This window comes from Micropterus salmoides, unplaced genomic scaffold, assembly GCF_014851395.1.
Source record: "Micropterus salmoides isolate LMB-PRFRI ecotype aquatic unplaced genomic scaffold, ASM1485139v1 Ms_hic_scaffold_3, whole genome shotgun sequence".
Lineage (NCBI taxonomy): Eukaryota > Metazoa > Chordata > Actinopteri > Centrarchiformes > Centrarchidae > Micropterus > Micropterus salmoides.
Window position 1 is genome coordinate 24541566 of NW_024042261.1, and position 72089 is coordinate 24613654.

At 41.5% G+C, this 72089-nt stretch overlaps 2 protein-coding genes across 3 annotated transcripts; both read right to left on the bottom strand.

Moving 5' to 3' along the window:
* Positions 1 to 12035: 12035 nt before the first annotated feature.
* LOC119883387 (galaxin-like) lies at positions 12036 to 30035 on the bottom strand. 2 transcript variants are annotated; one of them, XM_038694010.1, is made up of 13 exons: positions 29872 to 30035; positions 28922 to 29095; positions 27973 to 28146; positions 25840 to 26013; positions 25445 to 25458; positions 25301 to 25326; positions 24628 to 24707; positions 19974 to 20065; positions 19056 to 19282; positions 15596 to 15752; positions 14418 to 14580; positions 14283 to 14336; positions 12036 to 14197 (listed from the first exon to the last, which is right to left on the bottom strand). In XM_038694010.1, exons 1-13 carry the CDS (start codon positions 30002 to 30004, stop codon positions 13926 to 13928), a joined length of 1740 nt encoding a protein of 579 aa, XP_038549938.1. In that variant the 5' UTR covers positions 30005 to 30035; the 3' UTR covers positions 12036 to 13925. The 2 variants fall into 2 exon arrangements, with proteins under 2 accessions (XP_038549938.1, XP_038549939.1); XM_038694011.1 differs by lacking the exon at positions 28922 to 29095.
* Positions 30036 to 30894: 859 nt separating this feature from the next.
* Positions 30895 to 40546, bottom strand: LOC119883273 (galaxin-like). The gene is made up of 10 exons (XM_038693840.1): positions 40472 to 40546; positions 40356 to 40388; positions 39177 to 39222; positions 36144 to 36298; positions 35169 to 35303; positions 34618 to 34791; positions 33643 to 33841; positions 32719 to 32891; positions 31769 to 31942; positions 30895 to 30992 (listed from the first exon to the last, which is right to left on the bottom strand). The coding sequence occupies exons 1-10, from the start codon at positions 40497 to 40499 to the stop codon at positions 30895 to 30897; spliced, it is 1215 nt and encodes a 404-aa protein (XP_038549768.1). The 5' UTR covers positions 40500 to 40546.
* Between the last annotated feature and the right edge of the window lie 31543 nt (positions 40547 to 72089).

The following is a 72089-nucleotide window of genomic DNA, read 5'->3' on the forward strand; positions in this document are numbered from 1 at the left end:
TCCACAGAGACAGAGAGCGCCTGAAGATAGTGGATATAATTGGAAGGCTGTAAATGGAGTCTCAGATATAAGGCTGGTTTATTTTTTTCCTTAGAGACATCTTTGTCATCTACAGGTTTGTATGAAATATTGATTTTGATGGATTGTAGTAGAGTTTGAAAGACCTCTCCCCTGTGTGCCTCCTCAAATCAATTAATATGTTATAGGTTCATATCCATATATCCATCCATCCATCCATCATCAAATGCTTATCCTGTGTACAGGGTCGCGGGGGGCTGGAGCCAATCCCAGTTGACATCGGGCGAAAGGCGGGGTACCCCCTGGACAAGTTGCCAGCCCATCGCAGGGCCACACAGACAAACAACCACTCACGCTCACACTCACACCTAAGGTCAATTTAGGGTCACCAATCAACCTAGGCTGCATGTCTTTGGAAGGTGGGAGGAAGCCGGAGCACCCGTAGAGAAAATTAGGTTCATATGATTAGTTAAATTGTGTGTAATTGTTAGAGATTTGTGACATACAGCTGTATGTAACAAAGACAAAAGAACTGTTAATTAACACCAATACAACCCCAACTGCATCAATAAGGAAAGAGATGCGATGGTGGAGTGCTTCAAGTATACCAGACTCACCCTGGACATTAAATTGAGCTTTAAACAAAACAACGATGACATACACAAATGCTGCCAACAAAGACTCTCCATCCATTCACCTCAATTGTTCCCCTGATTCTTTACCATGTCAACCACCTCACCACATCACACATGCCTCCAAAATGTTCAGTCTTCCCGCCAGCAACGTCTCAAACATGACACAGCAAACACATTACATGCACACCAAAGCACATGACCTCAGGCGTGGTTTGACTGGTCATCAGGCAATCCTGCCTGCATCTGGACCACTGTCAGAGGGTAATACTGTATCTATTTTAGGTTTTACAGATGTTGGTATTTGTGGTTTGTACTTTTGTGAGCAGATACCACAATTTCTACAGAAGTTCCAGTACACCATTCTTCCTGACTTACCAATGGTGGAGACCACAGTTCCCACAAAGTTCTGTCCGGATGCCTGTAGTCATAGCCTTCTCATAGTGGCGCAAAACAGATTTCAAGTCTTTATAACTAATGTTATGCTCATAATTGAAGTCCCTTAGTCTTCTTTCCCAGAGCTGGTGGGCCTGTAGCTCCGCTGGCCTCTCCAGGGAAGAAAATATTGCAGCGCCAGCCAACATGTAAAGAGCAATGAGCACACAGAGCAGGTAGAAACAAACATTTTCCCTGCTAGGTTTTGGGGATGGGCAGCAGCAGGAGAAATCTTTCTTCATTGTCACATGCAAAGGGCGCAGATGGGGTTTCTCTTCTTTGTGTGCTGTAAAACAATCAAATGTGCTAAGCAACACCAACAACAAGATAAATGATATGTGCTCCGTTGTTTAATACCAGTTAGAATACACTGTGTGCAAAATTATTAGGCAAGTTGTATTTTTGAGGATTAATTTTATTATTGAACAAATACCGTGCTCTCAGTCAATCCAAAATGTTAATAAACCCTCAATCCTGAATATTTAAGAAAGCAAAAGTTAGGTTTTGGCTTTCTTAGGAGAATATATGTGTGCATAATTATTAGGCAACTCTTAGTGTGCAGAAGTATTACGCAGCAAAATGAAAATTTTCCCATCTCACTTTTTTTTTTTTAATAAACAACAGTTTATTTTAATCTGTTAAAGTGAGAATTACAGAAACAACTCAGTTTACAAATAAACATTTCTGACATTTAAAAAAAAAGATCAGTGACCAATATAGCCACCCTTCTTTTCAATAACAGTTATAAGCCTTCCATTCATGGAGTCTGTCAGTTTCTTGATCTGTTGATGATCAACTTTTTGTGCAGCAGCCACCACAGCCTCCCATACACTGTTCAGAGAGGTGTACTGTTTTCCTTCACCGTAAATCTCCCGTTTACGAAGGGCCCACAAGTTCTCAATAGGGTTTAAATCAGGTGACGAAGGGGGCCATGTCATAATTCTTTCATCTTTAAGGCCTTTACTGGCTAGCCACGCAGTGGAGTACATGCGATGGAGCATTGTCCTGCATAAAAATCATGGACTTCTTGAAAGATGTAGACTTTTTCCTGTACCACTGCTTGAAGAAAGTATCTTCTAAAAACTGGCAGTGGGTTTGGGAGTTCATTTTGAGTCCATCTTCAACCGGAAAAGGTCCAACTAGCTCATCTTTAATAATACCAGCCCATACCATTACCCCCACCTCCACCTTGCTGTCGTCTGAGTCGAAGTGGAGCTCTGTGCCCATTACTGATCCAGCCACGGGCCCATCCATTTGGTCCGTCTAGAGTCACTCTCATCTCATCAGTCCATAAAACCTTTGAAAAATCTGTCTTCAGATATTTCCTGGCCCAGTCTTGACGTTTCAACTTATGTTTCTTGTTCAGTGGTGGTCGGATTTCAGCCTTCCTTACCTTGGCCATGTCTCTGAGCACTGAACACCTTGTACTTCTGGGCACTCCAGGTAGGTTGCAGTTCTGGAATATGACAGCACTGGTGGATAATGGGTTCCTGGTCGCTTCACATTTGATTCTTCTCAAATCTTCGGAAGTTAATTTGCGTTTTTTTTTCTAAACACGTTTCTTGCGACTCTGTTGAGGTTTTGCTACAAAACGTTTGATGGTTCTGTGATCACGCCCCAATATCTTAGCAATTTCTAGAGTACTGCATCCCTCTGAAAGACTTTTTACAATTTTTGACTTTTCTGAGTCAGTTAAATCTCTTTTTTTGCCCAATTTGCCTGAGGAAAAGAAGCTGCCTAATAATTATGCACACCTGATATATCTTGTTTTTTCTCCTTAGGCCACACCCTCCCTCATTACATGAAAAACACATCACCTGAAATGCTTAAATCCAATAAGCATTCAAGTTTATACATCTTGGAGTTGGAAAAAATGCATAAAAATGATGATATGGTCAAAATACTCACTTGCCTAATAATTCTGCACACAGTGTACAGGTGCTAAAGGGAAAAGCTTTGTTAGTCCAGTCTAATCTAGTTTATCTATGCAATTCTATCTTATTTAATGCAACTCTTGAATTAACACTACTTACAAAACAACAGTTTTCCCATCCCAGTGTGTTGGTAACCTTCTAGGTCTGCACGTGACTTAATGATCTGTGTATGGTTACTGCTTATCACCAGCTCAATAACCCATCTTTACTCTCCTTTTATGAGTCAGAAACATACACAAACATAATTAATTATATCAAGAAGTCTTCCCCTCACCCCCACAACCCCCACCCCACCAACATCCCACGTAACCCCATCCCCATCCACATACAGACAGGAATTACCTGTTGTCTCCAGGCCCACAGTTTGCTATAATGACACACACACACACACACACACACACCAAGTACAAGAGTTTGTTATGGCTACTTTTAAATTGAGTATTCCATAATGGCATGTGAAATATTTTGGTGTGTCCCTAAGAGTTGCCAGTATGTCTGGAATCTCCGTTTTTATAAGCACACCCTATTACTAAGACATTCCAATCAGCAACATGTAAGTGTTTCTCACTATGTGTGGTTCAGTAGATTGGATAGAAATATAAGAATACATGCCAATTTAGAAGAAAAGGTCAGCTAAAGAATTTAAAGATGTTAGTTTGATGTTTGTCTCATTTCCTTCCCTCTACATTCAGAATTGCTGTAAGTCAGGGCTGGACTGGGACAAAAAAAACAATTCATCCCTCCTACACAGTTCCACAATTCCTCTTTTGCTGACCGTCAAGAAAAAAAACTGAGGAAAAACCTATATAAGAGGAAGGTACAAAGAATACCATAAATCATCACCCACACATTTTAAAGCATACAAGCTTTCACCATTGCAGCCCCCTCCCTCGGGAATTCCCAACCCACACACATCCGAGAATGTAGAGACACTTCAAATCACTTCAAAATCTGCCCATTTAGATTAGCTTTCAACCTTAAATAATACTACATTTCCCATGCTGCTATTTGTTAGTTCTATGGTCTCCCCCATACTATTGTGTATTTTGTATTTGTGCTTTTTCTATCGTTTGTGTTTTATATGTATCTTACACTATGTTGCCAAAAGTTTTAGGACACCCCTCTGAATCATGGTCCAAACATGGTCACTTCCATGACCACATGCGTATAAAACCAAGCACCTAGGCGTGCAGACAGCTTCTACAAACAATTGTGAAAAAATGGGTCGCTCTCAGGAGCTCAGTAAATACAATAGGTCAAAGTCCTTTTAAACATATATAATATAAACACAAAATATCATCAGTTTAAAATAAAATAAGCACATACCGTGTGCGCCTTCTGCACAGAAATTTAGGAGCCCTTACAATCTTCCAATGTCGAAACACAGTCTTCTGGAACTCTCTGATCGAAGCTTAACGATCAATTATACTGAATTGATCATGTGAGCCCAGCATGTACTTCACTATTACTCAAGGGAAACCAAATTGCACTCGAAAAAACATAATTCTAAACATAATGACACAGTAAACAAGTACCTTTTACAGCGACAGCTACACTGCCACCAAAATTACAAAGATTTTGTCAACCATAATTAAATACACCGCAATAAATCTTGTAATTTTTCATAAATTTGCAAACAGCATTTAAAGCCACATATTATTCACATTTTAGATGTATTTAACTTAATAACAACACTAATAATTTATTAGTTTATTTATTTAAGACCTCAGACTTGGTACTCTTTCAATAGTAGTTTAGGAACCGTTCTCAACTAGTACTACAAATTTTTTAACTGGACGCTCTAGAAAGGATGGTTGCGTCAAGCGTCAAACATTTCTTCTGGGTGCATGCCACTGTTGTCTGAGGCTGATGTTGGCAAAGTATTCCTTGCGCCATCTGCTCCAGAATTGTTCTGTCAGGTATTGCACTCTTCACCACCTTTTTCTGGCGTACAAATTTTCTCTGACAAATTTCCCAGGAGGCGGAAGCGGCACAGAGGACTTCATAGTGAATAAGTGGTTAGGTGTTAAAGGTTTGTAGTGTGCAGGGCTTGTGCATTTGACTCATAACAGTTAGCACTGTAGCAGCAGGGCAGAGGGTCAGTGACCTCCTAAGGGGAGAGCAGTGATTGGTGGTTATGTAGGGACTGAACCCTTCTATAGAATTTGACCTCTAACCCCTGTTTTGTTACCTCAGAATAGTACTGTACCCTTCTATGGGTTGGAGCTTTATTTTGCAGACTCAAACCCTTCTATGGTTCCTAACAGATACCTACACATATCCTATATTAGCTATGTTTGATGTACAGAAAGACAGAGTGGTCATCTGGCTGGGTCACTCTCCAAACTACTGCAGAGCTTGTAATTGATGCTGAACTCCTTGATGTGATAAACTTTTATGATCAAGAACAGTGTCAAGCGGATTTCTTCTCAACACATCATCGCAGCATTATTGTTCGGACACCACAGGTTCAACACTCTTGGGGTCAGTGAGGTTATCTGTAGTGAGTGGACGATTAGACAAATTGCCTCAAACTTGAGCTAGAACAGAGCTCATGACACTCCTGACTGTCCTTATTTGGCGCTCCCAAACGCTTCCCATGCGGCTTACCTCGGGAACATTCATGAGGAAGTGGCACTGTTTCCTTGCCAAATAGGTAGAGATCTTCTCTTGGTCTAGTTTCATCAGACATTTCTCCAGCTCATTTTTAGCACCGACAAAATTTGTACCCTGGTCACATCGGATCTGTCTTACTGCTCCTCTAATTACTATGAAACATCTCAAAGCATTTAGAAAGGCATCAGTAGTAAGGTCTTCCATAATTTCTATGTGGATGGCTCTGGAGCTTAAGCATGATGTCTATGAAGATTCTCAGTCATCCAGGTCATAGTTATCCAACGAGGGTTAAAATGAAGGGCAACTGGACTTGGTTGAAGATACTGGAAACCAGTATCTTCAACCAAGTCCAGTTGCCCTTCATTTTAACCCTCGTTGGAGAGCTTAAGCATGTGAACAACAGACCATATCTCTTGAATTCCTTTCAACCTTGTTTTGTGTTGAAGGGGCCAAAACAGTCAACTCCAGTGTAAGAGAATGGGAGTGAAGGATCTACTCGGTCAACAGGCAGATCCGCCTCGCACCTTCCTGCAAGTGACACAACATTTGATATGTTTGGCCACTACCTTGCTGACACCTATTATCCAATATCCACTTGCCCTCAGTTCATTGAGTGTCTGTCCTCGTCCTTGGTGCTGAGTTTTCTTGTGACAGTAGTCAAGTATTAGTTGTGTAACAACGCCTTCCTTAGGAAGAATTACTGGATGTCTCAACTCAAATGATGTGCAAGACCTTCTCAACCGCCCTCCAACCCTGAGCAGTCCATCTACAAGGATGGGATCAAGTTGGAACATCCTGTGAGTCTTTGGTCTTTGACTGAACAATCTCAGCTCTTCTTCAAAGGCTCCTCCTTGCGCTGCCTTGATGAGTGTGTTGTGTACCAACAGTGTGGATTGGTGCATTTTATATTAAATAATTTGGAGACTCAAATTCCTCCTTTTCTCTCCCAGAGAGAAGTGTTTTGGAATTTTCCTTATTTCCGTCTGTTCCTTGTTGAGTGTTGTCCTGTTTCCTGGTTAGTACTGTCTCTGTTACCTACCCCGGTCTGTGTAACAGTTGGTCCATGTTTTCTGTTGGAGTTTTGTTCCTTGTCTTGTGTTCTCTGTTTAGCCTTGTTTATTTCATTGTACATTCGCAGGTTCTGTTTAGCTCACATTGTACCTGTCTGTCATGTATCTTAGGTTTATTTCTGCATTTTGGTTCTGTGTCTTAGTTTATGTCTGTGTTTAATGTCCAGTAACCTAGGTTATGTCTGTTCCCCTAGTTATGACTCTGCCTGCCTGTCTGTTCCCCCCTGCTGTCTCTGCCTGCCTCTCTGTTCCCCCCAGCTGTCTCTGCCTGCCTGCCTGCCTCTCTGTTCCCCACTGCTATCTCTGCCTGCCTGCCTGCCTGCCTCTCTGTTTCTCCCTGCTGTCTCTGCCTGCCTGCCTGCCTCTCTGTTCCCCACTGCTATCTCTGCCTGCCTGCCTGCCTGCCTCTCTGTTTCTCCCTGCTGTCTCTGCCTGCCTGCCTCTCTGTTCCCCACTGCTGTCTCTGCCTGCCTGCTTGCCTGCCAGCCTCTCTGTTCCCCCCTGCTGTCTCTGCCTGCCTGCCTACTTGCCTCTCTGTTTCCCCCTGCTGTCTCTGCCTGCCTGCCTGTCTCTCTGTTCCCCCCTGCTGTCTCTGGCTGCCTGCCTGCCTGCCTGTCTCTCTGTTCCCCCCTGCTGTCTCTGCCTGCCTGCCTCTCTGTTCCCCACTGCTGTCTCTGCCTGCCTGCCTACTTGCCTCTCTGTTTCCCCCTGCTGTCTCTGCCTGCCTGCCTACTTGCCTCTCTGTTTCCCCCTGCTGTCTCTGCCTGCCTGCCTCTCTGTTCCCCCTGCTGTCTCTGCCTGCCTGCCTACTTGCCTCTCTGTTCCCCACTGCTGTCTCTGCCTGCCTGCCTGTCTCTCTGTTCCCCCCTGCTGTCTCTGCCTGCCTGCCTCTCTGTTCCCCCCTGCTGTCTCTGCCTGCCTGCCTGTCTCTCTGTTCCCCCCTGCTGTCTCTGCCTGCCTGCCTCTCTGTTCCCCCCTGCTGTCTCTGCCTGCCTGCCTGCCTCTCTGTTCCCCACTGCTGTCTCTGCCTACTTGCCTCTCTGTTTCCCCCTGCTGTCTCTCTGCCTGCCTGCCTCGTTAGCCTTGATCCCTGTCACCTGTGTTGCTCCCACCCTGCTCGTTAGTCCCTGTGTATATGTTTGGTTTTTCTGTTCATTCGCTGTCCAATCATTGTTGTGTGTTTACACTCAGTTGTGTTGTTTGGAAGAGTGTTCTGTCTGTCTGCCTGTTGCTCTACAACCCTCCTGTCATTTTGGATGTTCAAGTCAACTGCCTGTAAGCCTGAGAACCTGTTTTTGTTTGGATTAAAAACCCCTGAATGGAATCTCTGCTCTGGGGTCTTGCATTTGGGCTCACACTCCTGCTTGCACTCATTCTGAAAACCCTGACAGAATGACCGGACCAGTAAAGAGCCCAGTGGCTGCAGGCTGGGAAGCATCCTCCTGTCCTGCCCGGCTAGTGAAACTAGCTCTCTCTGCCTGTATCCTGTTCGACTAGTGAAGATAGTCCTGGTGACCTCTGACTACTAAAGTTGTCGTGTGGTATGGGGCACCCATGAACTGGTGTAATGAATTTGATTTATCATCATCTACAGACTGATGACATAAATAAGCATGGATATTGTCAGCATTGTAAGATTTTAGTTCACTGAAGCCTTGCGCCTGTGCTGTACTGGGTTTTCTTTTGGATCTGGAAAAAAAGTTGACCCACCCCGTTGTCACTGTACAATTCGCACCCTGTTCCTCTTTGATAAAGCTTATAGTTCGGGCTTGCTCAGGTGAGCCCTGAATCATCCCTTAGTTATGCTGCTGTAGGCCTAGACTGCCGGGGATGTCTTCCCATGATGCACTAAGGGAGGGAACAAGAAGCTTTAACTAATGTGAAGGACTAAAATATACTCTTATAGCTATATGTAGTTTTCAGCGACCACTAGGGTTGCCACCTTCAATACAGACTTTTTCAAAGGATTTTACATGAACATGAAGATCAGAAGTGGCAGACATTGTGTGCAGTATTAGAGCATGTTAGGCCTACTTCCTTATGTAAGTGTTTTCTTGTCAGAAGTACAGTACTCGTGCAGTATTGAGTAGCTGTTTGCCTCCGTGCACCACACAGAACACTGGCCGACAAATTGTGCAGTTTGGCTTGATACTCATCACCAAGTAGATTTGGTTATTTGATTTCTCCCACTCTCATCGTTGTCTGTATTTTTTGCATCCGCTTAAACATTTAAGATGGGACGGAGGTTTCTGGAGCTGCCGTCATTGTTATTTCAACTCAACTCCCTGCCAAGAGACCCGCCCTTACCTGACTCCTATTGGCCCTGAACCTGACAGCATTAATGAAACCAACAATGGCAGCGAGTCTTACCCAATCAGGGGTAGAAAAGGAGAAGTATTCTCAGAATGCGGGTGGGATGATTTGCGACCACTGAGCTCGTACGCATGCTGAAAACTCATGAGCGAGCAGACACACAGAGACCAAAACACCGGGAGACAGCTTCACACAACATGCTAGAAACTAGTGTAAACTCCCACTGTAATGTTACAGCAACATATTTTTATCAGCTAGAGGTTGAACTAATCCATGCTCGTTGCGTGATAATGCTACACTGACTGCATTTAGCCGATGTGATACATTGGCGTTAGCTCGCCTGTCACTTTTCATTAACTATTTGTGTATCTTTCACCAGAGGCTTGGCAATGTGAGCAGAGCTGAGTGTGTTCAATGATAACAAAAGCGGTTAGTGGGCTGAACTGAATATTACAAATGAGATTGTTGCCACACTTTATACCAGTTACAGTAACGGCCACTGGATTTCCCGGAAAATCCGACCTGGATTCTTCACATAGGATTAGGCATTCTGGCCGCCAGAGGTAACAGAAAAATCAAGTGGATTTTTTTATATGGGAAGGGACAACCCCTTCACACACAGGCACTAAAAAGTGATTCACTTCATTAAAAAAAACTTCATATAGCACCTTTAAATATCAGAGCACAATGAAGGTTGTAAACAATGTGTGTGCCTGATGGCCTGGGAAATGAAAAGGTATAACTGTAAAAGAGTCACAGCATGCACAGAGCCGGACGGTCCTATACGCTCACAATGCACGTTGGGTAGGGCCCCGCAAATGAAGCAGGGGCACGCCTCACTCTCATATCAAAGGGAGTTACAATGTTTACAATTTTGATGAGAGGATTAACAGGCACGAGAAGAGAAAAAACTCTATCAGAGTGACTTGTGGAACAGCGATCAGGTAAACTCTGTCCTCCTCCTCTCCTCTCCTCTCCTCTCAAAGTCTGACGGCACAGCCAGAGATGTACAGCCAGCATCAGATACAAGCAGCTCAGACCCTAAGTGAACAATTCCTACTCCACCACATGACCCAGCAGACTGGCCCCCACTCTCAACCGACTTCATGATTTTTCCTACCCTGAAGTCTACAAGAGGTTTGCATTCATTCTTATTACAGAGACAGACTGTTTTATAAGTGGGAGGATTGAAGTGAGAGCACTGCGGTGTCAAGTGCGACTGTACAGCAATAGTAAATTGTTTACATGGCTCACGAGACAGGTAGGAGGGCTCATACCAGAATTTTGCTCAGGGTCCCAGACAGAATTTATAAAAACAGACATAGTTTAAGTCAAGCAGCAGCAGCAAAACAAGACAGACACTCCCTTTGGCTCAGTAGCTGGGTGCATTTTTTAAGGTTGCCAAGGAAAAAAGGAGACACATTGTCAGTGTGGCTGCTGGAATGACAATTGAACTGTGTTTACTAGGAAGGAAACATTGCTGTGTGACAGCAATATAAAATAAGGTCAGACATAAGATCTTCATGTCTCACTGAATTTCATCAGTATTTTCATGGATAAGCTTAAACACACATGCACACATAAACATCTGTGTGCAGAGTACGGTCTAAACCTGCCGAAAAGTGCCCTGAGATAACTGTTATGATTTGGTGCTATATAAATAAAATTGAATTGAAGAAGAAGCAAAAGAACCGTAAGCCAACCAAACACACAACAGCCTGGAAATCTTGTCAAGTTATCAGGCTGATATTGATGTTTGCAAACACTTGCAGACTTACATATCTAGCAGACACAGCAGGCATCTGCATGTGTCTCTTGCCACCTCACGAATGTGAATCCAATGTTCAATTTAGCTCTGGTGTGGTCTCCACCAAATCCTCCGAAAACTCTCTAGGTCTTCAGCTTGATAGATGTTTCATTTGCTTCACCAGCTAATTGCTAACTTTGCCTTTCTGCTGTTTGGTGTTCGGGCCAAGTAGCATACAGTGTGTATGTTGAAACAGACTGGCCACTGCAGCTGGAAATGGGGTTGATGAGAGTAGCTGACATTCAACCCTTTCAACCAATACAGGGCATAAAACCACATATTTTACTTAAATTTTAAAAATTGAAGAGCTGCTGAGTTGGGTGATAATTCTCTGGATTAATCACAACCAACCAATCTAGATTTTATTTATTTAAAGTGTTTATTTAAATATGTGTAAAACAGAAACATGAAACAAACCTAAATGTTAGTAGTGCCCCCGAGTGTTTAACTCAATGTGCTTAACTTCTAACATTTGTATAACATTAGTGGATGGAAACATGCATTTATTCGCATCAAATTTGTGCTACATGATCGATAAGGATGGACATGTCATACTGCCTGTCTGATCAGCCCGGTTTAGTTTAGGTCTCTGTGAGTTTTGTTTATTGGTCTGTTCAGTATCTGTTATTTAGTAAGCCTATGTGTTTTGAGTTCCAGTTAGATTCTTGCCTTGTATTTGAAACTTGTTAGTATCCGTCTGTTTTCCCCTGCTGTCTCTCTGCCTGCCTGTCTGCTGTCTTTAGTATCACCTGACTTCTGTTCAGCTGTTGCTGTTTTGTTGTATGTTCATCCACTGCCGTGTGTCTTGCTTGCCTGCTTCTGCTACCTTGTTTGTTGGATTATCCTTTTGTTCTGTCTTCCCCTGGATCATTTGTTTATGGACTGTGTTTTTGCTGCTCTGTGGACAACCTTGGTTTGGACTCTGCTGTGAGTTTAGTTCCTCTTTGAGTTTAATAAATTCTAAGAGACTGTATCTGTCCCACCTGCTTGTCCTGCGTTTGGATCCTAATACCTGTCCCTGCCTGCACACACGACCAATCCTGACAGGACACCTAGTTAGTATAAGCCTGATTGATACAAAGCCATGAAGACATACACAAAAACAACAGGCTGCAGTGAAGAATAAAGTTTACATCCCACAGTGTCAAAGTACTACTGTAGTGTAAAGCTTCCTAATGGCAATTTAGCATAAGCCCAAAAAAGCAACAGGTTTTCATTATAAATGTTTTTATTTAGTTAAGACTTTTTTTTTTTAAACACACAAGGCACCAGCAGTAGGTCCTGTCATATATTAAAAGTATACATACAATGTTGAATTGTATCCCAAAAACCAACACATTTAAACATGCAATATCATGGGTTTCAGGTGCTTCTACAAAAAATACATTTTTTTAAACTGAAAATAGGTTTTCTAGCTTAAATTCCTGCCATTCACATATATAGTAAACACACAGTTTACAAAGAATGTACAGTACAACAAATGCAACACAGCCAGAACAGAAATCACATTCGCATGATAAACTGCAGCCTAAATGTAATAAAGAACACTTATAGATATGGAGAAACATACATTCAAAGAACCACAGTGGGTGCTCATCAATAACTAGCTTTATCAATCATGACATTATAAATCACATCATATATGTAAACATACAATTGTATAAGTGAAGGACGTGTGCAAACAGTTGCCATTTATTGTGTAGTTCTTTCAAAAAATAGAAGAGTGCACAATGATTCAAAATACTAAACATATTAACTTCATCAAGCTATACATTAATATTCTTGCATGTCACTAGCTACCGTGACAGCAAAGAAGTTAGCTACTTTTAATCAGACATATTCTGCCCTGCTCAGCTTTTACTGCTGTAGTTATTGTCAATCTTTGGAAATTAATCCTAGAATTATACTTCACAGTGTCCAGATAAATATGTCACCATGCACAGGGGCGGGTAGTGTTACAGTAGTGATTACTGCCTTTAGTAACAAGTAGTGTGAGTAATTACAATTTTAATCTCAGTAAAGCATTGTAGTTACCAGTTACTAATGCCAGTAATGCTCCGCTACTTTGATATTTTGGAAAGGTGGTGTCTAACAGTGAACAGACAGTTTGGGATGTGTTAACTTCCCAAACTGTCTGCTGGAGGTTGAAGATGGTGCCTAACCTCTCCAAAGTAGTCTTATTTACACATTGTATCTCCAGAGCTAGATCACCTACCTCTGATAATACTATTCAGGAATCACCAGGTTTTATTCAGAATTAGAAGGAGTGTAAACCCTTCAGCTTCACTATGAGGACGGGACTTATTGAGTGATGCTAGCCACAGCAGACCGTCAAGGGCCTTGAAGGTTCCAGGTCTATTAGGTGGCAATTAGTTTGTGGTAATTAGATTTGGTAAAGTCTCATATAAAGTAAAAAGAATTATGGTTATTTATGTTTTTTACATGTATTAATATTATTCTTTCTTACAGTTACAATAAATTGCTTATGATGTTTTCAGTTAATTTAATGGGGTAAAATTCAAGTCTAACTTCTTAACATTCTAACCAAATATTGATGTTTACTTTAGCTTTGTTTTTATCAGAGTTGGCAAAAGGGCGCTATCACTGGGGATTGAGTCGTGCACAAAGTCCTGAGTCAGCCACCCTTGTTTTCTTGCTGCATGTGCTGCTGGTTCTGCCTGTCTTTAAGGTTGTTCCTGGGTAGTACAAATCAACATCAATACTGTCAACACTTCCATGACTGAACTTCCGTCCTTCACAATAATGCTTCAACAATCCTGAGTTATGCAGTAAACCATGGTCCTCAATATTTTCCCAGAGCCCCTATTGTAAATTAATCTGGCCCTGCCCAGGGCTAAGGTAGTAAATACTGGTCAGTGAATACCACCAAACCGTAGGCTGGCTGCATGTTAAACCACAGGATGTGGAGGCTTTCGTGTTATTGATAAGCACCTTGGAGGGAGATGAGTGAGTAATATAAAGTAATGTATCTTATAACTGTTGCTGATGAGCTTTTGAAATGAGTAGTAAGCATTAAATGACTGATAATATTTGTCAAGTAATTGTTTGATGCTTCAAAGGAAATCCATGAAGAAACAGATTACCCAGCGGTGACCTGACAACAATAACACTTGGAAATAATGAAATGGAGTGACTGGACAATAGAGCCACTGTTGAAATCAGTGAAGAAATTAGCTTCATCAAAGAAGTAGGTCTTCCCAGGGATCAGTTTTGGGGAGTTGCAGTGATCAGATCTTTTCAGGATGTGAGGTGAGGGCAGAGGTTTCATAATGGCATTTCTTCCAGAGATTTTCAGCACACTGCTGAACACGATGCTTCGCAGAGACACATGTTCCAAAGTCCCGATTAGTACTAAACAGGGACAAGAAACAAATCCACATATATTCATTAGCCATATTTGTTCACAAAAATTCTAATCTATAAACTGATATCTTACTGTTTTCGCAGAGATGTGTTTCATTCAGATTGTTCATTGAGAGAAGTCTGGATTCTGAAAAAGATACACACATATTATCACTTAGATAATATACGTACATCAAGCTATTCTGAGTCCACACATTGCACAACTGACCTTCAATCATGTTGCTCTGATGCTGTCCTGGTTGGTGTACTGGGCTCAGCTTCCCTGCACAGCATGACCACAGAGAAGTGTTGAAGTAGAGGTGACCACAGCATCTGAATCCTGTCTTTTTGGTGTAGACCACCTCCTTGTGTTCACATGAGCAGCAAACATCCTGTTTATAAAGTAAATATAAAGCATTTTTATGAACAGTATGAATGATCAAATTAATGGTGGTTGGTTAAAAATATGCTTGTTAGGCACCAGGGTTATGAACAGAATGCTGAGACTGGTGCACCGAACCAGATAGATGAGTTTTGATATAAAATAAAAGATTTTAATTTTAGCCATAAAATGTTGAAATGGTTGTGTTTATGTTCAGTATAGAGATGCTTTGTTCTATGCAAGGGCATCACTTTTTGTTAAAGTGGTAGGGACTTTAGGGCTCTGATTGAGGGTATGATGATACACTTAGCTCACGAGACGTGACGATGCACAATATTGAGGTCACGAGAACAATATGAGAAGATATTTAAACAGTATTTTGAAGAAATATTCAATTCTGAATTATGTGAGTGGGGGGTCTGGGGGTCCTCTCCCACAATATTTTGAGCATTAAACACATAATTTCCTTTTGAATGGTGGAAAGGTCTTTATTTATATAGAGGGAAACACAAACTTCAGGTGGCAGGTGACAATTCAAAATGTAAAAATATAATGGAATACAATGCAATAATCCATAGCTTGTTTTTTAGAACAACTGCTTTCGAAAATAAAGACAGGCTAAAACCCATGGGCGCTAGTTTCAGTCGCTAGCATGCCTGTTAAGGAGTGAGGTTTACTCACTACACAGCCTAGCTGGCTACTATTACACTTACATAAGATAAGTTGTAAGAAGATTTCCCCAAAACTCAGGAATTTCCTGTTTTCTTATTTTTAGGTACATTTACGATCATTGATGTATTTTGAAATGCGCACAAGTAATAGACCTAATAATAATAATCAGGGTGCGATTTGCGGGGGGTTTGCCTCCTTCTGGTTTTTATATCTCTGCCTCTCTGCTGAATAATTTTTATCCCCGGTGGGGACAAAATGTTTTCCCCCCTCAGAGTGATCAGTGCTACTTCAATAGGGGTCATGAGGAAAAAAAAAAAAAAAAATAATAATAATAATAATAATACTAAACCTACCATTGGTTTTTGCAGAATGGATCCACAGCACTGTGCGTCATGTCCATGTCCTAAACACGTCAGGTTGTACAGTGTCCCTGCGCAGCACTTCATCTGTGTGTCTTTAATGTTGTAGGCTTTCACCCCACAGCAGTGCATGTTTTCTTTTTTGGGATATCTAGGTGGAGGAACAGAGCTCATAGTTAATATGGATTAAGGTGAGTGAGATTAAAAAAAGTTATATATTATTATTATGTTCTCAAAACATATCATTTTACATTCAAAAGAGGGTGAGTTAGAATTTGCTTTCTTTGATCTTTAAGATTGTGAGACAATTTCTTCAACACAGTTTCTACATCGGCTGCGAGGTGAAGGCAGCATGTTGGCAGCTGCAGCTTCAGTCCTGCATAAAACCAGAGTACAGACAGAACGCATAAATAGCTGTATTAATTAAAATAGAAAAGCACCTGTTTCATCACACACGCATGAGACCAATGACTAAAAAAGAAGAAAAGCCAGTGTAGCCTGTTAACCTTTGTCATTCTTCGCTACGCGGAGATCCTCTCCTGTGGAACCAGCTCCCACTATGGGTTCGGGAGGCAGAAACCCATTCCACATTTAAGAGTAAGGCTCAGGTGAGCCTTAATCATCCCTTAGTTATGCTGCTTTAGGCCTAGACTACCAGGAGACTTCCCATGATGCACTGCGTGAGCGAACGAGAAATTTTAAAAGACTGATAGTGCAGCTTTAACCAAATTGAAGGACTAAAACATACTGTAACTCTAGTTTTCAGCGACCACTAGCAATGCGGTTTTCAGATTGCAACCTGCGCGTGCTCGTACGCATGCTTGAATTCACGAGCAACCAGAATCGGACACACAGAGACCAAAACAACGGGAAACAGCTTCACACAACATGCTGGAAACTAGTGTAAACTCCCACTGCAACATTACAGCTAGACATTTTATCAGCTAGAGGTTGAACTAGTCTGACCCGGAGTCTTCACATAGGATTAGGAATTCTGTCAGATGTAACAGCAAGTGGATTGTTTTTCAGGCAATAAAAAAGTGATTCACTTCATCAAAAAACTACGAACAGTATAGCCCCTTTAAATATCAGAGCACAATTAAGGTTATAAACAATGTGTGTGCCTGATGGCCTGGAATATGAAAAGGCATAAGGCGTAAGAGTCATAACGTGCACATGCACAGAGACGGTGTCATGAAGCTGGTCTGGTCTAGTCTCCTATATGCTCATATTGCACATTGGGTAGGGTCCTGCAAATGAAGCAGGGGTCCGCCTCACTCTCGTGTCAAAGCGAGGGTCAGTGTTTACAGTTTTGATGAGAGGATTAACAGGGACTATCCTGGGCAAAACCCAGAGTGAGTTTGGAACAGAAATCAGGTAAACTTGTCCTTTATCCTCCTCCACTCCTCTCCTTTCAAAGTCTGACATCAGCAAATAACAGTAATGCTTGAAAAAGTTTGGATAAAGTTTGTGCTAGCTTGCAGCGAGTCTCTCTCTTGCTAGATATTTTGCATCTAATACAACTATTTATTATGTTTATATGTAAGTGCAAGAAATGAAACTCAGCGACCTCTGTGAGGACCAGTCCAGACAATGTATGTGCCTGATGGCACTCCTCATTTTAAAACAAGACAATGATGATCTAGTCTCTCAGTCAAGGTTTTTTGACAAGATGGAAAGCAATGGGTTGACAGTGACAATTAAAATGGTGATTAGCATGGGAAAACTGGGCAATATGGATGCACAGTATCTCAGTAAAGAATAGGCTAAGCATCACATATTCAGCCAAGTGATAGTATAAATAATATTATACATTTGAAAATGTATTAAAGGAAACCTGATGGAGCCAGTTTAAATGGAACTGATGAAGCAATACATTATATCTTGCAGGTATTGTTATCTATAATTTACAGGGGCTATGCTTAAAAGTTTGTCAGTAGAGTAGCTCCTGGATCATCAAGCCTGTACAAGCACAGTTGATCCACATCCAGCATCAGCCAGTACTAGCAGACCCAGTACAGACTAATTTAGCATGTCACACAGACCCAGGTGAAACACAGGCAACCTCAGCCAGTACAAGCACAGCCAGAGATGTACAGCCAGCATTAGATACAAGCAACTCAGACCCTAATTGAAAAGTTGCTGCTCCACCACATGATCCAGCAGACTGGCCCTCACTCTCAACAGGATTGAGGTGAGAGCACTGCAGTGTCGAGTCAGTTAGGAGGGCCCAAACTAGAACTCAGGGCCCCAGGGAGGACAGGACCACATGAACGGATAATACACAGACAGAATTTATAAAAACAGACATAGTGTACGTCAAAGCAGCAGCAAACCCAGACAGACACTCCCTTTGGCTCAGTAGCTGGGTGCATTTTAAGGTTGCCAGGAACAGAAAAAAAAGGAGACACATTGTCAGTGCGGCTGCTGGAATGCCGGCCTGTCTCAGAGTCTGTAATATTTCCTACACAGCTGTGCGACAGCCAGACCCTGCAATATAAAATAAGGTCAGACATAAGATCTTCACGTCTCACTGAATTTCATCAGTATTTTCATGGATAAGCTTAAACACACATGCACACATAAACATCTGTGTGCAGAGTACGGTCTAAACCTGCCGAAAAGTGCCCTGAGATAACTGTTATGATTTGGTGCTATATAAATAAAATTGAATTGAAGTGGAAGCAAAAGAACCGTAAGCCAACCAAACACACAACAGCCTGAAAATCTTGTCAAGTTATCAGGCTGATATTGATGGTTGCAAACACTTAAAGACTTACACATCTAGCAGACACAGCAGGCATTGGCATGTGTCTCTTGCCTCCTGATGATTGTGAATCCAATATTCACTCTCATTTTAGCTCTGGTGTGGTCTCCACCAAATCCTCCAAAAACTGTCATTCTACCAATCCAGGATTCTCTGGATTAATCACCAACTGCTTTCATATTTCACAGTCGTTTCATTTAATATATTAAATATATAATACATCAAATATTGATTAGTGCAGTTTTAGAGTCATAATATGCACAAGCATGTGACAAACTTACGCACAGACTGATTTTATTAACCCACACCAAAGCAGACATTTCCTACAATCTGGTTGCACTTTGAATGCTCCCAGAAGTAAAAACAAAAAGGAGACGAGTAGCTGCAGGAATTCCTGCCTGCCTCAGAGACTATACTAATGAACTAACCACTGTTTCCCACGCAGCTGCCTCCTTGGCTGTGGGAAACAATGAGAATTTTCCTTTGCCACCTTGTCTCCATTTGTGTCATGCCTCAAGCTAATCTAAGAGACACAGAAATTAAATATTTTCCACACTCCACCTTGGCTGTGGGAAACACACTGTGCACACTGTACGCGAATTACACATACCAGACACTGCAACACACCAAGCAGATTTCATCAGTATTTTAACGGATAAGTGTAAACACACATGTACACATAATCACCTGTGTCCATTGCAGCAGATCTCAGTGGAAGGCTCATAGACCTCTGTCCCACAGCAGTGTTGTCCAGGTAATCCATGAGACTGACAACAAAATGTAGTCCCTTTGGCTGGATTGTAAGCAATATTGATCTCTGAACATTCCTCTCCATCTTCTCCGTCCTTATACAAGGTGTTATTACAACAAAGGACTCCACGTTGTGCCAGGCCATATGGCGTCTCTCCACAGCACTTGGAAAATCAGAGAATATACATGTAAGGGGGAAGCAGTACAGACACAAGCAGGCACATTCCTACACACATTCCAGTGCTCACACATTTTAACATATATGCACATGAATTCTTCCAAAATGTGAGGAACATACAGACACAAATAATACAAAAAAAACTAATGCAAATATTAATCACTGCACATAAAATGTGCAAAAGCTGTTTGAGTCTTACCAGGGTATTGTTAACAGTTAACAGATAATGTGGAGACCAACGTTTGCAGGGCTTTTTATCCAATAGATACAAAACACCCTTACTTGTTGTATAAAATGAGCTGGGTGGAGCTCCGAGCTCTCGCAACGTAACTGTACCCTGCAAAACAGCAGGGTTTTTTTTGGATAATCCTAACAGGGATGCTGTGCTGTCAGTTCTCAAACATATAAATAATTCTTATTATATTACAATTAAAGAAATGTGTTGTTTTTTCTCAAACAAGCACTTTTATTCATTAAAAATGGTGTCAGAAGGTGCATAAGGCAAGCCACAAATGAGTTCAACTTCTTTCTATTTCTTTTAGGAATTTTGGAGTTTCCAAACCTACAATTCTCACTGGAAAGTATGGTTTCCCACAGAAAAAACACAGACAAAGACTTTGTAGGAAATAATGAACTCCACCCAGCTGAGAAGGTCAAAAACAGAGAAAGTACATTACTTGATCTCTCCAAGGCATCCTCTCATATAAACAGCCATCACAGCAGACATGTGTTTTGGGGTTATACAGTGTGACTGCAGCATCACATCGACCTTAACAGAGTGGGGTGGGGGGGAGGGGATGGATACAGGACACACCAGTTAATGCAAAATAGGAAATAAAGTTTGTTTATCAGCTGGAGGGTGTGGGGATGAATGATGTCTTAAAATTTGTGACTCGGAGGGTGTGAGAGGGAGGCAACAGAAAGGAATGCATGTACAAGAAAAACAAGAAGTTTGAGAAAAACTGTCTTGAGTTTTCACCAGGACATGCAGTTTTAAATGTTATTTCTCAAAAGACCGTCTTTGATAAGCGCAAGTGAAAGCCGGTCCTCTAACCCCCAGAGTGTAAAGGTGGGGAAAACATGTATGTGGCTTATAGGCGAATGAGCTCTCTTTCCAGCTGTATGGCTTGATGCAATAAAAAAGTGGGGTTTTCCCAGTTTCATCCACCGAAAAAACTGCCCTGCGTTTCCAAGATTGATGTCTGTACAACGTCACGGGTTATCTGTGACCCTTGCTATATTTTAGTGTTTTTCTAGGTGTCCTGTGTTTTCCCTGTCTCATGGTCTTGTGTGTGTGTGTGTGTATGGGCGAGTCATCTCCTGGAACCAGGTTCAACACTGCATTTGCTTGCAATCCACCCATTAAGCTCCTGTTGAAATACTCCCGGTCTCCTGTGAGTTTGAACCAGATAGTTTCTATTGTTTGAGTGATAATGTAGTCTTGGCCAACTTTGCCTCTAGTGTCTTTTGAACTCCTTTTGCCTGTATGAATTTTTCAAACGTGTACTCCTGTGTCTCCCACGCTATCTGCCACACCACGCTGCCACAACTTGCCACATTTTCATTCACCTGTACCTGCCTACCTCTTACCATCACCAGCCACACTTCCCCAGTCCTTCTATTTTGGTCATTAAAACCACTCTTGGGTCCATGTAAAACTCAAACCTAACATTTTGGACAAAAGATTTAGGCACGCTATCGTAAGTAGTTCTAAAGTTCAAAATCTTTACTGTACATTGTACAATTTGTTGAGACTGGTCACTGGAAACCAAAATTACCAACTGAATGATGGCTGATTACAAAATCACATCAAAAATCAAAGGAAATTTTTTTTTATAATAGGCTGATCCAACTTGGTGACTTTCATCACAGCAACTCATAATGTGGCCCCATAATGGCCCCCATGTGCCTATAGGTTCCTGACGAGACAGTAGATGGTGTCCTAGGGCATGGGTATTCAATTAGAATTCAAAGAGGTCCGGTTAAAGAAAATTTCCCGAAGCAAAGGTCCGGAACATCATAACGACTAACTTGCGTTATCATTCAGTGCCATTACGTATAGTAACATATGTTTTTAGCCAACAACGGACTGTCAAATCAAATAATATTTCAAGAATATTTCAGTCAGTTTTCACATCAAACTGGAAGGACAATAAATAATAACTACTCTAATAATAAATTCAAAATTTAAGTAAACTAAAATATAGTGACAAATTTTTAGGAAAAAAATCAATAAAAAGTGTAGTTTGAAGTGATGATGTGTAGTCTCAACCAATTTTACACTCAACACAACTTAACAAATGAACAGCTGTAATGCCTCAGATATATGAGATATTTTCTTTTTTTAAATCTGTACACTCTTGGTACACGTGAAGTCTCTTTTTTCTTTCGTCTCCTCAATTAGTGGGGAAAACATGTTTGTGGCTTATAGGGGAATGAGCTCTGCCCCGTGTTACTTTCCAGCTGTATGGCTTGATGCAATAAAAAAGTAGGGTTTTCCCAGTTTCATCCACTGAAAAAACTGCCCCGCATTTCCAAGATTGATGTCTGTACAACGTCACGGGTTATCCGTGACCCTTGCTATATTTGAGTGTTTTTCTAGGTGTCCTGTGTTTTCCCTGTCTCATGGTCTTGTGTGTGTGCGTGTGTATGGGTGAGTCATCTCCTGGCACCAGGTTCATCACTGCATTTGCTTGCAATCCACCCAATCAGAATTCAGTAAAAACAAGGATCAGTCCAAGTTGGGAGGGGCCACTTGTATTCTTCCTCAATATTGAAAGTATTAGATTGGCACAGATGACAGACACTTAACAGCCTTCCACTGCCGTTGACCAATCCGCCAGCACATTCAGTAAAACATTAGAAACTGAAAAATGTCAGTATTTAGGGATATTAAATCCGTTTAATGTAAGAAAAGCCATATGAAACTGTAGGCTAATTGGTTGTCCCTTCTCTTGCTTCTCCAAAATCTAATGTTAGAGGTGAAAAAATAATTTTCAGTAATTAATAATAAATTATTGTATAATCTTTTTAGTGGTGCTTCAAAAATGGTCTAAAATCGCCCCTGGTTGAAATGAAGATACTCTCAGATTAAACCTGTTTAACTAAATGTCTTTAATTAAATAATTTTTTCTTCTAAAATGTCGCTATAAAGTTATAGCATATATTTAGGAAAAATAAAATGATTAATGATTTCATAAATACTATTGTTGATTTCTTGTTATTGCAGGTACAACTATAATATGAAAAGCCTAAATAATAAGTTAGCATAATAATGTCACTTAATATCGGTCACAACTGATATATTTAGGCAGAATATTACAACATTTTGTGAGTTTCATGCTGTGAAAGTCAGACAAACACACCTGGAAACATGTTAGTTCGAACTATGTTGGTTCAAACTAAGTTCAAACCACGGTTATAAAAGAGGTGTTGACTTCAGATCCCCAAACTTGAGACCTCTAAATGAATTAATTATTTGATGTGTCTTTGTGGCTGTACACCTCCACAGTTTGTCCGGTTAGAACAATTAAGATGATGTTGGTAATCTTCCCAATCCAATGACACTCTTGTCAACTTGTTTATTGTAGAATGAAATCTAGTATGAGTATATGTTTATTTGTATGTGTGTGTGTGTGTGTGTGTGTGTGTGTGTGTGTGTGTGAGGTAACTGTGTGTGCGGTAACTGTAAAGAGAATAAACAAATATGACATTTTAGACATCTGAAATAGTAATGAATAAAAGCAATATAATATGACATAAACAAGTGTCAATAATGACAGATATGAGGACAAATGAACAAAGATGGATAACTTCTAAAGAGAAAACACAAACTAAATAAGGGAGCTTCAATATTTTTACACACGTGGACTGAAAAGGCTCTGTTTCATAGGCTTACTAATGACACACAGACTAGGTAATTTCGTGACGGCCCCTTACTGACCCGTCAGCACATGCAGTACTAATTAACGGGAGGGAAAGTCCGACATAAACTATATTGATTATTACTGGAGGGAAAGTCCGACCTAAATATATATTGATTATAAACATGAAAACAAACACAGCAATATATAATATATGCTACGAAGTGAGACAGGGTGATAAACACACGGCAGCATCACACATGATAAATCAAACAAACTAGACACTATACTCACTTCTCAAGGACGCACACGGAATATGGAAAGGAAAAAACACAGTCCAGAATAAGAATGAAGCATTATCCAGAACTCCAGCAAAACTCCTCTGAACTAGAGACAAAAGATGTGACAACAGTGTCCTCCTGAACGGTTGCAACTGTAAGCAGGGAGACTGAAAACTGTCTCTGCGATTGAGGCACTTAATTGCTGACATGTCATTGGTCTAGGGTGACATGAGGGCCGCATGCACGGCGTCACAGACTGCGCATGCATGTTAGGTGGTGCAGTCTATGGGCCGAGTGAGAGACCTTCTGAACAACGGTGGTACCAACAAGGTACAACAGTCTTGGGAAACGGTCATACTTCAGATGTTTGTTAGTTTAGCGATGCATCGTCCAAAGATAGTTTCATGCTACCTTCCGTTGTTGTATGGGAAACGCACCCCTGGCTAGTTGTAAACAATGGCTGCCCGAGCGAGGTTTTTGACTTGTAACTGGAATGCCATCAACTCAGGTGTGACGTCATTCCCAGCTCCGACCTCCGACTTCTGAGGTAAATGGAACGCACCACTAGTTTCACAAAGAATTTTCCAGATGTTCATCACCACCAGCCATTCCTGTATGTGCCAAATAAGCTCTGTGTTTACAACAAAATTAGCGATTGGGATGTTTTCGTGTCTAATACTCGCCTTAGGAGAAAAATTAAATATGTGGATGAATTTATAATTACTTACATGGTTATCTGGATTCCTTGATGAGAGAATGCTGTTTAACCATGCTAGTTAATATATATTTTAAATTGTGATCAATCTTGTGCCAAGTTCATTTCGGGAAAGGGGAAACTGCTTATGCTCTTTGGCCCTATACGCATTCATCGCACAAGCTGACATGCTTTACAATTGATATTATACTGTACAGTCTAACCATCCACTGTTTAAGGTCTACTTTTCGTTTTGGTTTGAGTAGTCAGTGTTTTCACCTGGTTACTTAATGTATCCAACAAACAAATGTCAGAATAAATGAATCACTAACTGCCTTGTTGGACCACCTGTTACATGTGTACTTCACGTTGTATAAAATAAAAATTCAAACGTAGCAGATACAACACTGATGAAATAATGTACCATCAGATAGCAACTGACACATGCAAACACTCAAAACACTCATCACAACAAACACACCCACTGTCATACCTGGGGCGCAGCACCAATGAGACTTTGTCTGGTTTCTCTCACAGCAGCGAAAGTCATTTGGATTGTAATAGAGACTTGTGCTGTGGATGTGCAAAGATAAGCAAGAATAAACACAAAAGCAGTCCACATCACATGAACACTATAAAGCACTGACACACAGTTCTTTGTACAGTAAAATTACCAAGAGTGTCAAAAATGTGCATGACTCTGATTTAACATACTAAAGATCATATTAACACTAATACAATAACTAGGTTAAAGATTCCCTGTGGAATTTTTGACCTCTGGTGGCAATATGCAGCAGTTTTTGTATAAATGGGTCTCTGTTCTGTTAATCTTGAGCATGCTGATGAGACATTACACATTCCTAGAAATAGGGTTAGGGTTAGAATGTCATATGCACATTGTTTTGTACAACAAACAATACATTTGTGACAGGTTTAAGGTAAAACTTGAGCTTGTTGTGTTTGACACTGGGTCAATAACCTAGTAACATGTAAATGGCTACGTAATATTCAAAATTGGGTCAAAAAGATTCATTGGTACTGGGTCAAGTTTTGCGTTGCTACTACATTGACCAAAACTGGTTCAATATTTAACAACACAATTTTTACTGTGGAGGAGGATTTCATGGTTATAGGTGTCAACGTGTGACAACCTTTGGTTGACTCACCAATTGGGTTGAGAGTCCTGAACTTTCTAAACAAAAATACACACAAACACACACACACACACACAAAAATGAAAATATTTCACAGAGCACCCTCATAACAGAGAGGTAAATCATGTAAACTGAAGATAAAGGGTTGTTTCTTACCTGTGGTTGCACACCTGTGTGATGACACATAGCACAAAGTATTTTGAATGCATGACTCATTACAACAGAACAAAAAGCATTTTTTCAACTTTAGACAAGATTAGACTAAACCCTGCTTAGACATTTGCCTTTGCTACTCTCTGGGTCTGAAGACTGGACAACCTGAGCAACAAAAACAGATAACATTCAGTGCACTCAGTCTGAAGTTAGTTCACGTCTGTTTTAAACATCATTGACAGGCTTGTAGATAATGAGAAGTAGGGTCTACTAAGACCAACATGTCTATGTGATAATTTAAAGTAACTTATTTCATAGGGTTTTATCCAATCTCACAAGACTTGTAATAAACGTAAGATCGCTGTTGTCCCACAGTGTATAGGGCCATAAGAGCTCACCTTTACAGCTACTGGAATTTATAGGATGTATCTCAAGTATTTGATCCCCCACACAGCACCACTGAGTCTTCGTGTTGTATTGGTCATATCCACAGCACTCGTGGTCACTGGAGTTCCTTGTCAGGATTGTCATGTTTGGACCACAGCACAGATGCTTCTCTTTATCAAAAACCTCTGTGGAAACGATCAGAATGATCAGGAGGACTTGCCAAATGCGACACTGTAAGCACCTGTGGTGTATAACATATGTGCATTTGATGCATAACAGCTTAACATAGCACTGTAGCAGCTGGATAGAGGATTAGTGACCTTTTAAGGGGAGAGCAGAGGTCAGTGGTTATGTGGAGACTCTTATATGGTGTCTAACAGATGTCTACACTTATCCTATAGAACTGTGCCCTTATATGGATTGGTGCCTTAGTTTGCAGACTCAGACCCTTATATGGTGTCTAACAGATGCCTTAACATGTCCTATATAAGCTATGTTTTATGTACAGAGAGACAGAGTGTCCATCGGGCTGGGTCACTCTCCAAACTGCTGCAGAGCTTGTAATTGATGCTGAACTCCTTGATGTAATAAAACTTTTATGATCAAGAACAGTGTCAAGCGGATTTCTTCTCAACACATCATCGCAGCATTATTGTTCAGACACCACACACCCATAGATGTACAGTATTCATGCAAATACCACTTTGGCATGTGTACACAGGATTGTATCTATTCTAAGAGCCATTTAGAAAAAACAGCATCAGTAGGAAAGTTGTTTTATGCAGCTTTTTCTAAACAGCAGTGCACGTTTATTGACATGTCTCTGCTTGCTTTTTTGGGGTCGTATTTACATCATAGAGCTGAGATACAATGGGCAATCACTGCTCAATCCAATATGCCTCAAGATTGACATCTGAAACAACCAAGACTTTATTGCTCCGTCTTGCACAGTGTGAAATGCAGAAAACTTGTAAGATCGCTGTTGTCCCACAGTGTATAGGGCCATAAGAGCTCACCTTTACAGCTACTGGAATTTATAGGATGTATCTCAAGTATTCGATCCCCCACACAGCACCACTGAGTCTTCGTGTTGTATTGTCATATCCACAGCACTTGTGGTCACTGGAGTTCCTTGTCAGGATTGTCATGTTTGGACCACAGCACAGATGCTTCTCTTCATCAAACGCCTCTGTGGAAACGATCAGGATGATTTCTTTAAACTGTATCACTTTTACCTCAGTCACAACTAAGTTGACATGATTCATCGTGTGTAGATCTTATGCATACTTCTTTGAAGTACTACATGATTTCACTGAAATGTAAAGGCTTATCTTGTGATTTTTTTTTCAGCTCTACTCACCTTTACCATAGCATCGAGCCTTTGGTGCAGGTTCGGCTACAACAGCTGACTGACAGCATAGCTCGCTAAGTGTGTTGTTGGCCTTCTGTCCACAGAGAGTTGACCCTGGGATCTGAGCTGTGAAGGCAAATATCTTGTCAACATACAGGCACCACACACCTTAATGAGCATGAACTTAACGGTTCCTTTTCTATGAGAACAATTAGATGGCTAATATTGCCACAAAAATGCGAGATGAGTGAAAGTCCCTGTATACATTGCTTTTTTCATGTCTCAGATAAAAATGTATAATCGTGAAAGAAATGTGGTCAAATCTTTGGTTGTCAATCAAAATCGGAAAAATATGAAATTCTCCCCATGTGCCATCTATAAACCGACCAATCAATATACAGCATGAAATGACATAGAATACACTTACCAAATGCGACACTGTAAACACCCATAGATGTACAGTATTCAAGCAAATACCACTTTGGCATGTGTACACAGGATTGTATCTATTCTAAGAGCCATTAAGAAAAAACAGCATCAGCAGGAAAGTTGTTTTATGCAGCTTTTTCTAAACAGCAGTGCACGTTTATTGACATGTCTCTGCTTGCTTTTTTGGGGTCGCATTTACATCATAGAGCTGAGATACAATGGGCAATCACTGCTCAATCCAATATGCCTCAAGATTGACATCTGAAACAACCAAGACTTTATTGCTCCGACTTGCACAGTGTGAAATGCAGAAAACTTGTAAGATCGCTGTTGTCCCACAGTGTATAGGGCCATAAGAGCTCACCTTTACAGCTACTGGAATTTATAGGATGTATCTCAAGTATTCGATCCCCCATACAGCAGCACTGAGTCTTCATGTTGTACTGGTCATATCCACAGCACTCGTGGTCACTGGAGTTCCTTGTCAGGATTGTCATGTTTGGACCACAGCACAGATGCTTCTCTTTATCAAAAACCTCTGTGGAAAAGATCAGGATGATTCTTTAAAGTTTTATCTCAGCCACAACTCAGCTGACAACCTACTGCATATCCTGCAGACCACACATGTTTAGATAGAATAGAACAGAACAGAACATGCATTACATGTACATTTGTCTAAAACTGAGGAAAAACTGTTGCAACATTAGCCGAATCAAAACTTTTTGTAGTCTACTAAGCCTCACTGTTAATGTTAATGAAATTACATAGAATACACTTGCCAAATGCGACACTGTAAACACCCATAGATGTACTGTATTCATGCAAATACCACTTTGGTAGCAATGTATACAGGGACTTTCACACATCTCGCATTTTGTGGCAATATTAGCCATCTAATTGTTCTCATAGCAAAGGAACCGTTAAGTTCATGCATAGAATACACTTGCCAAATGCGACACTGTAAACACCCATAGATGTACAGTATTCATGCAAATACCACTTTGGCATGTGTACACAGGATTGTATCTATTCTAAGAGCCATTTAGAAAAAACAGCATCAGTAGGAAAGTTGTTTTATGCAGCTTTTTCTAAACAGCAGTGCACGTTTATTGACATGTCTCTGCTTGCTTTTTTGGGGTCGTATTTACATCATAGAGCTGAGATACAATGGGCAATCACTGCTCAATCCAATATGCCTCAAGATTGACATCTGAAACAACCAAGACTTTATTGCTCCGTCTTGCACAGTGTGAAATGCAGAAAACTTGTAAGATCGCTGTTGTCCCACAGTGTATAGGGCCATAAGAGCTCACCTTTACAGCTACTGGAATTTATAGGATGTATCTCAAGTATTCGATCCCCCACACAGCACCACTGAGTCTTCGTGTTGTATTGGTCATATCCACAGCACTCGTGGTCACTGGAGTTCCTTGTCAGGATTTTCTTTTTCGGACCACAGCACAGCTGCTTCTCTTCATCAAATGCCTCTGTGGAAAAGATCAGGATGATTCTTTAAAGTTTTATCTCAGCCACAACTCAGCTGACAACCTACTGCATATCCTGCAGACCACACATGTTTAGATAGAATAGAACAGAACAGAACATGCATTACATGTACATTTGTCTAAAACTGAGGAAAAACTGTTGCAACATTAGCCGAATCAAAACTTTTTGTAGTCTACTAAGCCTCACTGTTAATGTTAATGAAATTACATAGAATACACTTGCCAAATGCGACACTGTAAACACCCATAGATGTACTGTATTCATGCAAATACCACTTTGGTAGCAATGTATACAGGGACTTTCACACATCTCGCATTTTTGTGGCAATATTAGCCATCTAATTGTTCTCATAGCAAAGGAACCGTTAAGTTCATGCATAGAATACACTTGCCAAATGCGACACTGTAAACACCCATAGATGTACAGTATTCATGCAAATACCACTTTGGCATGTGTACACAGGATTGTATCTATTCTAAGAGCCATTTAGAAAAAACAGCATCAGTAGGAAAGTTGTTTTATGCAGCTTTTTCTAAACAGCAGTGCACGTTTATTGACATGTCTCTGCTTGCTTTTTTGGGGTCGTATTTACATCATAGAGCTGAGATACAATGGGCAATCACTGCTCAATCCAATATGCCTCAAGATTGACATCTGAAACAACCAAGACTTTATTGCTCCGTCTTGCACAGTGTGAAATGCAGAAAACTTGTAAGATCGCTGTTGTCCCACAGTGTATAGGGCCATAAGAGCTCACCTTTACAGCTACTGGAATTTATAGGATGTATCTCAAGTATTCGATCCCCCACACAGCACCACTGAGTCTTCATGTTGTACTGGTCATATCCACAGCACTCGTGGTCACTGGAGTTCCTTGTCAGGATTGTCATGTTTGGACCACAGCACAGATGCTTCTCTTTATCAAAACCTCTGTGGAAAAGATCAGGATGATTCTTTAAAGTTTTATCTCAGCCACAACTCAGCTGACAACCTACTGCATATCCTGCAGACCACACATGTTTAGATAGAATAGAACAGAACAGAACATGCATTACATGTACATTTGTCTAAAACTGAGGAAAAACTGTTGCAACATTAGCCGAATCAAAACTTTTTGTAGTCTACTAAGCCTCACTGTTAATGTTAATGAAATTACATAGAATACACTTGCCAAATGCGACACTGTAAACACCCATAGATGTACTGTATTCATGCAAATACCACTTTGGTAGCAATGTATACAGGGACTTTCACACATCTCGCATTTTTGTGGCAATATTAGCCATCTAATTGTTCTCATAGCAAAGGAACCGTTAAGTTCATGCATAGAATACACTTGCCAAATGCGACACTGTAAACACCCATAGATGTACAGTATTCATGCAAATACCACTTTGGCATGTGTACACAGGATTGTATCTATTCTAAGAGCCATTTAGAAAAAACAGCATCAGTAGGAAAGTTGTTTTATGCAGCTTTTTCTAAACAGCAGTGCACGTTTATTGACATGTCTCTGCTTGCTTTTTTGGGGTCGTATTTACATCATAGAGCTGAGATACAATGGGCAATCACTGCTCAATCCAATATGCCTCAAGATTGACATCTGAAACAACCAAGACTTTATTGCTCCGTCTTGCACAGTGTGAAATGCAGAAAACTTGTAAGATCGCTGTTGTCCCACAGTGTATAGGGCCATAAGAGCTCACCTTTACAGCTACTGGAATTTATAGGATGTATCTCAAGTATTCGATCCCCCACACAGCACCACTGAGTCTTCGTGTTATTGGTCATATCCACAGCACTCGTGGTCACTGGAGTTCCTTGTCAGGATTTTCTTTTTCGGACCACAGCACAGCTGCTTCTCTTCATCAAATGCCTCTGTGGAAAAGATCAGGATGATTCTTTAAAGTTTTATCTCAGCCACAACTCAGCTGACAACCTACTGCATATCCTGCAGACCACACATGTTTAGATAGAATAGAACAGAACAGAACATGCATTACATGTACATTTGTCTAAAACTGAGGAAAAACTGTTGCAACATTAGCCGAATCAAAACTTTTTGTAGTCTACTAAGCCTCACTGTTAATGTTAATGAAATTACATAGAATACACTTGCCAAATGCGACACTGTAAACACCCATAGATGTACTGTATTCATGCAAATACCACTTTGGTAGCAATGTATACAGGGACTTTCACACATCTCGCATTTTTGTGGCAATATTAGCCATCTAATTGTTCTCATAGCAAAGGAACCGTTAAGTTCATGCATAGAATACACTTGCCAAATGCGACACTGTAAACACCCATAGATGTACAGTATTCATGCAAATACCACTTTGGCATGTGTACACAGGATTGTATCTATTCTAAGAGCCATTTAGAAAAAACAGCATCAGTAGGAAAGTTGTTTTATGCAGCTTTTTCTAAACAGCAGTGCACGTTTATTGACATGTCTCTGCTTGCTTTTTTGGGGTCGTATTTACATCATAGAGCTGAGATACAATGGGCAATCACTGCTCAATCCAATATGCCTCAAGATTGACATCTGAAACAACCAAGACTTTATTGCTCCGTCTTGCACAGTGTGAAATGCAGAAAACTTGTAAGATCGCTGTTGTCCCACAGTGTATAGGGCCATAAGAGCTCACCTTTACAGCTACTGGAATTTATAGGATGTATCTCAAGTATTCGATCCCCCACACAGCACCACTGAGTCTTCATGTTGTACTGGTCATATCCACAGCACTCGTGGTCACTGGAGTTCCTTGTCAGGATTGTCATGTTTGGACCACAGCACAGATGCTTCTCTTTATCAAAAACCTCTGTGGAAAAGATCAGGATGATTCTTTAAAGTTTTATCTCAGCCACAACTCAGCTGACAACCTACTGCATATCCTGCAGACCACACATGTTTAGATAGAATAGAACAGAACAGAACATGCATTACATGTACATTTGTCTAAAACTGAGGAAAAACTGTTGCAACATTAGCCGAATCAAAACTTTTTGTAGTCTACTAAGCCTCACTGTTAATGTTAATGAAATTACATAGAATACACTTGCCAAATGCGACACTGTAAACACCCATAGATGTACTGTATTCATGCAAATACCACTTTGGTAGCAATGTATACAGGGACTTTCACACATCTCGCATTTTTGTGGCAATATTAGCCATCTAATTGTTCTCATAGCAAAGGAACCGTTAAGTTCATGCATAGAATACACTTGCCAAATGCGACACTGTAAACACCCATAGATGTACAGTATTCATGCAAATACCACTTTGGCATGTGTACACAGGATTGTATCTATTCTAAGAGCCATTTAGAAAAAACAGCATCAGTAGGAAAGTTGTTTTATGCAGCTTTTTCTAAACAGCAGTGCACGTTTATTGACATGTCTCTGCTTGCTTTTTTGGGGTCGTATTTACATCATAGAGCTGAGATACAATGGGCAATCACTGCTCAATCCAATATGCCTCAAGATTGACATCTGAAACAACCAAGACTTTATTGCTCCGTCTTGCACAGTGTGAAATGCAGAAAACTTGTAAGATCGCTGTTGTCCCACAGTGTATAGGGCCATAAGAGCTCACCTTTACAGCTACTGGAATTTATAGGATGTATCTCAAGTATTCGATCCCCCACACAGCACCACTGAGTCTTCATGTTGTACTGGTCATATCCACAGCACTCGTGGTCACTGGAGTTCCTTGTCAGGATTGTCATGTTTGGACCACAGCACAGATGCTTCTCTTTATCAAAACCTCTGTGGAAAAGATCAGGATGATTCTTTAAAGTTTTATCTCAGCCACAACTCAGCTGACAACCTACTGCATATCCTGCAGACCACACATGTTTAGATAGAATAGAACAGAACAGAACATGCATTACATGTACATTTGTCTAAAACTGAGGAAAAACTGTTGCAACATTAGCCGAATCAAAACTTTTTGTAGTCTACTAAGCCTCACTGTTAATGTTAATGAAATTACATAGAATACACTTGCCAAATGCGACACTGTAAACACCCATAGATGTACTGTATTCATGCAAATACCACTTTGGTAGCAATGTATACAGGGACTTTCACACATCTCGCATTTTTGTGGCAATATTAGCCATCTAATTGTTCTCATAGCAAAGGAACCGTTAAGTTCATGCATAGAATACACTTGCCAAATGCGACACTGTAAACACCCATAGATGTACAGTATTCATGCAAATACCACTTTGGCATGTGTACACAGGATTGTATCTATTCTAAGAGCCATTTAGAAAAAACAACATCAGTAGGAAAGTTGTTTTATGCAGCTTTTTCTAAACAGCAGTGCACGTTTATTGACATGTCTCTGCTTGCTTTTTTGGGGTCGTATTTACATCATAGAGCTGAGATACAATGGGCAATCACTGCTCAATCCAATATGCCTCAAGATTGACATCTGAAACAACCAAGACTTTATTGCTCCGTCTTGCACAGTGTGAAATGCAGAAAACTTGTAAGATCGCTGTTGTCCCACAGTGTATAGGGCCATAAGAGCTCACCTTTACAGCTACTGGAATTTATAGGATGTATCTCAAGTATTCGATCCCCCACACAGCACCACTGAGTCTTCGTGTTGTATTGGTCATATCCACAGCACTCGTGGTCACTGGAGTTCCTTGTCAGGATTTTCTTTTTCGGACCACAGCACAGCTGCTTCTCTTCATCAAATGCCTCTGTGGAAAAGATCAGGATGATTCTTTAAAGTTTTATCTCAGCCACAACTCAGCTGACAACCTACTGCATATCCTGCAGACCACACATGTTTAGATAGAATAGAACAGAACAGAACATGCATTACATGTACATTTGTCTAAAACTGAGGAAAAACTGTTGCAACATTAGCCGAATCAAAACTTTTTGTAGTCTACTAAGCCTCACTGTTAATGTTAATGAAATTACATAGAATACACTTGCCAAATGCGACACTGTAAACACCCATAGATGTACTGTATTCATGCAAATACCACTTTGGTAGCAATGTATACAGGGACTTTCACACATCTCGCATTTTTGTGGCAATATTAGCCATCTAATTGTTCTCATAGCAAAGGAACCGTTAAGTTCATGCATAGAATACACTTGCCAAATGCGACACTGTAAACACCCATAGATGTACAGTATTCATGCAAATACCACTTTGGCATGTGTACACAGGATTGTATCTATTCTAAGAGCCATTTAGAAAAAACAGCATCAGTAGGAAAGTTGTTTTATGCAGCTTTTTCTAAACAGCAGTGCACGTTTATTGACATGTCTCTGCTTGCTTTTTTGGGGTCGTATTTACATCATAGAGCTGAGATACAATGGGCAATCACTGCTCAATCCAATATGCCTCAAGATTGACATCTGAAACAACCAAGACTTTATTGCTCCGTCTTGCACAGTGTGAAATGCAGAAAACTTGTAAGATCGCTGTTGTCCCACAGTGTATAGGGCCATAAGAGCTCACCTTTACAGCTACTGGAATTTATAGGATGTATCTCAAGTATTCGATCCCCCACACAGCACCACTGAGTCTTCGTGTTGTATTGGTCATATCCACAGCACTCGTGGTCACTGGAGTTCCTTGTCAGGATTTTCTTTTTCGGACCACAGCACAGCTGCTTCTCTTCATCAAATGCCTCTGTGGAAAAGATCAGGATGATTCTTTAAAGTTTTATCTCAGCCACAACTCAGCTGACAACCTACTGCATATCCTGCAGACCACACATGTTTAGATAGAATAGAACAGAACAGAACATGCATTACATGTACATTTGTCTAAAACTGAGGAAAAACAGTTGCAACATTAGCCGAATCAAAACTTTTTGTAGTCTACTAAGCCTCACTGTTACTGCCCAAACACCTCCGTCATAGGTGTCTGGTTATACCTTTCCGGTTACTAAAAATGAATGGAAACAAAGCCAATTAGTGTCAAATTTTTAGTGGGAATGACATACATTACCATAACAACATGGATATGATGTTTTATATCCATCATTTGTGTCCAGCTCTACTCACCTTTACCACAGCATTGGGCCTTAGGCGCTGGTTTGACTACGATGGTTGACTGGCAGCATATTTCATTGAGTGAGTTGTAGGCCTTCAGTCCACAGCAAGATGATACCTGTTCACTAAGACCCTCTGTAACATGAGCTGTGAAAACGTAGATGACATCAAGATACAGACAATTGCACCACAGTAATAGCTGAAAGTGCTTCTATTTTTTTTTTTTTTACAATAGGTGCTTAAGTCAGTTAGAAAGCACTTCATCTGCACTATATGTTCTGTACATTAAGCAAGTGAAGATGAGTGAAACACAAAATATTCACAGAGCTGGTTTTAGCTGACAAATTCTTCTTCGATTCTCGGTTTTTATATTTTCATTATCACAACCTGTTTCTGTACAGTGTGTACATTTTAATGTGAATTTATAAATCAATAGCAAAATTATAAAACGATCAGTGGGAAAAAAACATTAATGTTTTTACATAAAATTCTAGATACTGGTTCTTTTCCATTGGATGGATATTGTGTCTTAATTTCTTTGATCTGTAAGTTAAATTATTCAGTAGGCTTCCTCAGGATTATTATCTCTTACAATATTTCTATCTTTACTAATAGAGTCTGATCATGTGTAATATGTAAGAAGAACGTGTTTCCAGTACTCCTTACTGAAAGCGTAAGCATCTTACTGCTGTTTTATAATTATGGTTGCCATGTTTATGATGCAATCATCATATGCTTCCTGCTTTTGCACTATTTGTAGGCAAGTCAGCATAAACATCTTGACGCTGCCTGAGGAAGAGCACCGACGTTGAAACAAGAGTAGCTGCCACACAAAGCCTTTGTTCTTTGTGCCATTAAGTACCTTTATAAATATTATTAACTTATCTTACTTAATTAACCACATTCAACAGCTCCCCTCCATTTTATATAAAATCACAAAATCAACATTCCCATATCTTGACATTTGACACAATGTGTGGTCATTACCTGTTATGTTGTATCCATGTGTTACTTTACAACACGTGGCTACTGCAGGGTTGAAAGCCTGCTTGCCACAACATGAACGCCCTGCCCCTAGACGAAGATGATTCTCACAGTACACAGCCTCGCAGATGTCATAATGCATATCCATACAGATTTTTCTGCAAGACATTGACAACATACTCCAAGTTATCATCATTAACGGTCAATATAGAAAATTCAGTAATTTTACTGATTAAAATTTTCTCCTGCCATGTCTATGCACATTTCACCTCTTACCCTTTGTAATACTGCCCTCTGATGGACTTTGGTGAAAACATACCCATACACACCCATACCAGTACTTAAACATAACAGTTACACCCTTGCTGTGCATATGAATGTATTACACAGGGAAAAATGACCTGTGATCACATTTTAAGATTCCAGCAGGGTAGGTTTAGGGATTTTCAACAGCAACAATCTTAAAAGTGTACACCAAAGAGAACAGAGGGTGGGCTGAGAGAATTTAATAATATTACCGAAACGCGTTGCTATTCTCAGAGGATGGCACTACAGAAATGGTTTTATTAAGCTCAGTAAATAAAATGAGATGGAAGGAAACATTTATTTTGTCAAAGTGGATATTTTAGCCTGACGATACACTAGGCAAAAGCTTTTAGTGGAAACATTGGGATGGATACCCTGAATCAATTGATAGACCAAAATCCATGGTGAACCTGAGCTTAGAATTTGAGAGGCCATGGCCTCAACTATTGAGTCTTTGACCTGGGGAACGTGGAGAGGGGTCACCAGCGTCATTAGGAATAATCCTCTGGAGATCATATATATTGTGACCAAAGTTTATAGTCACTGGCAACTTATACAAGGACAAGCATGACTGATATTCTGATTGCTGCTGGAAAACAATGATTTTATCAGTATTGTTTGATATGGAAAATATCAGACTTTAGTATCAGCTTCAAAACAGCATTAGTGCATCCTATGCATAGCCCTTTTATATCCTCCTGTCATTACACATGTTTATACTTCCATACATGTGAGGAACTTCACTGACATAATGTATCCTCTAGCTCCTAACCTATGGACTTAACCTCTGAAAGTGGTGGCGATGGTTCAGTGTATAAGACACATGCGACACACATCAGAGGATATCATATAATTGTTATATTGACTGCATTAATTTCCTGAAGATACAACCTAATCATTACCACTACTAACCCAACCTTACCCTAACCTTAAAACAAGTCTTCACCATAAACTTTAATGATTTATGATATGGGCACTTGCGCTTTGTCCGCCACAGGAAGTCTGCACATTGTGACGGTGTAAGCAGAAACACTGCTCAATAAAATTAAGGGTACATTTAATCATCACAGTATAACATCAAGTCAAATAAACTTCAAGAATATCAATCTGTCGAGTTAGGACGTATAAGCAAATGGTTTTGCAGGTGCTCTCTCTTTATCCTTCCTGACTGATTGTTTGATTGCATTTTGCTTGTGTCCTTGTCACTACTGGTAGCATGAGGCGGTATCTGCAGCCCATTCAGGTTGCAGAGATAGTCCAGCACCTCCAGGATAGCAATTCCACGCATTGCAAGAAGGTTTGCTGTGTCTCGCAGCACAGTCTAAATAGCATGGATGAAATACCAGGAGATGGACCATTACACAAGGAGAGATGGACAAGGCCATAAAGGGGCATCAACCCAACAGCTGACCTGATATTAGCTAGGATCTGTGCTCACAGGGCAGCACTGTGTAGCTCGATTGGCATTCACCAGAGAACACCACAATTGGCAGGTCTGCCATTGGTGCCTCATTCTCTTCACAGATGAGAGCAGGTTCACAGTGAGCACATGTGACAGACGTGAAAAAATCTGGAGAAGTCATGCTGTTAGCTACCGGGATGAAATCCTCAGAGCCACTGTAAAACCTTACGCTGGTGCAGTGGGTCCTGGGCTCCTCCTGGAGCAGAGCAATGCCTCGCCTCATGTAGCTAGAGTGTGTAGGCAGTTCCTGGATGTTTAAACCCAGAAGCCACCATCATTAATGGAGAAAATGTTGAAAGTGTAGAGACGTACAAGTACTTAGGAACCATGTGTCAAGTTTGATATAGACATAGAGTCAGTCTCAAAACAGGGACAACTAAGGATCCAAATGATGCAAAAGCTGAATTCTTTCAATGTCTCCTAGAGTATCTTATGTAGTTTTTATCATTTGTGTACTGAAAGTTGCTGCTGTTTTTATGGATTGCCTGTGAAAGACAAGAACAGCCCCAGCAGCATTATCAAAATCTGCTACAAGATTACTGGAGTCCAGACTACACAGGTCATGAGTCATTCTGACTACATTGTTTAAAGTCCTCTGGGTGGCAGCAACCCCCCCCCCCCCCCCTCATGAATAAGGGTCCCTTGTGTCAGACTGCGGCACCCTGGGATGAGAGAAGTACAATTGGTGGGAGGTGTGACGGACGCCTGTATGCCTGAAGCTCAGGAAGGACGTTTCCCGAAGAGGAGGGCAGTGTGCCCTCAAGTTCCCTAGACCTGAATCCAATTGAGAACCTTTGGGACATTGTGTTTCGGTGCATCCAGTGCTGCCAAGCAGCGGCACAGATTGTCCAGGAGCTCATGGATGCCCTGATTCAAGTCTGGGAGGAGATCCCCTAGGACACCATCCATCAAACGTTGTCGGGAAAGCAAACAGCACATGGGGGCCATACACACTGCTAAGTCACATTATGAGTCCCCGTGATAAAAGTCACGCAAGTTGGATCAGCCTGTGATTTCATTTTTTTAACATTTTTGGTGTGGTTTTGAATCCAGCCCTCAATCAGGTGCTGATTTTGAACTCCAATGACTGTTGTCAAATCATTTTGTTCTCATTGAATTATACAAGTGTTTCCTTAATTGTTTTGAGCAATGTACATAAATCTGCTTACACAGTCACAATGGGCAACTTGATTAACTAATACATGTTCACACCTTTTTATATACAGTCTATGGTTCACACACACGCAAACACAGGAAAGGTTACTCACCGGTAACAGTCGTTTTTAGAAGTTGCATTTCCTCCCACATCAGACTCTGTCAACAAACACAAAAGTTCCAAGTTATAAGCTATAGTCTAAATCACTTACACTGGCAACAATTTGTGGAGGTGACCGTTTGGAGGCTACGTTATACCAAAAACAACACTTCAAGCTTGTAGTCCTGGGTAAAATGCAATGACACCCTGACCTTTATCAACATAGCCTAATTCACTATATGGAAAAACACAATGGGTATATAAAGACACATATGGGTATATAAAACACATAGGCTATAGATAAGCTACATAACATATTGCCATTGTCAGTGTTGATTTCCACCTTAATACCAGGATCCCTTTAGGCTATAGCCTATGTCAGGTGTCAAAATTATAGGCACCTGCATGTCAATCCAACCCTTCAAAACACCACCCTTTGATCATGCCACCTACTCCATTCCCATGTCACTTTGCCACAATAAAGCCTGAGGTAAAATGTTGAATAGTTGCCTTTGTAATGTGCTGCAATAGCATCGCAAGGCACACGCATTAGGCGCCAAACAATGTCTGAGGGTTTTTCCAATTTCAACACAAGGCGAAAAAAAGAGAAGACAACTGCATGTAATGATACAATAAAGAAAATAACTACACGTCCTAATTTCTTTCTACGAATTTGACATGCGCTGTGCAGAATGCAGACTGAAAGAAAAGTTAATTTCCAGCGCACAGAAGCAGCAAAAGTATTTAGTCTCACACACACACACACACAAACACACACACACACACACACAAATTCCCCAGCTACTTACCGTAAGATTTACCATAACAACTACATACCTAACCTTAGCCCTACACCTAACCTTAACGTAATTCTAACCTGAATCCTAAAACCAAGTCTTGACCCCCTAAAGCCCCCTAATCTTGTGGGGTCCAGCATTCTGGTCCCTAAAAAACTGGGACCCCACAAGTAGCCTACAGTGTAATCCTGGTTTTTGGACCCCACGACAATAGTAAAACAAGCAAACTGAGCTGCAGCGAACACTACTTTATAAAGCATCCCAGCCAGGACGAGAAAAATTGAACCAGTACATCACATAAAACAATAGGCAATCAGTTGTAAGAGGGGCTACCCAATGAGTGACCCTGCGCCAGGAGCTCAGACAATCAAGGAAAATTACTCAGCCTTACTTACCACAGACAGTGGTGAAGCCGCAAGCCAGCCAAGCTGAAAGGATGTAACAAGAAGCATGATTATATTGTTTTCAAACAGTCTCTTACACAACTAAAAATCCAGCTGAAAAAGCATACCCAACACGAGAGCCCACAGCAGTACCATCTGGGAGTCTTTTTTTTGGAGAATCTAACAGACAGCAGCACCAGAGTATGAAATGCAACAAGATGCAAACAGATAGGCCCATGATTAAATAGCACCAATTAGCCACTCCTCCCACGTGATATCACCTACAAATATGACACTTAAAAAAGCTCAGTAACAGTCGCATTAAACCTGTCACATCCGGACATTCCAGTGAGTGTATTCACACCAACAAATAGCCTTCACAGAAATATGCTTTTATTCGCTTTATAAAAGTATAATAGCCTATGTTAATAAAAAGATGCAACGTACTGTTACAGGTTACAGAAAATACGTGAAATGTATATTTAATAATTGATTGATAATACCACTTTACGACTGAGGTGTTGAAACATTTTGTCCACTCATGTGGAATATACTTCAGCAGGATTTAAAGTCGGAATACATGATTTTTTACCCCACCACCCTGTGGAGATAAAGTTTGAATACAAAGCCATATGTTGTTTCGACACTGGAGCTTACGCGGGTGTCTGGGTCGTCCCTCAGAAAATTCTGGGCATTAAACACCTCATTTCCTGCATTCAGGCGATTTTTTCCCTGTACCCATATCTGCCTTTTTGCATCAATTCATGGTGGAAAAATCTTTAAGCCTATGTGTAAAGATATCTATTTTTTGTATCTATTTGTGTAAAGAGAAGCACACAATTCCGATGGCAGGAGACAATTCAAAATATAATGGAATAAAATGCAGTAGGCTCTCAGGCATTCCCGTATTGCTTTCAAATATCACTTAATATAATCCCTTCTGAGTCAACATGGTTAGCATGATACTGTATTCCCTCATCGTTTGTGTCTTATGTTTTGGGAATTAACTTACGTGGTACAATGAGAACCAGACAGAGCAAAGGTGTCCAAGACAGGGGTACGCAGAGCCAGCTACCCAGAGATAGATGCTAGAGAAAATTCAGAGGTCGATGTTGGTAGGGACTACCATTCCTACTAATTTTTACATTCTTGGTTGAATGACGGAAAAAAGGGAGGATTCATCTGGTGAAAAGTGACACCATAATGTTCATGCTGCTCATTTATCTTTTATTTTTTTCAGTGGATGACATAGCCTAGGCCTACTTATTTTATATTCTGACGTTCAAGTTTCGTAAGTGCATGCCTTTAGGTCTATGTTTCTGGTGACTGTGTCGAATTCCTTACTTTTCTTTAACCGTAACATTTTTTTACCAGCACAGATGTGTCTCACCACAACCTCAGGTGGCATCCTGACTGCTTCTTCACTGATTCCTGACAGTTTATCGTCGGAGCTTCCTGCTGACTCTTCATTTGATCTCCTAGATAATGTCTGCCTCATTAGTTTTGGGTTTTTTTAATCTGTAAGGACTAACTATAAGCCAATCGGTTAAATAAATGTAGTGTAGCAAAAAGAAGTATAAAGTAGCTTGAAATTAAGATATTCAAGTAAAGTACAAGCTGCGATGGACTGGCGACCTGTCCAGGGTGTACCCCGCCTTTCGCCCGATACCAGCTGGGATAGGCTCCAGCCCCCCGCGACCCGGTACGCAGGATAAGCGGTTGACGATGGATGGATGGATGGATGGATGGACGTAAAGTACAAGTAGGCCTACCTATTTAAGTAAATGTACTTAGTAAGCCTACTTAACAGGACAAAATCACAGCGGGCTTAAACAACGCCTGGATGTCAATCACACCAATAGGAGAGATAGGCCTATGTTCTCTGTGACAAAGCTTTTAAGTGTGATTGTACACTTCTGTCTCAATAAATGTATGTTTCACGTTAGCTCTATAACATTTTGTGTTATGGCTTTATAGATCTGCTCCCCTTCTTCAGTAAGAGGTTGCAGGGGGAAAACGTGGCGAGAAAGAAATTACCTGGCATGAGACATTCTGCCCCCCACGCCCCCCGCAAAAAGGCAGAAAAAAAAAAGTTAAATCATGGGTTGTCATATATCCCCCTTGATTATGTGGCTCACAGTACAATTTTCGCTCATGTAGGCCTCCTCAGTGCGTTTCCTGTAATATTTTGTCCTGCTGGTTTGTTTGGGAAAATCCTTATCAGCAAGGATCTGCTGAACCAGGCTGGGACACAACAAAACAACTGAATGCAGTTCTTACCCGACAGCAGGATGAACTGTTCAGTTGAAAAATGTCTCTGAGGTAAAAGAACGATTAGTTGAAAACGAATTGATAGCTGTTGTTAATTATTTTATGGCTCTGCATTAACATTCATAACAGTGAAAGCGAGGTGTTTCTCCACAATAATTAATGAATGGGACATAGAAACGTCGTTTTAATATAACTGGAAACAGGATAGTATAGTTCTGCTTAACTTTAAAATAAGATATTGGTTTAAAAGTACTTATATTGAATATATCAGCGTCTGAAGGACAAAGTGGGATTGAAACGTGTCGACCTTTTTAACTATTAACTAATATAACTAATTCAACTTGATTTATTTAAGACTTAGTTCTTACGAAAATGTAATTACATAGTTTACCATTACAAAATACAGATGTAGCCTATAAAATAAGAGGTCATCTTTTGGAACAAAGCTCAGGTATAAATTGAGTGAAACATTTGTTGTAACAAGAGAGACAGGGACATTTTTGCACATGAGGAAGGAAGACGTGGGTATTCGCAGTGTGGAGGCGTTTTCCCACACAAATGTAGGAGTGGAAAATGAAAAAAAAAAAATTAATATAAGTGTAAGCAGGACAGTTTAGTTTTGCATAGATATATAAATAACAAATATATAGCCTAACATAGTCGATTTTGTATCATAACCTGCCCTTGTGTCAAGGAACGTCTGAAGAACAAAGTGGGATTAAAATCTGATTTAACTGATCTTTAAACCAAAGCTTTTAGTACGCCTTACTCTATTAAAACTATTTAGGCTAGTTATACCGTAATTAGTCCTAGGCTACCTATAATTTACCATTACTAGGCTAAATAAAATATGTATTAGGGAGCACATAGATATAAAATAGGAGGTCCTCTTTGGAATCAAGGCTCGAGTATAAAATCAATGGAACATTGTTAGAACAATAGATTTGTATTTGATTCTCGCGTGCCAGTGGGAAATGCTACTCAGCTAAACACCCACTCATTACAGCAAGACTTGGGTTGTAGCCTAGTACCAGGAGCGCCATGAAGACAGCATTTATCCATTACTGTTTCGCTCTCCTGATTTCATCATATTGGCTTGGTGACTCAGGACTCCTGTAGTCCAAAAGGAAAACCACAGTGAGGTCTATATTTAGCCACTCAGACGACTTAGAGAAGAAATTATGTTTTAAACGTTCAAATCGACTTAGTTAGATTTTATTTTGATTTAGAAATGTCTTATATTTCATTACTATTCGCAAACGAAGAGAACACACTGTCAGGTAGAAGTCTTTGAATGAACCAATCAACCAGTTAGTCCTAAAGTTGCTCGACATCCTCCCGGATCCATATTCTTTATATATGTAAGATTTTCTATAATTTAGTCATTCTGAAGGTCTATACTGTGATTTAAGTTGGTCTATTATTAATAATATATGCTGTACAGATATCATCCAGAGATATTGTCATAGTCAGGACTGACATCAGTTTGCCATATTGTTAAAAGGCCATCACCTCTGTCTATAGTGATCCATGTACAAAAGGTTTTCTCTTGGATACTCCTATGGTTGATAAAACATGGCAAAGTGCCCCTCTAGGTTGAATGGCATCATCTCCTCACATTACAGTGGACCAGCCAGCCAACCTGTTTTAGGGGATAGTGGTGAACTGCATAATCCACTATAAAAGTCATTTAAACAAAAATTATCCAGTAGTTTCAGAATATTTGGCAGAAATTGACAGAATTATTGTTTTGAGCTGTTTAACTCAGATCATAAGACTTCAAATGAAGAGTCATCATGTCCTGATGTCAGCTTTCCATTGCTGCCCTCTTGCTCACACTTTCAGACCAGATGTCTCATACCTGTCAAGCTGCCATTTATTTGGGAAAAACAAAATCACAGTAATAAAAGAAAAACTTATCAAAGATTGCCTGATAGATTAGTGAAGTCTGGTAAAGAAAGAACTGCTTTATCAGAGGCGGCCTCTCCTATATGCTAACTGAGCCTGCTTGGGGCCCCACAACCGACAGGGGGGGGCAAACTCATGCATTATTTGCTGAATTGACTGATCGTATGAGTTTGCAACCCCAAGTTATGCCTCTTTCACAACTTGGTATTGGTGCTATATGTAATATTAGCTACTGACAACATGATCATCATGTTGTTAGTTTAATTCAAAACGGGCAACCATGAGCCACAGCCTGTTTGTCCTTACTAAGCTAAATCAGTAACTTCTAGGTAAAAACCCCATAGTCTGCCCCTGATCTACATTAATTTACACTAAGCATTATTTTCTGTAGCTGGGACTGACACCAGCCCCCACACAGGACTGGCCCTATAAATAATCATGATCTTGGGGCCCCTGTCACACAATGAACTGGCAACATGAAGGGCCATGAAAAGAACACTGTGTGCAAATAAATGATTGAAAAGGTTCAATCAGCAATATTTAAAATCAGGGACCCCTGCAAACCAAGTCAGTCCTTACTTGGTCAGACAGATGTTGTCACCACTGAGCAGGATCATTTGGTGGGAGTGAAGCAAATTTCCCAGAGATAGAAGACGTCAACTGAGTCATCTCCAGCTGCTGTGTAGGACAATTGTAATATCATATCATACATACAACACGCAAAATGGTGTCCGATTGACTCTCAAAGTGGCAGTAGAACTGGTTTAGCTCACAACAGAAGATAATGCTCATGATGCTCTGACTAGGGCTGTGTTCGGAATCGAATACTAAGGTAATTCATAATAATCTACCAGAAATGTGTAGTTAAATCAAATTTTCATATATTGTTTCTATTTTATGTATGATGTTTCTAGATAAATATTTCAGCTGCATTAATGTGTATATTGCATTTTACTGCAGTAGATGTTAATGGTTGAGCTCATTTTTACTACTTTATATACAGTGGGTACGGAAAGTATTCAGACCCCTTTAAATTTTTCACTCTTTGTTTCATTGCAGCCATTTTCCAAAAATCAAAAAAGTTCATTTTATTTCTCAGTAATGTACACTCAGCACCCCATCTTGACAGAAAAAAGTAGAAATTTTGCAAATTTATTAAAAAAGAAAAACTGAAATATCACATGGTCATAAGTATTCAGACCCTTTGCTGTGACACTCATATTTAACTCAGGTGCTGTCTATTTCTTCTGATCATCCTTGAGATGGTTCTACACCTTCATTTGAGTCCAGCTGTGTTTGATTATACTGATTGGACTTGATTAGGAAAGCCACACACCTGTCTATATAAGACCTTACAGCTCACAGTGCATGTCAGAGCAAATGAGAATCATGAGGTCAAAGGAACTGCCTGAAGAGCTCAGAGACAGAATTGTGGCAAGGCACAGATCGGGCCAAGGTTACAAAAAATTTCTGCTGCACTTAAGGTTCCTAAGAGCACAGTGGCCTCCATAATCCTCAAATGGAAGACGTTTGGGACGACCAGAACACTTCCTAGAGCTGGCCGTCCGGCCAAACTGAGCTATCGGGGGAGAAGAGCCTTGGTGAGAGAGGTAAAGAAGAACCCAAAGGTCACTGTGGCTGAGCTCCAGAGATGCAGTCGGGAGATGGGAGAAAGTTGTAGTAAGTCAACCATCACTGCAGCAATCCACCATTCGGGGCTTTATGGCAGAGTGGCCCGACGGAAGCCTCTCCTCAGTACAAGACACATGAAAGCCCGCATGGAGTTTTCTAAAAAAAACACCTGAAGGACTCCAAGATGGTGATAAATAAGATCCTCTGGTCTGATGAGACCAAGATAGAACTTTTTGGCCTTAATTCTAAGCGGTATGTGTGGAGAACACCAGACACTGCTCATCACCTGTCCAATACATTCTCAACAGTGAAGCATGGTGGTGGCAGCATCATGCTGTGGGGGTGTTTTTCAGCTGCAGGGACAGGACGACTGGTTGCAATCGAGGGAAAGATGAATGCGGCCAAGTACAGGGATATCCTGTCAAGATGGGGTGCTGAGTGTACATTACTGAGAAATAAAATGAACTTTTTTGATTTTTGGAAAATGGCTGCAATGAAACAAAGAGTGAAAAATTTAAAGGGGTCTGAATACTTTCCGTACCCACTGTACTGTTGGGTAGTTTAATCTGCAGCCATGCATCATATGGCTGTGCTGTGAGAACCATCTATCTCTAAAAAGTCAACTTTTCATGACCTCAGAAAAACTGCCCTGTTTTCAGCTTTGTGACGATGCATTTTCCAGCTAAACCAAAGGGTGTTTGAATAGTTTATTTAGCTCAAGAATGAGAACTGTCATATAACATAGAAAGGAACACTTCAGTGTATCACAGACATTCAGAATCACCTCATCAGGAAATACATGGCTTTCACTTGACAGGGAGGGAATCAAAAAGGTAACTAAAGAGCTGTCATACAAATGTAGTGGAGTAAAAAGTACCATATGTACCTCTGAGATGCAGTGGAATAGATTTCTAAAGTTGCATAAAAGTACTTAAGTACTTGAGCAACAGTAGGCTAATAATCTGGGCCTACAGTTGTTTACATTTCATGTGACAATTTACTTAAATGCTTGGTTAAAGTTAAAACAGTGGTTTTCAGAGAAATTATCTTATATTTAAGTGTTATAAATAAATATTAAAATAGTTTCTCTTTTTCAGGATGGTGAGAGCGACCAGCCATTCATGTAACCAAATGAAAATAACATGGGAACGCAGTCAAACAATATTATACTTATTGTTATTTCAATCATTCTCAAGAAAACCAACAAAAAATTCCCAACTCCAGTATAGGTTACTGATAAAAGATATAATTTAGGAAGCCTGTGTGAGAATGTGGAATACTTGTACACCTGTGGTGTTCTTCCCATCTCTGCTTTTCATCAGCAGTGCTGCCATTCTTGGTAGGACACTATAGAGTAAACGTGCGATCTTGGTAGCCTGTGTCGAAGATAAAATTCAGGACTGGGCTAGATGAAAAAGTCTATTTTCCAACATTTTTATTCTCTGCAAAAATAGACAATTTTAGACAAAAATAGACAATAATTGAAGTACAAAACATTCACTGGAGATGGTCAGAGATCGATGCATTAAAGTTCCATTCTTTTACAAGAACAAAGGCCCGAGGTGACATGCTGGCATGCAACAACTGACTTTCAACTTCTCTGCACTGCCTTTTTTACCTCTGTTTGACCTCCTTTCTTTCTAAGGTGGAACCCTTTGTAAGGTCCCTTTCTATTTAAAAAAAACCCTGTCTTTTCCTCAAACATAATGGTATTTCTCTTTGGAATGGTGTTTTATTGCCTTGATGTCTGTTGTCACATCTCAATCTGATTTCACCATTGTTTCACACTTAATCAATTCCCTTGACATTTTTATTATTGATCACGCTATCTGTACTCCTAATTATCCTTGACACGTTTTATTGCTAGCCACGCCATCCCAGTGCAGATACAATCAAACATACCCCAACAACACCTGGATAAGAGGAAAGTCCCAGTGGGTTGGTGAACAAACACACCTGTCCTTTAGTTGAACCCTAGCAGTCTGGCGGCAGAGAGAAGAGGCACAAAGCTTTAGGCCTATGAACTACATGTCCTAATTACAGCAGCTTGTAGGGACTTTTTCTGTGATTACACTTATACTAGTTACACATATTAACATATTAATGTATAGTTCACACAGAATATACTGAACAGCAAATTAATACACAACACCTGTTTCATCTGGGTCTTGATAATGTAGGCTGCAACTTCAATATACTTCTTGGTAGGCTATTTGAAAATGTCAGTGACGATATTTATATTGCTTTATCATAGAGTCAGATCAAATAATGGTGGTAAGAACTTGCATGTGGCCAGATTCATTGTGCAGGGCATTGAGTGCCGGAGATTCATTACAGGGGAATGTGTCCATAGCCAGAGAATTGAGCATCTTTGGAGGGATGTGTTTTGCATATACATTTTACACCACATTTCACTCTTTTGAGGATGGATCCATGGATGACATTGACAGACTTTCACTGCACATAGTTGTTTTCCTTAGATTCCAAAAAGCTAGAGCAGTTAAGGGAGGCCTGGAACACCCATACTTTGCATGCTTAAAATAACAAATATTTACACAAGGCATTCTCTCAAATATGGTCGAGGAAAGTATAGCAATCACCTGTGTGTTCGGGGAAATCTCTACAGACCACACAACTTGGAGGAATTCACATTCCATTCATTTAGCTGATGCTTGATAATGTTGGCTGCACATGGTCATAATTTGCAGAGTTTTTGTCAACTTTAGTCCTTAAAGCCTAATGTCTCGTTAAAAAAACTGTCACGCTGTCACGCCTCGTTAAGTCAGAGCATCAAACAGATAAACATCATTGTGAGCAAGTTAACCAATTTAATTTTTGTAATTTACTTAGAACTTACAGTAGGTATGTCTCTCTGTGTCTGATGGTCGGTTTGTCTTTCTAGTTTAGTTAGCTAAGTTAACTAAGTTGTAGTTAGCCAGGTGCATTTAGCTAGCATAGTTCTTGCAGAAAGTTAACTAACAGAGGGTCTTCATTTTATTTTTTAGTTTCCTCCTCTTGGTTTAGTGTGTTCATTTTCATCATGGCATCTGTGCGTGCGGTGTTGGAGGAGAGATGACAGAAAACACGTCGCACTTTCACTTGCCACCGTCTCATGAACAGTCTGTAACATTCATTTTACTGACGGCCTTTTTACCAATGCGTCGGCAGAGGAAATGGTATCAGAATTCTTTACATACAGTTCAACAGAGTAATTGACCCCGTACCGTGGGGATGTGGGAGGTGTGGGGGTGGTACGGTATGCGCACATTAGCTTCTATCATGGGTAAGCGACACCTGCCAGACAGTGAAGTGTACTAAACTTTAGAGTGTAGTGATGTTAACACAGCATATCGTTAGTGAACACTCCAGCCGGTCAGTTTTTGGTTGTCATGGTAATTGATTACGTCTGACTATTAACCACACCACCGTTCTCTGTTTCAGAAAGAACGTTAACTAAAAACGCCAGTTAAAACTGGCTGGAGGGGGCTTTAAATGGATAAAATTATTATTGTAAGGGATTTTAATATTCATGTGGATGTTGAGAATGATAGCCTTAATACTGCGTTTGTATCTCTATTAGATTCAACTGGCTTCTCTCAAAGTGTTCATAAACCAACTAACAGTTTTAACCACACCCTCGACCTTGTTCTGGTATATGGTATTGAAACTGAATATTTAATAGTGTTCCCACAGAATCCCTTTTTATCTGACCACTATTGGATAACTGTCACGCCCAGCTCCCGCAGTTAGGTTATGTGTTCAGTTTATGTCTGTTACGACTTCCTGCATTGTTTCAGTGATTCATCTTGTGTCTTGTTCCGGGCAAAGGGGTAAGCTACAGTTGAAACGGTAAAGCCGACCAAAGCCTGCAGGGACGGTTCTATGTAGTCCCAAAAATTACATCAAAACCCTGTGACTGTCAGGATTCGTGGTGTGGAGAGGCGGGTTGGAGGACCCAAACGCAGGACACGAAGGCTGACTGGTACAGTTCAGAGATTTATTAAAACAACTGAAGGTGAGCACACTTACAGGCTGAGTGGCAAACAAAGTAATCCAACAGAAGTCCAAAATCCAAAACAGGGTGACAAGACTGAGCAGAAACACTACGAACACTGCAACACTAGGTACACAACGTAGCTGGAGGTATGACCCAACAAAGACAAGACAGAAACACCAGGTATATACACTCACCTAAAGGATTATTAGGAACACCATACTAATACTGTGTTTGACCCCTTTTCGCCTTCAGAACTGCCTTAATTCTACGTGGCATTGATTCAACAAGGTGCTGAAAGCATTCTTTAGAAATGTTGGCCCATATTCATAGGATAGCATCTTGCAGTTGATGGAGATTTGTGGGATGCACATCCAGGGCACGAAGCTCCCATTCCACCACATGGTGGCCATAAAAGGATGGACATGGTCAGAAACAATGCTGAGGTAGGCCGTGGCATTTAGACGATGCCCAATTGGCACTAAGGGGCCTATAGTGTGCCAAGAAAACATCCCCCACACCATTACACCACCACCACCAGCCTGCACAGTGGTAACAAGGCATGATGGATCTATGTTCTCATTCTGTTTAAGCCAAATTCTGACTCCATCTGAATGTCTCAACAGAAATCGCGACTCATCAGACCAGGCAACATTTTTCCAGTCCTCAACTGTCCAATTTTGGTGAGCTCTTGCAAATTGTAGTCTCTTTTTCCTATTTGTAGTGGAGATGAGTGGTACCCGGTGGGGTCTTCTGCTGTTGTTGTAACGGTAGGAGACAGAACGGACCCAAACGCAATGCTTAGGATTTGCAAAAGAGGTTTATTGAGGAAAGACGGGGGATGAGGAGGGACGGAAGGAAAGAAGGGGAGTGGCAGGCGAGGACGCGGGGGACCGAGCGGCTGGAGGAGCGGAAGGAGCTTAGGCTTAGAAGTGGAGGAGAGAACGCGGTGACTGGGGACCCGGCGGGGTGCAAGGGGGGAAGCCGGAGGGCGTCGTGGAGGCGGCGAGAGGAGGAGGCTGGCGAGCAAGCCCGGCTGGCCGAGCTGGGAGGCAGAGGTGAGTGAACCTGGCAGGAGGAAACAGACAGACAGGGTTAGCAGGTAACTAGGGCGTGAAACAAAGGGAAATTTCTAAAGAGCCAGAACGAAGCGGTGACACCAAGTCAGGAGCTGCGACGATGGAGCGAGGATGGAGTGGAAAGCCGGGGGAAAAATACTGGTCGCGATGAGGCTGATGGCAGGCAGGTGCGGCGGCCGGGGATGGAGGTTAACGAGGTGCAGGTGTGGGTAGCCAGCCGGGCTCCGGAGCAGAGAGGGAGAGAGCACACACAGAGAGAGAAAGCACAGGAAAAAAACAGAATGCGAGGGAAAGGAGAAACAGGACACTCACCAACAGCCGGGCTGTCACCGCGACAGGTGCCCCCCCCCCAACGGACGCCTCCAGGCGGACCCCCCGGTTTGTCTGGGTGTGCTCGGTAGAAGTCGGTAAGGAGGGAACGGTCCGGGATTTGGCTGGCAGGGATCCAGGAGCGCTCCTCTGGGCCGTAGCCGGCCCAGTCCACCAGGTACCGGTAGCCTCGGCCTCTACGTCGCACGTCAAGGAGGCGGTGTACAGTGTAAGCGGGGTGGCCTTCGCTCCGGGGAGGGGGAGGCACTGCCGCTGGTACGGAGAGGGAGCTAGTGGAGACGGGCTTGATCCGAGAGACGTGGAAGACCGAGTGGACCTTCCGGTTGAGGGGGGAGAGTTTTTTGGAAGTGGTCTGCAGGGGGAGGTCTCTGGAGGAAACACCTGTCCAGGCCGGTAGGCGGGGGCTGGAGTGCGATGATGGTTGGCCAACCGGCGATTGCGGATCGCGGTGCGCTGCAGGGCGGCCGTGGCCTCCCTCCAGATGCGGCAGCAGCAGCGGAAGTGGGCCCGTACTGAGGGGAACCCACTTCCACTTCTTGAGACGGGAACAGGGGGGGTTGGTAGCCCAGAGAGCCCATGAAGGGGGACATACCAGTGGCAGCGCAAACCTGGGAGTTATGGGCGTATTCAATCCAGGGGATTTGAGAGCTCCAGGAGGCTGGGTTCCTGTACGCCACACACCTGAGCGCCGCCCCCAGTTCTTGGTTGACCCGCTCGGTTTGCCCGTTGGTCTGGGGTTGGTAACCTGAAGAGAGGCTGGCGGTGGCGCCAAAAGCGCGGCAGAAGGCTTTCCAGACCTGAGATGTGAATTGAGGACCCCGGTCGGAGACGATGTCCAGCGGGATGCCATGCAGGCGGAAGACATGGTTGATGAGGAGGCGGGCGGTTTCCAAGGAAGTGGGGAGTTTGGGTAGGGGGACAAAGTGGGCGGACTTAGAGAAACGGTCGACGACAGTGAGGATGACAGTGTTTCCGTTGGATTTGGGGAGACCGGTGACGAAGTCTAAGGCGATATGGGACCAGGGGCGACCGGGGACCGGGAGGGGGCAGAGCAGACCGGCAGGTGGCTGATGGGAGGATTTTTGGATTTTTGGGCCACCGGCGGAGGCTCTGGAGCTGGAGTCGACTGGACCATCAACGGAGCCAGAAGGCAACCGGTCAGCTAGCAGCCTGGTAGTTGACCGGTTGCCTTCTGGCTGGTGTCTGGTTGGTTGGGGGCTTTCAGTCTGTTCACTCTCTGGCTCCAAGGCAGTGTCCAGCAAAAAGGCAGCCAGAGAGCTAGATGTCCATGTGTCCCCAACCAACCTGGATGATGGAGCCAACTTTGAGGGGGACGGAGCAGGCAGGCGGGCTTGCTGGTGAGCCGCTGCAGTGCTAGCAGGCCGGGAACCAGGTGGGCGGCTAGCAGTGCTAGCCCGGACAGACAGGAGGAGGCTTTCCAGCATGCAGCCGGCAGGACGGGAATCAGACAGAGGGCTAGCCGCAGGTGTGCTAGCAGGCCAGGGCACAGGGCCAGCCATGGAGGCGCTAGCAGGCCGAGGGTCAGGCTGCCTGGTGCCCCCCCCATGTATAAGTTCCCTTTGTGCCTGTTCCAGTTCGTCTTGATCCCTTGTGTCAGTGTTCCAGCAATTTCCCAGTGTGTGCCTTAGTGTGTTTTGATCTCTGCCATCTGTTTTTAGACTACGACTTCTGCCCTGCAATTTTGTACTACTGCCTGCAAGTTTTTTTAACCTTGTTCAATAAATAGTTTTTTGTGAACCACCTTGAGTCATGTTTTGTGAGTACATTACGTGTGAGCTTTGATAATAAATTTTGAGTTTCTCTTGCTGAACTACACGCCATCAGGCAAAAATTTATGGTGCTGTAGCTAAATTTAAGGATGTGTTTCCATCAGCTTTTAATTCATTACCAGCTCAAAGTAACGGAGGGCTCCTACGCTAATTTCAGTCCCTCCCAATTTGATCATCTTGTTGAAAGTGCTGCAGGCTTGCTGCAAATGAAACTCGACTCTGTTGTCCCTCTAAAAAAGGAAATAAAACAAAGACTGTTATCTCCATGGTATAACACTGATACTTGCAAATTAAAGTAAATAATTACAGAAACTAGAAGAATTGGCGTTCCACCAAACTGGAAAATTCTTGTTTCTGACTTAGGTACGGCGAAGCCCAGCAAGAAGAAGATGCCTCAGCAATGTTGTTCTCTAGCATGTACTTGACCTCAGCATCTAGGATTCTGTGCTTTCTGTGGAGGCTCTGTAGAAACACTGTTTGATTGGTTTTGCATCTCCTACCTCTATATCATGTTCGATCAGATGAGTTTGTGAAGGTGTATCACCAAACAAACTCGGAAAACTGAATTAGCCCTGCCAACTCAACACGCTTTGCTTCATCCAAATGACTCACAACCCTATCCAAGTTCTCACCAAGAGTCTCAGTGTTCTTTAGACGACCATACATCGCTTCATCAAAAATGTGTGAATCTACATTCTCTACTAGTAACTGACCAGAAGAATCCACCACAGCGTTTGCAACAAGCTCCAAGCTACATATATTCGTTACATCTGGCGTAACTACACGAGAAAAGTACGGCTTCAACAAGTTAATATGACATAGCTGTGATTTCTTCCTACGTTCTGGAGTAGAAATTACGTAGTTCTCCCCCGAAGTCTGCTGCAGCACTGTGTGCGGACCCGTGAACCTGGCCTGAAAAGGTGATCCAACAATTGGCAAAAGGGCCAGCACTTGATCACCTGGACTAAACTCACGCTGCTCGGTCCGTCTATCGTAAACACGTTTCATTTTCTCCTGAGCCTTTGCCAGTTTCTCCTTTGCTAACTCCCCTGCAACATACAATCTTTGCCGAAAACCATTGACATAGTCAATCAGGTTTTTTGGGGGAGCACTACTCTCAAAATTGTCCCTCAATACCGCCAGGGGACCCCGTACAGAATGTGCAAACACCAAGTCATTGGGGCTAAACCCAGTGCTCTCCTGTGACACCTCCCTGGCTGCCAACATTAACCATGGCAAACCCTCCTCCCAATCCTTGCCTAGCTCTGTACAAAAGGCACGCAGCAGTGATTTTAACGTCTGATGAAAACGCTCCAGTGCCCCTTGACTCTGTGCATGATAGGCAGATGACTGAGAGTGTTTTACGCAAAGTAACTTTAATATCTGTGCAAACATATGGGAGGAAAAATTAGAGCCCTGATCACTTTGAATCACCCTAGGGATGCCAAAAACTGAGATGAATTGGGAGAGTGCTTTAACAGACCTGGTAGTTATTGACCGCAGAGGGTATGCAGCTGGATACCTGGTAGCTTGGCACATGACAGTCAAAAGATACTTCATACCTGACCTAGAAGGAGGCAAAGGCCCAACACAGTCAATGATTAAGTGTTCAAACGGTTCACCAATAGCAGGTATTGGATGCAAAGGGACAGGTGTAATAACCTGATTTGGCTTGCCAGTCATTTGACATGTGTGGCATGTTCTGATGTACCACCGGGCCCAGGTGGTTCCAACAGCTGATGATTTTAGCCACGCCTCCTGCCATCTGCAACACAGGACACAAAGAGACAGACATCCCAGCAGCCGAAAGATGGGGACGTCACAAGACCACGAATTATTATTTTGAGGCCACAAATTATTTTTTTGAGACCAAGAATTATTATTTTCAGGCCACGAGTTATTTTTTTGAGACCACGAATTATTATTTTGAGGCCACAAATTATTTTTTTGAGGCCACGAATTAATTTTGCGTGGCCGCAATGTTGTGTCAAGGCCTGTGGCCTTAAGGAATCTGGATGGCTCATTTGACCGCAGCCATTCGACACCAGGAAGGAGAGCGGTCCTGGCAGCTCCCTCCAAGAGGAAACTACAGGTGGGTGTTGTAGCAACAACAAAGATGATTTCACTTCATACTTTGACTTTAACACATGAGGTTATGCTGGGAAAAGGCTGCGACATGGCAGCTTAGAACATGCTTTGTTTAGTGCAACTTAGGCTAATCATGGTAACTGTCCAGTAGGCTAAAGCTAATGTAACCTTCCAGGTTTGTAACTTAATCAGACAGCCCCGTCTGCTAGCTAACATGTAAGTGAACGTTACAGCTCAAAATATGACAGCTCAGAAATTAGAAAATTGAGAATCAACCTTACATAAGTCGTCTAAAATCACCACATGGGCAGTCGGTGAATGTGAGGCTAGCATCCTAACGCTTCAAACTACTGAAAAGTGAAGGCGTTTAGCGCTATCAAACATCTCCTCTTCAGACATTTATGCCAAATTCTGCATGCTCGCTGAGTAAGGTTCTGCGTAAAAACTCAAAGATTCGACTGTGACTGTGCTAGTAGACTAGACTCCTTACTAGCTGACTGTGAGAGTATGAGGCATGTTTGTCTTAATTATATTATTATTATGATTATTATTAATATTATTATCATCATATGTAGCCTAGCAATTTTGCTACAATTACGCTTGACACAACAGCTGTGGCTGTGTTTGCAATCTGACCTTTCTTTTATAATAAATAATAATAATAATAATCTTTATTTGTAGAGCACTTTTCAAAAACAAGTTACAAAGTGCTTTAACAAGTGTAAAGGCATAATAATAATACCCAAGAGACAATAATACAAAAACAATACAAGATAAAAGCATGAAAACATTGAAAAGACTAAAATACAGATAAATATAAAATTAGTAAAATACAATAAAATAAAAGGGATAAAATAAAGTCAAATAAGATCGGGAAAGCCTCTCCTATAAAAGTATGTTGTTGTTTTTTTTTTACTTTTTATTTATGCTTTTATGCTACACAAGGAACAATATCTGAGACAGGTGATGAATTAACCAAAATAATACCGAGAAAAATAATAATGAATAAAAATATTCTTTTCATATATATAATACATATAAATATATATATACATACACACATACACGCATATACATATATATACACACCCACATACACGCACATATACATACATATTGTATATTGTACATATATAACCTAATATGAATGTTCATATCACAAGCGTGATACATTAGTATACAGGCACATAGTAATATATACAAAAATAAAACAAAAACAAAACAATAAATAAATAAATAAATAAATAACTATAGTTTTAAATATTAATAATAATTATAATTAATATATAAGTTTAAATATTCTTTGACAATGTGCCACCTCTGATTAAAAAGGTCAGTTTTCAATTGTAATGATGCAGTCATTTTTTCCATCATATAAGTCTGTTTCAGTCTCTGTTTACATTCAGTTACATTTGGTGATTCCACAGACCTCCAATTTGCAGTGATGTTTTTTTTGGCAATTAGTAGTATATGTAAATATATCTTTGGTCAGCATTGAAAGCATCAACTGATATAACACCCAGTAAGAAAAAACGTGCCTTCGAGGGAACTTCTCTTTTCACAATTTTCTCTATCTCTTCTTTAATATTTTTCCAGTACATAAGGATTACTGGACAGTCCCAAAATCACCTGTTTTACCACATTGTCTCCAGCATAGAGCTGCAGAGGGATCTTTTACAAATTTTGAAATGACCAGAGGAGTATGAAAATAACGCATTTTAATTTTCCAGTCAAATTCCTTCCATTGTTGACTGTTACTCCTCCTCTATAACTGTATTGGCTTCCATTTCCCACTTTTCCATAATATTGTAAGTGTTTCCAACCATATCTGCTAACAGTCTTTTATAAAGATGAGAAACATGTTGACCAACAGGGAGGCGTTTTTCCAAAATTGTGATAAAATATTGTTCTATACTATTTGGGATTTTGCCAATTCTTTCTTTTTCCTTATGGTTTGTAATGTAATGTCTGATTTGCAAATATCTATAGAAATCCCTTGAGGGAAGATCGAATTGTTCCTGAAGTTGTGTGAAAGACTTTAAGTGTGCTTCTTCAAAGAGCTGGTTGAAAATAAAGAGGCCATTAACTGCCCATCTCTTAAAACCATGGTCACTCATTGAAGGTGGAAAATCTACATTACCCACTATGGGCATAGCTCGAGACATTGTTCCAACATCCTTAAGCATTTTCTTCACTTCTGCCCATACCTTTATTGTATGTTTTATCCATTCATTTTCAATTTTCATTTTATTGACATGTTTTAGGTCTATAAAGGGTAGGACCGACAACCGTGTACCCTTAACTTCCCCTTGTTCTATTTGAGTCCACTTTGCTTCCTCATCTCCTCTGATCCAAGACACGATTGCTGCTAGTTGAGTCGCCCAGTAATAACATTTTATATTTGGCAGGGCCAAACCTCCTTTATTTTTTGCCAAATTAAGTGTTTTAAGTCTAATTCTGGGCCTTTTGTGTTGCCATACAAATTGGGAAATTAATTTGTTTAACATATTAAAAGTGGAAATTGGGACTCTTATGGGGAACGACTAAATAAAAATAGGAGACGTGGGAGCAGGTTCATCCTCACGGTCTCAACTCTTCCAAACAGAGATAAAGGGAGAACTTCCCAACGAACCAGGTCATTCCTTATCTGATTAATTAGCTTTTATAGTTCGCCTCAAAAAGTCTTGTAGTTTCAGGTGTGATAATAATCCCCAAGTACCTAAATCCTTGTTTAGACCAATGAAATTACACCATCTTGTTTAGTTGTTTATTAGGCCATATTCCTGATATCATCAATGCCTCTGATTTATTTTGATTAATTTTGTATCCAGAAATGTCTCCGTTTTCTTTCAGGCATTGCATCAATGTTTTATAAAGAGCAGAATATCGTCAGCAAAAAAAGAAATTTTATGGACTTTCCCCCCTCCATCTTCCACCCCCTCGATCAGGACATCCTGTCTTATTGCCTCCGCTAGAGGCTCAATACTGAGATAAAAGTATGTTTTAAGAAGGGACTTAAAAGAGTTCACTGACTCAGCCGACCTGATTTCCTCGGGGCCCTGACAGCAAACGCTCTGTCCCCTTTAGTTTTCAGTCGAGACTCTGGAACAGACAACAGACCTCTGCCCGAGGATCTCAAGGTACGTGCTGGTGTGTATGGGACTAAAAGGTCAGAATATAACAAGGCAAGAGGCCACGAAGAGCTTTAAAAGTGATCAATAGAATTTTAAAGTCAATTCTAAAACATACTGGGAGCCAGTGTAATGAAGCTAAAATAGGAGTAATGTGGCCATATTTCTTTGTTCTGGTTAAAAGCCTGGCAGCTGAGTTCTGGACAGTCTGGAGTCGATCAATAGATTTTTGGGTTAAACAGGTGAAAAGGCTGTTGCAATAATCCAGGCGTGATGAGATGAAGGCGTGTAAAATGGTCTCGGTGTCCTTAAAAGTTAACATAGATCGAATTTTTGCTATATTTCTAAGTTGATAAAACATGATTGAACAAGCTTTGTGGTGTGCTGCTCGAAATTTAAATTACTATCAAACCAAACACCAAGGTTCTTTGCCACAGGCTTAATGTGATTTACAAGGGAACCAGCAGATGGCAGTATTCAGAGTTCAGCTGGAGGAAATTATTTGACATCAATTTTTTAACTTCACAAAGGCAGTTGTTAAGTGAACTCAGCATTCCAGGGTCTGTGGATCTGACAGGCAAGTATATTTGTGTGTCATCAGCATAAATATGAAAAGAAATGCCATGTTTATGGATGTCTATGAAGATTCTCAGTCATCCAGGTCATAGTTATCCAACGAAGGTTAAAATCAAGGGCAACTGGACTTGGTTGAAGATACTGGAAGACGTTTCGTCCCTCATCCAAAGGACTTCTTCAGTTCTGACTGACTGGCAGGGAAACTCAGCTATTTAACCTCAGTGGGGTCGTTGGCCCGGGTCATCGATACCGCTGGTTCGTTAGTGTTCCTTGTTGCTGTGACAACAGTCGTTACAGTCGTTAAGACTACCTGTGGCCAAGACTGAACGACCATCGTTGGTATCTTCACCTGAGGCCAATAGGTTACGTTTGTTGAGTTTCCTGGGAAGTGATGAAAGGACAGCATTGTAAGTGGGGGATAAGTGGTGGCGTAGACCCCCTCCCCTGTTCAATGACGGCTTCTCAACCCTGGTATAGATGGCTTCCTTGACACCTCTTTCAAACCATCCATCTTCCCTGTCTAAAATGTGCATCTGGTGGTCCTCAAACGAGTGTCCTCTGTCCTTCAGATGTAAGTAGACTGCAGAGTCTTGACCTGAGGAGTTGGCCCTTCTGTGTTGAGCCATGCGTTTGTGTAGTGGTTGTTTAGTCTCCCCAATATACAGGTCTGTGCATTCCTCACTGCATTGGACCGCATACACTCGATTTCTTTTCTTCTGTTTGGGTGTGCGGTCTTTGGGGTGTACCAGCATCTGTCTTAGTGTGTTCTTGGGTTTAAAAACACAGGGATGTTGTGTTTGTTGAAAATCCTCCTGAGTTTCTCTGATACTCCAGACACATATGGAATCACAATGTTGTTGCGTTTGACCTTCTTTTCCTCCTCCCCTGTAGTTTTGTTCTTCTTGGATCTTGTGGCTGTTTTCACAAAGGTCCATTTAGGGTATCCACAGGCTGTCAGTGCCCCCTTCAGGTGGTTCTGTTCCTTCTCTCTGGCTTGGGCGCTTGTTGGTATGTTTTCTGCTCTGTGGTGCAGTGTTCTCATGACCCCTAGCTTGTGCTCCAGTGGGTGGTGGGAATCGAACAGTAGGTATTGGTCTGTGTGAGTGGGTTTTCTGTAAACACCAGTCTGCAGGCTCCTGTCCTCTTCAATGTGTACAGCGCAGTCCAGGAAGGCCAAACTGTTGTTGTGAACATCTTCTCGTGTGAACTTGATGTTACTGTCCACAGAGTTGATGTGTTCTGTGAAGGCTTGAACTTCCTGGCTTTTAATTTTGACCCAGGTGTCGTCCACATACCTGTACCAGTGGCTCGGTGCTGTTCCTGTGAAGGAGTTGAAGGCTTTATTCTCCACTTCTTCCATGTAGATGTTTGCCACAATTGGGGATACCGGTGAGCCCATGGCACAGCCATGCTTCTGTCTGTAGAATCCACCGTTGTACTGGAAGTAGGTGGTGTTTAGACAGAGGTCGAGTAATTTGCAGATTTGGTCGGGGCTGAGGCTAGTTCTGTTGTCCAGGGTGTTGTCTTGTGTTAGCCATTTCCTAACGGTTTCTACTGCCTCTATGGTGGGGATGCAGGTGAACAAAGAGGTCACGTCATAGGATACCATGGTTTCATCTGGATCCAGTTTTAGTCCTCGAACTTTGTTTACAAAGTCAATAGAGTTTTGGATGTGGTGAGGCGTGTTTCCCACCAATGGAGCCTAAGATGGTGGAAATGTGTTTGGCAATGTTGTAGGTGACCGAGTTAATGCTGCTGATAATCGGCCTGAGTGGGGCTCCTTCTTTGTGGATCTTGGGTAGTCCATAAATGCATGGAATGGCTTCTCCAGGATACAAACGGTAATATTGTTCACGGGTGATGGTGTTGTCCTTCTGTAACTGTTGTAGACATTCTATGGCCTTTTTCTTGTATCCGCTGGTTGGGTCTCGTCTCAGTGTCTCATACGTGTTTGTGTCCATTAGTAGTGTGTTGACTTTGTTCTGGTAGTCAGCTGTGTTAAGTACTACCGTGCATCTTCCTTTGTCAGCAGGTAGGATAGTGATGTTTTGATCCTTGCTCAGAGATGTCACAGCCTTCCTTTCTTGGATGATGAGGATGGAAGGGGGGGCCTTCGCATTAGAAAGGGCTGCAGAAACCTTTAGTCTGAGCTGTTCCGCTTCTGTTTCTGTTCATTTGTTTTTCCTAATGGCCGATTCTGTGGCTGTGATAAGGTCTACTATAGGTAGTTGCTGTGGTGTAATGGCGAAGTTTAATCCTTTGGCCAGAACGTCTTTCTCTGGTTGGGTGAGTTCCCTATCTGACAGGTTTTTCACCCATCTGTTGTCTGTTTCATGTGTTGTGGGGTTGTTGTCCTTTCTCCTCCAAGACAATTCTCCTGTTCTGTTGGTGCAGCTCACTCTGGACTGTAGGTTTTGGAATTTCCGGGTCTGTCTTTCTTTGCTCTTGTTGTGCTGGGATAGCTGTGCTTTCTTGATGAAGTCCATGACCTTTCCCAGTGCTGTACTGGGCAGATGTGTTTCTAGTTTGTGGTGTATGTTGTCCATTTCTTTGTTCAGGGCTTCAATTGTAAAGTGTATCTGTCTCACTCTCTCGTTCAGTAGCTGGTGTTGTGCTTTCTCCAGGATTATTCCGGCTCTGTGTCCTTTTACCGTGGAGCCTAAGTGTAGGCTGTTGGGAATAAGTTTGTGTTGTTTATGGATAATATGTCCAAGGGGAAGCAGATACAAGGAAAACAAAATGGGTCCTAAGACTGACCCCTGAGGCACACCATATTTAACTGGACAGAACGAGGAGACATAGTTGTTTACAGACACGCAAAACTTCCTATTTGACAGGTAGGATGAAAACCATTCTAGGGCAGTACCAGAGATCCCCACCCAGTGCCTCAGTCTGTCTAGCATAATGTTGTGATCAATGGTGTCAAAAGCAGCGCTAAGGTCCAGGAGTACTAGGACTGAGCACATGCCTTCATCAGCAGACATTAAAAGGTCATTGGTGACTTTAAGCAGGGCAGTCTCAGTGCTGTGGTACTTCCTAAAACCAGACTAAAACTTTTCAAATATTTTGTCATTTTCCAGTACAGTGAGCAGCTGTTTGGACACAATTCTTTCTAGAATCTTTTCAATAAAAGGCAGTTTTGAAATTGGTCTAAAATTATGTGGGAGGGAGGGATCTAAACCAGGTTTCTTTAAAAGCGGGTTCACACAAGTCGTTTTAAAATAATCAGGGACACAACCAGTAGATAGGGAGCTGTTGAAAACAGAGATCAAATGGGGCCCAACAGAATCCATTACTTTCAGTAAAAACTTTGTAGGTATTACATCAAGTGGGCTGGAGGACACTCTCATTTGTGATACTGCTTTTAAAAGCTCAGACAAGTCGATGGGATAAACTTGTTAAAACTCTCTTGTTGCTGGTGAGGAACCTCTGAGTAAGAGGCCGCAGGGGTAATAGAGGCTCTGATTGACACCACCTTATTGGTAAAATAAGATAAAAACAATTCACAGTCATCATTACTTCCAGCTGAGGCACAAGGAGGGGTTGGGTTTACCAGCTGATCCACAGTCTTAAACAGAAACCTGGGATTGTGTTTATGTGTAGTAATGAGTTCAGAAAAATAGTGTGTTCTCGCATCCTTAACCAAGTTATTGTATTTAATTGATAAATCCTTCAGACTGAGGTAATGGACTTGGAGACTGGATTTTTTCCATCTGCGCTCTGCTTTCCTGCATTCCCTAACTAGGCTGCGAATGCTGTCATTTATCCAGGGTTGCTTACTAGCTTTAGACGTAGGCCTAACCTTTAGAGGAGCAGTAATATTTAGTGACGACAAGCAGATATGATTGAAGTGATCGACCAGATTGTTGGTGTTAGAATCAGACAGGTGTTGGCTTTGGCTCTGAAAGAATGTGCAAAACTTTGAAACACTTTGTTCATTAAAGATGCGAGAACACACGGAGCTTGGTGAGGCGGCATGAGTAACAGGCGAATCGCAACTAAAAACAATACATCTGTGGTCAGATATGGTCATGTCCACCAATTCCACAGAGGAAATGCTGACACCCAGGGTAAAAACCAAGTCCAGTGTATGACCACGGTTATGTGTTTGCCCTTTGACATGTTGTTTGAAGTTAAAAGAAGTGGCCATATTTAAAAAGTCAGTTGCATTAACATTGTTGGGGTCATCAACATGAATATTAAAATCGCCACAAAGAACAATTCTGTCATAATTTAAAACCAGAGTAGATAAAAATTCAGGAAGTTCTGATAAAAATCCTCCAGGGGGTTTTGGGGGGCGGCTTTACATGCCAGCAGATGGAGACAGTTGTTTGTGGCAGTGAGGCAGAGATCTGTTCAGTGAGTGGTGGTGTGTCCAGGTTTGCTGCATGAATGATTAGTCATTCACGTAAGTCATGTGTGGACCGCACCACATGCTGTATATGCGCAGCTAACATTTCTGAGCCCCGTTTGTTTGGGTGAAGTCCGTCTGTCTTAAAAAGAGGCATTCTTTGTCAGAAAATATTAAAATTATCCACATAACACACACGATGAGCCCTGCAGGCGGACTGGAGCCAGTCGTGGAGGCTAAGGAGTCTACTGAAGCGGCCAGCACCGCGACCAACTGTGGGAATGGGACCAGAGATAAAAACGGACTTTCCACACTGCTTTAAAAAGTTAAGAAGACGGTTAAAATCTGATTTTGTCAGCTCAGACTGCTGAAGAGCTGTGTCATTTGTTCCGACATGGACTATCACTCTTGTAATGGAGGACGGGAGCGATGGCATTAGGTCCTGGAGTTTTTTTAAAATGTCAGCTGTGGTGGCACTGAGGAAGCAGTGAGTGGTAGCGTTAAAGAAACGGATGTTTCTGGTTATGGAGTCACCAATTATTAGTGTGGTTGGGGAGAAAAGAGGACGAGGAGATGCCGGTTGTGGGGTTCCAGAGCAGGACTGAGCAGTATCTGCATCAACACTGCGTGCGGACTGAGGATGGAGTGTGTGAGCTGCCGAGTGTTGTGTTGGAGTAGCAGTAACAGACCTGAGAGAAGGGCTACCCGCCGGTGCAGGGTAGAGACGGCCTCCGGAGCGTCTGAGCACAGCCTCCTTTAGGATCCTACGTCGGGAAGCGGAGGTTTTTGACCGGGATGACGGCTGCCGATCAGGCCCAGCGGAAGACCGCCGGCCCAGTGCAGGAGATGTAGCCGGTGGAGGAGATGCAACAGTGTCGGCAGGCACTGTGCGCCGAGAGAGATCCGTATCAGGGAGCAGCAGGTGCATCCGCTGGATGGACCAGAGTGTCATTAGACAAGGCTGCATAGCGGTTGGAGAGGCCGATGGACGGAGGAGAGGCAGCCCCATCCGAGCCTCTCTTGCAGCCACGGACCACCACTTCAGCCCAGGTTGACTGATGCTTCGGAGTCGAGCAGGAGGAAAGCCTCGGAAGGCTAGAGGGGTCCCCATAACACGGTGTCCTGGATGTTAGTGGTTGCGCTAAGAGAAACAATCTGTTTGGCTTGTACTGAAGCCAGGGACAGGAGTCGTGGCGCGACTGGCCCGCTGCGGACGGTCAGTGAGCGTTCCCTCTGGCTGAATGTCAGACGCTCAGCATGATCCATGATGATAGTGAAATATAGAGATTAATGTCAATAAAGCATGCTCCCCTTAATAAGGGGAATACTAAAAAATAACAAGGTATCCATCAGAAAATATTAATTTAAATACATGTAATTTCAGCTGGGATTGGCTCCAGCCCCCCGCGACTCTGTACGCAGGATAAGCGGTTGACGATGGATGGATGGACGGATGTAATTTCCCTAATGAAGAATCTGCTGTAATGTTAGCTCATTCAGGGAAAAAGTAGTAAATTCTTAAGCTGTAGTATACAGTATGGTGCAGTTGATTGCCTCTTATTTAGACTTAAATAGACTAAATAGACTAGATGTACCTCAGAGTGATACATAATGTCTGCTGCTATTATTATTGCTTATCCTGTGAGAAGCTACCACCTATTTCTATGAAAAACGCCTAAAATAACATACCCAATCAGAAATAACTCCTCAACCATTAGGCCTAGATGCATAATTCTGATCACCTTTGATAGGTCAGAAGCTAAGGAATATGAATCCAATTAACTACATTACAGAGGAAATGGAGATGCAATAAAGGAAAATATACTTTCATCCTTGCCTGCTATAAAATCTATATTTTAATAGCAATATCAACATTGAAACCACCATCCTGCAGATTATAATGCAACAGTTGTTATACAATTCTAAAAAATATACCCATGGCGAATATACGAATGGCTGTGTTTTGGACATATTTACTGTTTATATGTTGAGTTTTCTTCAAAACACTATTTATGTCCATACAACCACATTACAAATTACATAAAGCTTCCATAACATTGAAATATTGATAAATACAGTGAATACGCAGTGATGAATGATTTCTTTTGAGCAGACTTTTCATTTGATAAATGGCATATCTGTATAACTACTACAATTCGGCCACTAGACGGCGATAAAGACTGTGTGTTTCAAAGCAATGCTTTTCCTCTGCTAAAGTCAAAGCAGGAAGAAAGCTGACAAAACTCAGAGAGGTTTGCCCAAAACAAAGATGGTGGTCCGGAAGTGGTTTTTGCTAGCTTTTGAGCTATTTTCGGATTGAAAACAGCTGAAGTAAGTCAGCGGTTGTAATTGTGTATGTATATTGGTGCGGTTATTGTTATTGTTCTCCAGCTAATTAGTCCGTGAGTTTCGCGATTTGATTGACCTGTCATACAAGGAGATGAGACATATATGGATGGCAATAATTGCAGACATGTACGGTGTTCACAGAGTGATTTATGTTGTGATATAAGCTGATTTAGATGCTTGGTGTTTTATGTGTGTTTGGTATGGATAGAAATGGTTGGTTTGAGATTCTAGCTGAACCTAATAGCTTCACAGAAGTGTGTAACATGGTTAGGGGGCATTTTGCGCAAAAATCTCTCGCTTGTGCAGGGCTTCAGGGCTCCAGTACAAAAAATTCAACATGCCACACTCATCTACAAATAACTACCATAAGGTCACAGAATTACAAGATGTAACACCCAATCAAAATGCAGCCTCTAGAACAACCTATGGTTAACTACCTGACTTTGAATATGACTCTTGCTTATTCTCTCACTTAGCACTGTATCACTATACAATATATTCTGTAGTATATACCCTGCATCCAATATGTACATAGTTACACACAGAAAGCTAACTGTTACTCTCTCTCTCACCCCAATGGTGTATCAAGAGTTATCACATGTGGAAATGGTCTTTCACAACCAAGATGAAGAAGTAAAAAGAATAGGCGTGGAAGAAGACAGACCAGACCAAGCAGCAGCTTTGCCTGAAGCTCGTGATGCAGAATCGATGCTGCCCACCTATACAGATGGTGAAGTAACGATTCAAGGGCCACTAACAAATACTGTTTACTTGGAGGATACTTTACCTTCGGAGGATTTAAAGCCAAAGGTCACTATTGTGGTGCGTCGGGGTCACTGTCTTGCTGACCTTGTAGCAGCCTTCATTGACCCAGATCTAATGACCAAAGATGTCCAAATAAAAATGAAGCTTCCCAATGGACAGCTGGAGGAAGGCGAAGGTGAAGGTGTGCTGCGTGACTGACTGTCAGAATTCTGGGGAGAATTTTACAGCAAATTCACATTGGGTACAAATGTAAAGACACCCTACCTCAGACATGGGTATCAAGTAGGGTGGTGGGGTGGTGACAGCGCATGGTGAGGTGGTGATGGCGCGTAGATAAGATGCTTGTCTATGATGTAGGAGACCAGGGTTCTATTCCCAATGTAAGCCATCCACCAATGTGTCCCTGAGCAAGACCCTTAACCCCTAGTTGCTCCAGAGGTGTGCAACCTCTGACATAAATATCAATTGTAAGTCGCTTTGGATAAAAGCGTCAGCTAAATGAATAAATGTAAATGTAAATGTAGGGGAGTGGCAAGCAATTGCTAGGGTCCTTGTGACAGGCTGGAGGTCTGTCAGGTATTTCCCAGTGCTTCTCCTGCTTCCATTCTTAGAAGAAACCCTGTATAGAACTACTTACACTAGTGTGATGGAGACCTTTTTACAGTATGTGTCAAAAGAAGAGAAGGAGATCCTTGAGCTTGCATTGAGATCATTTGAATCAGCTGACAAAGAGGACCTATTGGATGTGTTGGATGCACACGATTGTCACCACCTTGCCACTGAAAACAATATTACAGGACTTTTGTCTCAGTTAGGTCACAAGACCCTAATCCAGACACCAATGTTTGTCATTGAATGCTGGAAGCCCATCCTGAAAACCCTGGCAGATACTTTGTATCCACAGAAACTTGTTGAGGTAATAGAAGGGCATATCCCAAATCCAAAGCTTGTTAAGGATCTGCTGAAATTCCCTGAACAGATGACAGCCACTCAAAACACCGTGGCAAGACATTTGAGGAGGTACATTGGTGAGTGTGAAAGTTCTGTTTTAAAGGCTTTCCTTCGCTTCTGCACAGGGGCAGATGTCCTTTGTGGATACAACATCACAGCTCAGTTCATCGAGACTACCACATTCCAGTGTCGACCACAGGCTCATACATGTGGCTATCATCTGATGTTACCTGTCAACTATCTGAACTACCCAGACCTCCGTAACTACTTTGGTCTTATTCTCAGAAGCTCTGTCTGGGTAATGGACGTGATATAAATTCTCCAAGCAGCTAATGGTGGACACCCCATTATTCCTACAAGTGTTTTAAATTCCTGTTATTATCATTTTATTTTGCTTGGGAGTGCTTATTAGTTATGCACTCGCTACCTGCACAACAGTTCAAATTACTAGCTTCAGTTGCACACCTGTTTCAATTGCTGATGTTACCTTTCAACTATCTAACCTTCCAAGACCTCCATAATGACCTTGATCTTATTCTACGAAGCTCAGTCTGGGTAACGGAATGGTTACACAATGCACACGTGCGCGCACACACCATTATTCTTATGCGTTTTTAATTCATGTTATAATTTTGTTATTTTACAGAGTGTTTGTTAGTTATACATTTACTAAATGTTACCTGCATAATAGTTCAATAGCAGAAGCTCAGTTTGAACAATGAATATGATCTAAATTCTCCAAGCCCTCTATGGTGGTTTAAATTATTCACCATTATTCTTATGCATTTTAAATTCCTGTTATTACGATTTTGTTATTTTACAGAGTGCTTGTTAGTTATGCATTCACTAAATGTTATCTGCATAACAGTTCATATGACATAATTCACTTGCACACCAGTTTTAAAACAGCATATTGTGATATGGCAATTAAAAGGGACCCTCACGACCAGTAGCTTTATTCTTTCAAATTGTGCAAGTTATGTTAAGAATGAGTTTATCACAAACTATACACTGTCAGTTACCAAAGTGTTGTTAGTAATGAAATTATACATTAATTTTTGCATACCAGAATCATTTATGATATGGCCAGATGGAAAATTCATTTTGGTAGTGAAATTGTTGAATAAAATTGAACAGTATTGTGTGAATGTGTGTTCATTTATTTTTACAGACTAGTATTTGTCTACATTACACGTTGTGGCATATTTACCTGCAGCAAATATAAGTATGAATAAAACCTGACGTTAAACCAAAATGTAACCAAATAAACTAAATTCTATAGTAGCTGTATATCTCTGACAATACATGTGAAAGCCTGTTGGCCTCAATGACTTACACAACCTGAGAAACATCAACAAAACTCAGTTGTCAGGTAGGTATTAAACACACAAGTCTGTTAAAGATGAGGGAGCGAACAGCCTCACGAATGTTCAAATAAAATTCTTGGGCTTGTGGTATGTTTGTGGGGAATGCGAGGCCTGACTCCAACATGACTATGATATGTATTACAAAGATCAAACACATCTTCGTCACAAGGGATCGTTGAAAGGAATTTGCATCCCTGTTTGCAGGTGCCAATGTTGTGTGGAACAAGAAAATCCTCAGAGCCCCACAGTTGTGGGACAGTGTACATGACATCAGGGATGCCACTAGGCACATTGCAGTTCTTTGATGGCCGGATTCTATGGCTGTTCCACACTGCTGTTATCTTATCCAGCTCTTCCTGAGGAAAAAGACAACAGTTAAGTTAATGACACAGAGACGTTAATGAGTATGTATACATAGTTTAACCCTAAGAAGAACTATTCTTTTTAGTCAGTGTTATGGTAATAGTGAACTTGAGACAATATGAATGGAATAATGTGAAATTGTTGTGTAATTATGTCATAGTTTTTAGTTTCCGTTATTGATTTCTTTCAGCACGTATTCCCTTTAGTTATAAAGTGTGTACCTCCTGTAATGGTCCTTGTGGTGATGTATGAGCCTACATTGAGTGCTGTCTGCTACATAGTATCCTAATGTGTCCTAGATACAATAATTCAAATCAATGATATTAGTGATGAGGAGTGGTTCATCATAAGTACACATTACATGAGAGCTACGTGGTAGGCTACATTCTACTACAGACTGTGGCGAATAGTAGGGAAACCAAATTTCAAATACAGAATTACTTTACAAGATGAAAACAACATGGGTTTGGATGCGAATAGTAGGAAAGGTGAGGCTGTCAAAGTAGAGTGACGGACGGAGGCCAATGTAGCTCAATAGGCCCTATTTTAACGATGTAAGCGCATGGCGCAATTGTGTTTGGGGCTTGTGCTCCTGCAATTTTGCTAGTTTAACGGCGGACTAACGGTCACTGCGCCAGGCGCATGATTCAAAATGGTATTGTACTTGATAATGTAATAAACCAGAATGTCATCTCCAATTTCCTTAAAAGCAAGGTGCACTTGGACCTTGGCACATTGGTGGCTGACAGGCGGATTATGGTGGATGAATGGTGCATCTTAAAAACTATCGATTGATTGAATAGCAGACTCACAGCAAAGAGGGTGGGGGATATTTATCGAGGCATGGACGTGATAAAAAAAAACCCAGTCTCTGATCATTATGGTTAGGCTACCTTGCAGCTCTGGTTTATCAGTGAAGTTTCTGAACTTCACTGCAGACTGGAGTCTGTTAACAGACAGACAGACGCTGTCTCCTCTCTGAAACATCTGGATCATCTCTCTCTCTTGTCAAAGTGGTTTCTTTTTTGTGTGTTATATTGCTGTACGAGTGTTTTCTTTAACGATTAACGTTCATGATTAGAGAGGTTTTTGTCTGTCATTTTAAATGTTTCCATCTGCGCAATAAAGTCACAGCAAATATTATGGGGCATTTAAGTAGCAAAACAAAAAAACTGTAGGCCTAGTTATGAACATGACAGGACAGAGGAAACTCTCCAGAAGAATTTTAAATACTGAAATAGTTTAGACGCTCTGATGGAGCTCAGGATGGATCAGGAGGCCGGCTGTTTTACCCCAAACAGTTTCACTGTCTGAACCAGGACTGTGTGTGAGACTTTCTGGATGTGTAGAAGAACACAGAACATGAATTAATCCTAACTGATCCTCTCGGCATGTCGGAGATTTTAATAATGAATGAAGTTATGCTGTACCTCGTGCGTAAATGCGCACAGAGCACCTATCCTAAAATAACAACAACAAAAAAACATGAACTTTAGACCTGTTTTTTTGGTTAATAATCGCTTTCTGCTGCCTCAGATAGCAATGTGCTTACAATGCACCTGACCACACATCAACTGTTACACTTTCGCTGCGCTTTGCGCCTCGAGTACAAGATAGGGCCCAATATGTACATAGCAAACCTGTCATACTTGCCTGAACGATGTGCCGGAAACTGAGTTGCACAAGTGATTTGTCTAGGAAATCACCAAGGAACAAGCCTTCATCTTTCATTTCACTGAAGAACTGTATCCAATACTCCATTCCCTCTTTACGCAGAACTCCCCACCAACTCTCAATTCTTTGATTTGAAGTACTAGCCCCAGCGATGTAGCTCTGATCACCATACCTGTCATCGTCATTACGGCGGAGGAATCTTTGCATGTCTCTTAGGACAACATTCTCTGTTCCCAGGTCCGTTCGGATCATCCGAGGACAACCACCAATCTGTTCCACAGCCTCCACAAAGTAACCTGCTATGACGTGTGGATCGCTGCGAGTGTATGCAGCTTTCAACCAGATGATTTTACGCAAAAAGCCATCTATGCAACCATTGATACATATTCCAAAGGGCTTCAACTTATCGTATGAATCAACGTGCCAAATGTAGTTCGGTCCTTGAGCAAAATACCGTCTGCGGTGTAGTCTCCTGGCCCGGCGTATAGCTGAGGAGTTTGGATCCAGAGCTGCAAAGATCAAACGGACATCCTCCTTTTTGGCATTTATACCATTTTTAATGCACTTTCCATGCATCCACCTATAGCCATGTAGTCTTCCAGGTCCTTCCAGTTCCTGCTTGATGAAGTCCACAACTTCCCCAATGTCTGCGTATTGTCTGCGTTTGAAGCCATGCATTTTAAGCAGCCGAATTAAATGCCTTTTGCTAAAGATGGCATTGTGCTTCTCCGCGAGAGTTTGCAGGATATCATTATAACTCATGCCAAGATGGAAACAAAATGAAATTAAATCGAAGTTATCCATATTTCAAGTCTATAATTGGCTTTCAAAGCACCATATTCAACCAGGTTGAGACAGGAGTCCTTGCATGGCCACAAAACAAGGACATTTAATTATTTCGTGGCCACAAATTATTAATTTGAGGCCTTAAAATAATAATTCATGGCCACAAATTACTATTTTGAGGCCTCAAATTAATAATTCGTGGCCACAAATTAATATATTTTTCATCAAAGTCACCAGGGGGGCTCTGTACCTCTTCCTCCACGGAATGGCATTTTTCTTCAACTGGCCCCACTTGTTATGGGTTGGCTTCGCCCTCTCCTCCCTTCCTTGTGTTCTCAGTT

Excerpts from the sequence above, each read along its gene's own strand:
- LOC119883273 (XM_038693840.1), bottom strand. The coding sequence starts at position 40,499 with ATGGTACTGCTGTGGGCTCTCGTGTTGG. Across the intron at positions 31,943-32,718 it reads AAATTCCAGTAGCTGTAAAG|AGGTTTTTGATAAAGAGAAG; the intron begins GTGAGCTCTTAT and ends TCTTTTCCACAG. Across the intron at positions 30,993-31,768 it reads AAATTCCAGTAGCTGTAAAG|AGGCATTTGATGAAGAGAAG; the intron begins GTGAGCTCTTAT and ends TCTTTTCCACAG.
- LOC119883387 (XM_038694010.1), bottom strand. The coding sequence starts at position 30,004 with ATGACAATCCTGACAAGGAACTCCAGTGACCACGAGTGCTGTGGATAT. Across the intron at positions 28,147-28,921 it reads AAATTCCAGTAGCTGTAAAG|AGGTTTTTGATAAAGAGAAG; the intron begins GTGAGCTCTTAT and ends TCTTTTCCACAG. Across the intron at positions 24,708-25,300 it reads CAGGACTCTCAACCCAATTG|CACAAGTCTCTATTACAATC; the intron begins GTGAGTCAACCA and ends GCACATCCACAG.